Consider the following 57,019-nt stretch of genomic DNA (forward strand, 5'->3'; position numbering starts at 1 on the left):
GTTTTTTGAAGCCCACTATTGAACTTCTTAGTCCCATTTAGGCTCCCCCCCCCCCCCCCCCCCCCCGACTGAAGCAGGTTGGAATTGATTAGAGCTCCCACTAGTCGTTCAAGAGCAATTCTTCCGACGTTTAGTCGATTATGTTTATATCCCTGCTTTTCGAACAGTTAATTTGTTAGCCTGAAGTGCATATTGACCGTACAAATATCCCTAGCGAAGTATCAAAATGAAACTTTGGATCTTTTTCGTTCGTGCCCCCGCCCCCTCCAGTGCGTTATGCGCCCCAGGAACAGAGCACGCGCCATTGCATAGTAAATCATTTTAAAGATATGCCACGTGTGTCTGGGGCGTGCAAATTATATGCACCCATTAAGCTGGGGGCACAAACGGAAGCTTTTTATGAAAAAAGGAGTTGATTTTTGTTTATCTGATGCTAAGCATGGTTATAGTTTCAACGAACATTGACATTTTTAAAATATTATAATAAAGTGAGAACTAGTTAACAAATGGGGCTGATAACAGATCTCAAAAGTCTTCGAATACGAAGTTGTAGAAGCCGTGTCAAATTTCCGAAGCAGTTTTGTCAGTTCAATCTATCAAAGTTGATATTGACGAGTACTATTCAAACAAATGGTGCCTGGAAGTTAAGTCGACGGTCGGAGATGTTGCAATTAGTTAGCTGCAGAGTTAAATGACAGTTGTTTCTCTGCAGTCTTGATGATGAAATGTTAAATACATGAAACAGAAATTTGGACTAAAATTTTGTCATGATTCTGCATAACGATTTAATATGTCAAAATTAGCGCTAAGAATATGCTTGTGAAATGTTGAAAACTGACTTTAAAAAGTATCTAGTCGTCCAGTTTTTCATGTTTGGAACCTGTCATAGTTCCCTAACGGCGCGTGGAGCAATTAGTAGTCCTGTTGGTTTGTTAGATCGATTTTTTGTAATAATAACTGTCGTCTGATTGGTTTTTTTCGTCTGGCCATTTGACTTTTCTTCCTCAAAACCGGGATAAACAGGTAAAGCGCGGAGGCCATTAAGTCGCTCAGCAGCGCTCTAAGAGCTCAAGTGAGCTTCCCTAAGCCCCATCTAGCCGCTTCTCAGTCTTTTGAATGCAATTCGCACAACGTTAGTTGGTTATTCGTTTGCCATTACACCTCCCGCAAATTAAGGCATTTCAGGAGGCTAAATAGAAGTTCGGATCTTTTTGGTTTGTGCCCCCCAGCTTAATGGGTGTATATTATTTGTACCCCCCCCCCACACACGCACTGCAATATATACATATGATGATTTACTATTTAATAGCACATGTTCTTTTATGCGTACATAGCCAGTGTAGCGTAGTGTTTAATGTCGCAACCCTCATCCAAGAGGTTGCGTGATTAAATGTCTCCCTAGTCAGAATTTTTTGCACCATAAAAGTTTCCCTAGCATATGCCCTCTTTTAAATTGTTTGTCTCGCAAGTTGTTCGCGAGCAATCTATCTGACGTTAATCGGTTTATGTTTGCATTAAGTTAATAAAAAGCATTTGAAGCACTTCTAATAAGAACTTTGAAGCTCAGTTTTATAAGTAATCCATTTCTTGAAGTGGATCTGAATTATTCAGTTAGAAAACCTTGATTCAGTGATAAATTTTAAGAATAAACTGTTATGATGAACTCGATAATGTTGCTTGAACTCTGCTGAGCTGTTACGCTTCTTTAATTTCGCTATTTGTTTGTGGTTTGCTTTTAGAAGCAATAATAACCCAATCATTAGTATTTTATAACCCAAATGATATGTTTTTATTGATAGTGTTTTAATGATATGAAGTAATAATGTTGCTGATTATCTTTTGTACTTCAAAATTGATTGATATTTTGAATTTTTTGAATCACTGCCTTTTTCAATTTTATACTGCTAAATTGTCTGTTGGTCGCCAATTGAACTTGATTTAAAACCACTGTTTTCAAACCACAATGCTTAAAAAGAGAATTATTATGTTTTTGAAAAGTGAGATAAGGTATTTTCCTCTTAAGAGAGGACATGACATCGTTTTGTTATCAGTTTAAAAAATGGAAATTATAACATTTGTCAAAAATCTGGTTTTTCTCGGCATTATTTCCCATGGTTTTATATATCGCCCTGAAATATATAGTGTTTCCTTTGTGAGTCGGGGGATTAGGTGAATACATTTTTGTAGCTCTTAGGAAAAAAATTTTGAAATCACGTTTTGTGGACATTCGTCAAAATCCAAATAAAACACTTAAACACGGTATTTCAAAATCCACTTGACGCTAAAGTTCTGAATTGTTCCTGATATGATCAAAGTGATGCTTGTTATGAGGTAATAACATCACTGCTGAGTTCTATAGTTTCAATTGAATCTTAAAGGCAGTCAACTGGAAAGCACAAGTTTCAAACTTAGTTTGAGAATTTGGAGATATGAGCAACTGTCATGAATGAAAAATAAGTTGACGAGTTGAATTTGAGGAAATTTTAATTTCCTTTTTCCTGAAAATTTGTTTTCCTAATTTGAAGAAACCCACTTTTTCTTTTTCAGAACATATTTGTTTTCAATCGGACGAAATTTGAAGCAATTATTATAAACGTGTTTGTCTTTGCTATGCAATTTTTTTTCTTTGACTTCTCAAGTGAGTTTTTCAGGCTTCTGTTCATCAATTTAGAGTAATCTCAATTGCTCTCACTCAGAAGTAAAGTTTGTTGTTAAAGCAGAGCGATTGTAGCAAGATGTGGTGGCTTTCAGCCCAGTGGTGAGGGTAATAAGGCTAGGACTTCTGAGGTTGCGGCTTGGAATGCCGATGTTTGTGCACCCATAATAAAAATTTTATTTAGGCTACAGCACCTTAATTAAAATGCCCCGCCTGTCGTTCGAGAGCAATTTGTCCGACGTTAGTCCGTATATGTGTTTTCAAATCAGGAGACCCAATTTGGTTAGATTTTATGGTTTAGACTGAGTAAATGATCTAATCAAATGGAGAGTATTGGTTCCGAATTGAAATGGAAAAAATGCAGAAAAATCAACGAGAGTCCAAGTAGGCGACAAGAGTTTAGTCGTTATGAAAGTATTTAATTTCAATTATTTGTTCAGATTGTACGACAATGTAAAAATTCTGAACTGCAATAGTGGATCAGTCTATATCAAGTGTAACTTATGGTTTTTCATTCTGATTTTTGAATTTCGGAAAAATGAATTATATCCGAAGAATTTCGGTTTTCTGAACATTCAGTCTTTCAGTCTGTTTTTCCGATTATAGTATTCTTAGAAGGTGCATTCTTTAAACTCTCTGTTGAGTTAGTTTTCGGATCAACTATAGAGTTTAAATTTGAAAGATTTTAAAAAATCCAAAATGGGTGATATCTGTTTTTTGAAGCGATCTCCTGTTTAATTATAGTGATAAAACGGTTTGTTCAAATTGTTCAAAAATAATTGTTCAAAAAGATTAATAGATATAGTCGAGAAATCTTTGATTTCATGTAAATAATGCTCCGAAAGAAATTGTGACGTGTGTTTCATCAATTACCACTTTCTAGTATCCTATTTACTGTTCTTAGAGTCAAATTTTGGTTACCCAAATTTAATCCAAATAAAGTAATTTTTTTTTATGTATTCCAAGATTTCAAGGTACTAACAAAGATGAACTTAAAGTTTAATATCTTGAAAGCAAGTTGTTGATTTTAAGTCACGAAGTCCATATTAGGAAAAAAAGTTTTTCCTTCCAGCTTTAACGAATTTGCATTGAATAACAGAATCCTTATCAAAACTATACCTAAGGTTTCAGCGAATTATTTTGCTGCTTTCCGTACAAATTTAGAATTTGCAGCATTTTGTATTTTTTTCGCCTCTATAGATTTTCTTTTAAAAAAATAGAATTATCGATACTTCTTTCCTGCAGAAGCTGAAAAAGACAATAAAATTTGCATTGGGATGCGAACGTGTTAGATGAATTTGATGAAAAAGTGACAAAGGTTTTGTTCAATTTTCTTTTTGATTGCTTTTTTTTATAGTTTTCACTTGTCTATAATTGAAGACGGCAGTTCTGTAATCTGTATTTGCGAATTTCGCGCTCTCAACTAACGCGTGTTCGTTTGCGTCCTTTTGTGATGATCTCAAACTTTTTGGATACAGAATGAACTTCTTTTTAAAAGAATGATTACTTTATTTCGTGTGGTTACAGAAAAGCAAATGTTGAGGTAAGTCTTTTTTATGTTGAAAATTGTCAACGTTCATCAAAATACTGTTTTAATGTTCGTTTTCGACATTTTTTAACTGCTAATTTTGTCGTTTGAGTTCGCTAGTTTATTATTGGTTTTCTGAACGACGTTGAAGTTTTTGTAGATACCAGTGGTTATAACATAAAAATTTTCTACAGTGGAACAGTATTAAACGTAGCGTCATGACCTGGTTAAATGTTAACCAATCAGAGATTGTGTTATTAACTTCAGCATTTTGTCTTTTTTATCACTGATAATGACGGGTTGAACTTAGTTAATCCAGTTGTTTAGTTACAGATAAGTTGCAAGCTTTATAAATAGAATACCAAATTTAAGTTTTCGAATCTAGATACAGTTGCATTTGACGTGCTTTGTGGCTTGGTGTACACAATTGTTGAAGATTTCACTCTGCGTTCTATATTTAGGTGTAAAGAAAATTCTGTAAGTTCTCCATTCAAATCTCTTTGGTCAGAATTATGTACTGCTAACTTGTCGGCAATTGAACTTGATTTAAAACCGCTGGTTACAAACCGCAGACTGCTTAAAAACACAATTAGTGTTTTTGAAAAGTGAGCTAAGGCCTTTTCCTGTTAAGAACGAGACCACCACAGCGTTTTGTTATGAGCAGTGTATAGGGAAAATGAAAATGATAACATTTGTCGAAAATTCTGATGGTGGAGTTTCTAAAATCTTTTCCCTGGAGATTATTTCCCATGTTATATATGGCCCTGAAATATATAGTATTTCCTTTGTGTGTCGGAGGATTAGGTGAACAATTTTTTTTAGCTCTTTAGCAAAAGTTTTGAACTGAGATTCTGTGGACATTCAGCAAAAAAAAGCTCTTAGAAACGGCATTACAAAATCTACTTGAGGCTTGGAATGCCGATGTTTGGGCCTCCATAATAGAAATTTTATTTAGGCTACAGCACTTTAATTAAAATGCCCCGCCTTTCGTTCGAAAGCAATTTGTCCGACGTTAGTCGGTGTATGTGTTTTCAAATCGGGAGACCCAATTTGTTTAGATTTTATGATTTAGACTGAGTAAATGATCTAATCAAATGGAGAGTATTAGTTCCGAATTGAAATGAAAAATGCAGAAAATTCAACGAGAGTCAAAGTAGGCGACAAGAGTTTTGTCGTTATGAAAATATTTAATTTCAATTATTTTTTCAGATTGTACGACAATGTTAATATTCTGAACTGTAATAGTGGATCAGTCTAATTCAAGTATAGCTAATGGTTTTTCATTCTGATTTTTGAACTTCGGAAAAATGAAATATATGCGAAGATTTTCGGTTTTCTGAACATGGAGTTTTTCAGTCTATTTTTCCGATTATTGTATTCGCAGAAGGTGCATTCTTTAAAGTCTCTGTTGAGTTTGTTTTCTGATCAACTTTAAAGAGTTTAAATTTGAATTTTTTTTAAAAATCCAAAATGGGTGCTATCTGTTTTTCGAAGCGATCTCCTGTTTAGCTGTAGGACGATAATTGTTCAAAAAAAATTACAAGATGTGTTCGGAAATTTTGCGATTTCATGTAAATGTTGCTCCTAAAAAAATTGTGACATGTGTTTCATCAATCATCACATTCTAGTGTCCTTTTTACTGTTATTAGAGTCAGATTTTGGTAGTCCAAGTTTAATCAAAATATTTTTCTTGATGAAATGTTTTTAATCAGTATTCCAAGATTTCAAGGCTCCTATAAAGGTGAACTTAATGTTTTCTCATTAATATCGTGAAAGCAAGTTGTTTAATTTAATTCACGAAGTTCGTATCAGGCCAAAAGTTTTCCCTTCCAGCGTTAACAAATTTGTATTGAGGTACAGAATCCTTATCAAAACTATACCTAAGGATTCGGCGGTAATTAATTTGCTGTTTTCCGTACAAATTTAAAATTTGCTGCATTTTGTATTTTGTCGCCTCTATAGATTTTCTCAAAAAAAATAATTCATATCAATACTTCTAGCCTGTAGAAGCTTAAAAAGGCAATAAAATTTGCATTGGGATGGGAACGTGTTAGATGAAGTTGATGAAAAAGTGTCAAAGGTTTTGTTCAAATTTCTTTTCTTTGTAGTTTTCTTGGGTCTGTAATTGAAGACGGCAGTTCTGTAATCTGTATTTGTGAATTTGGCGCTCTCAACTAACGCATTTTTGTTTGCGTCCTTTTGTAATGGTCTCAAACATTTTGGATACAGAATGAATTTCTTTTTAAAACAATGATTACTCTATTCCGTGTGGTTACAGATGAGCAAATATTTAGATAAATGTTTTTAATGTTCAAAGATTGTCAACGTGCATCAAAATTCAAGTGGCGATACTATAAACATTATCTACAGTGGGGAAGTATTAAACATGGTGGAATGACCTGGTTTACTGTTAACCATTCAGAGATTGTGTTATTGACTTAAGCATTTTTGTCCATTTTATCACTGATAATGACTTATATAGCCGTAAAAAGATATGTTGGCGCTAGTTTAAATGTGCTCTATCATTTTATAGAATTCTAAATGTGTAAAAATATGAAAGAAAATTTTGGAGTTATTCTGCCGGGCGAAAAAGGAATTATAACCTCTCATGCCTCACAGGTACAAAAATTCATGAAAGGCTGCACTTAGGTAATCCAGGTTTTCAGTTATAGATAAGTCGAGAGCTTTATAAATAGCAAACCAAATTTAAGTTTTCGAATCTAGTTACAGTTGTATTTGACGTGCTTTGTGGCTTAGTGTACACAATTGTTAAAGAATTTGACTCAGCGTACTATATTTACGTGTAAGAAAATTCTGGTTGCAAATTCTCGATACAAAGCTATTTTTAGACCAAATTGTGGTAGCTTTTCAATTTTTTCTTCACAATATGTTTGTGATGCGGTATTTTAAGAAAATACGTAGGCGCTAATTCTTCGCATATTTTTGAATATCGAGTTAAAAAAATGGCCAGAACTTTTGCTAAGCTTGCTAGTTGAATAAAATTTGTGTGACATGATAATTCAATGACAATAAAGTGGGGTAATAGCAAGATATTTTAACTTGAATGAAAATGAAAATGTGTCAATTCGTCCTTACAGTGAACAAAATTTTTGGTTCCTAAATCACCCAGATGAGCTGATAATTTTCGCTTGATTATTGCCTCACCTCAAAAGTCAAGACTACAGATTAAGATTTTAAAAATGCGATTAAGTTCCAAACAACTCGCGGAGAGCACAAGCAACCAGCTGCAGCGCAAACCATGAGATCTTAAAGTAAAAGGGGAAGAAATATTGAAATATAAAGAAAGTGAGAATGTGACAGATTGAAAATATGTTGATTTATTTTCGAGACTGAACGTCTTTGTTATGGTGATGTAAGTGATTAGTGACCATGATTAGATGTAATGTAACCAAAGTTCTTTTTATAAATTTTTATAATATTTACAGATGATTCGGGAGAAGAAGGGGGAGGAGGAAATAGCGCCAAAAAATTCAAAACTGAATGCTCTCAAGAATCGATTTGCTTTCAGATTTTTGCTGCCAATGTCTGGAGATATGCAATCTGATGAGGTTACAGAGATTGATGGGTCGCAAGGCGAAGGAGGTGGAGAGATATTGCGCAACTGCATTGCATATTCCACCATTTTGGGTAAAGCTATAAGTGTCACAAAGATCCGAGCTGGGAGACCGAAGCCGGGATTGAGACCGCAGCACTTGCAAGGAATTCTGCTGGCGAGAGATCTTTGCAGAGCAAAGGTTCAAATGCTTCAGTTCATAACATGGTACATTTTGAGTTGATAAGAGGCACTTACACGAAAAATTATTTCTGCAACACTGTTTCGAAAGAACTGAAAGTTTGTGTTGCCAATTTTTTTTAGCAAAACCTCAGAATGAAAGCGTTATCAACAAGCGTTTTTGATCGCTTTTTTTTAGAAAACTCATTGAAAGGCTATACATGAAATAATAATTATCAAATTTGTTCGATCTAATTGCGAATCGGGGATAACGGAAAAAGGGGGTAAGGGGGGGGGATCGTCGTACATTATACCCCCCAGCTTTTAACGTATTCTCCTAATTATCATAAATATACAACAAGGATGCTCGTTAATGTGCGTTGGCACATGATGTTCCGACCCGACATCATCTACATTTTTCACTTAATTGTCAACCTAACTATGAGATAATTAAGAATAGATGTTTGAGTTTTAAAAAATCGTTACAAAACTGAACTACTAATTGAATTGCAAAATATCATGCCTCTTTAAACGCTCACAAGATTTGCCAATAAAAAAACGAGAAAAAAACAATAAGCCAAAACAAAATTTTTTCAGCGAATGTGATAAAAGAAGAGAAAAAGAAACACAAATATTGACCACTGACAAAACTTTATGAAAATGCATATTGTCCAACAAAGCATGAGTTACGACATGACATCAATGAAAAAATACTTTTTGAATTACAAGAAATTGGATGGAACCTCTCAATGATGAGATTACAAGCTGACGAAAAGAACAAAAACTGAAAAGTATAAAAAAGGTTTGAGAACGAACAATATCGTAAACTTTAATGCTTCGCTAAAAATTGAGTACAGTGAGCAACATTATTCATTCAATCAACAGTTAGAAGCCTATGAGACCAGTCAGGATTTTACGACTACATGAAGAATTAAATGGCAAAAATAGCCAATTCAAAAAAATTTGAGCGAGAAAAGTGTCGAAGCCAATAAAAACAAATTTTTGGTTAAAACTTTTCAAATCCCATATAAAATTTTAGCAGCAATGGGGTTTAACTTTTTTTAACAATATGACTTCAAAAATCAACAAGTATGAACAAATATTAAAAAAAAACCACGAAGTTTTTATAGAAAAACCGTTATATCAACGACGTTAAATTCAATAGCTTTCAACGGAAGATAAGCTAAGTTATGCCTCGGTGAAAAGGCAAAGACGTTTGTCAATCATAATTCATCAAAAGAACATCACAATAAGTCATGATTATGAAAACAACAACAAATACATGCAAAAACCAAAAATTCAGTAGAAAAGTGCGAGAAGAAAGTGTCGAAGCCATTTAAACCATAAGAGTTTCTCTGGAAACCTAATCTATGGTCCATTGGACTTCTTCTATAAGCCAATGGGAACTATCAATATTGGGATAACGAGATAAGATTTCAAAAGGAACCAAAATTACAAAAAATAAAATCCGAAATTTTTTGAAATCATGAAAACTCAAGGCATCGAAGTCATGAAACCATTAGTAAGTCGATAAACCGCTTACCAGATTGTTTTAATTGCAATTAAAAGGAATGGGGTCCTGTCATTACTGAGACTGACTTACAGTTCAGGAAAATAGTTTCATAATGGTTAGTGTCCAAAAAAGTTTTTTTTTTAAATATCTTAACAGCCGTTAAATTCAATAGCTCTCAACTGAAAACAATAAATACGGACAATTATGCCTCAATAAGGAGATAAAGATGTGTTTTGTTCTTACGTTATCAGTATGACATCAAAATAGGTCTTATGATTATGAAAACACCAACAGAACAGGCAAAAACCAAAAATTCAGAAGGAAAGTGCAAGAAAGTTAAGAAGCCATTTAAACCACAAATTTTTGTCTAAAAATTTTATCTATGACCCCTTGAACGCCTTGTCTAAGCCACTGAGAACAATCAATATTAGGATAATGTGAAAAATTTTCAAAGTGAAACAAAATTTTAAAAATATCCGAAAAATGATCAAAAATTATGAAAACTGGTGGCAGCGAAGTCATAAAACCAATACTTAGAAGATAAAACCACTAGCCAGATGCATTGCAGTTGCAATAGGAAATATGGAACTCCTGTCATTACTGAGATTGAGTTACAGATCATGAAAATTAATTTAAGATTGGATAATGTCCAAAAAAATTTTAAATGTTTTTTTAGTCTTTAACAGCCATTAAATTCAAGAGCGTTCAGCGAAAGTAAAAATTATCTTGCTATATGCCTTGATGGGAAGACATGGATGTTTGTCATCAACATGTTATCAATAAGACACCACAATAATTCCTATGATTTTGAAAACAACAACAAACACAAGCAAAAACCAAAAAAGTGCAGCAGAAATTTGAGAAGAAAGTGACGAAGCCGTTTAAACCAGAATCTTTTCTCTGAAAACTTTATATATGATCCTTCGGACGTCTATGTTAAGCCAATAAAACTACCAATACGAAGATAATGAGATAAGATTTCAAAAGGAAACAAAATTACAAAAAAAAAATTTTTTTTGTAATTACGAAAACTCGTGTTATCGAAGTCATAAAACCGATAGCTAGCAGATAAAACCCCTTACCAGATTAATTTTATTTGCAGTAAAAAGGAAGGGGTTCATGTCATTACTGAGACTGACTTAGTATTCATGAAAATTAGTTTAATATCGGTTAATCGAAAAATGAAATTTGAAAAATTTTTTTAGTCTTGACAGCCCTTAGCTGTCCCCTCAAAGCGCTATATAGGTTTACCTATTGCACCTATTGACAATACGAAAGCCAAATGAATTTTTAGTTGGCAAAAATGTGCAATAGGACTACCAAAATTAAGTAAAATCTCAAAAAAATATCAAAATTTCATTAAAAACTTCGAAAAATCAGACAATGTCGAAGACAAAAAAGACATGAGCGATGCCTTAAAAAGGATTTCTCTTTCATTGGGTATCATTTGACTGTAAATGAAGTTTGTCATTAATGGAACTTCGATATGAAAATGACAAGTCTCTAAGTGACTACAAAAGCAATAATAAATAGGAAAAGTTTTCTAAAAACAGCTCTCAAATTGTATTCGAGTTTTTTTTATAGTAAACTTCCTCAGGAGATCTGAACTAGCCTTTTTATTGATCTACTGGTAGCACGAATTTGTTTCTTGTAGCATGAAATGTTGTTTTGTAAAAATTTTTTTGTAGAAAAGCCTTAATTTGAACAAAAATTTGAGTACATTTGAAATTGAAACCCATCATTTGAGTATATAGTTCCCCCCCCCCCCCCACAAGTGGGGTCGGAACAATAATGGGGGGGGGGGGGGGTATAATGGGAAAGACCCAGATGAATAAGAAGTTTCAACAATTTTATTTTCATTCTTTGAAGAATGCAATTTGATGAAATATTGACAGGTCGACGGATGCTGTGAAAATTCGATCGAAGTGTCCTATCACCCTGGTCAAATATCCGGAGGAAACTTTTTAGCTGATACAAAAACTGCCGGCAGTGTCACGCTATTGCTTCAGACAATTTTACCTTGCATGTTATTTTCAAACAGCCGTTGTTCAGTCTCACTCAGAGGGGGTACAAATGCAGAAATGGCGCCTCAAATTGACTTTGTTGATTTGATTCTGAAGCCCATTTTAGCTCGCTTTTCAATTGTGTTTGATCTGAACATTGTGATGCGTGGATACTTTCCAAAAGGTGGGGGTGAAATTGTTGCCCAGGCAAATCCGATCAAAGATATGAAACCTATTTTGCTGACTGAAAGAGGTCAACTGGTCAAGATTTACGGACGCTGTTTTGTTGCTGGTGTTTTGCCCGTGAAAGTTGCTCATGAAATGAAGTCAATTTTGATGCGAAATTTGAACAAAGCTGGTTTATGTAGTCCTGACATTCACGTTAATATCGATGCTGTGAAAGAATCAAATGCATTCGGAAACGGATCAGGAATTCAAATCGTGGCTGAAACTTCAACTGGATGTTTGTTTTCTGGGTCTGCGCTTGGGAATCGTAATATTAGCAACCAACAGGTTGCCGATAAAGCTTTCAACGAACTGATGGAGTCATTGGTCACAAATGCCAATTGCTGTGTTGATAAATATATACAAGATCAGCTGATAATCTTCATGGCATTGGCGAAAGGAACAAGTCAAATCAGATGTGGACCTCTGACGTCACACACCAACACTGCCATTAATGTTGCTGAGACGATGACTGGGGTTAAGTTCGAAATTGAAAGTGGGCAGAATTCTAATGACATGATAATATCATGTGATGGAGTTGGTTTCGAGAACAAATATCTTGCTTAGAGGACGCGTTCTTGATTTTTGTGGTGCTATTCTCTACTTTCTTTGTTTTTGGTCTGTAATATGTTGTCTTTGTCGGTTATTTAGTTTTGGGCTATTGGACGTTAACTATGTGATTTTGTTGACATTTTATGTTAAATTATAGATAATAAATGTTCTATCGTTCGTTTTGAGAGCCGTGCCCCGTTGATTCCTGAAATAAATATTTATCTGAAGAACTGAATTTCTTGCCTGATAGATCGCATCGAGAGTTCCAAAAATTTTACTTTCCTTGATTTATTACGCCAATCTTCCAACGTGTATTAGTTTTGATAACTCTTGTATTAGGCGTGATGTAAGACTGGAAACAAGCCCGTTTTAAACATTGATATATTTTTCTTGTTCTTTGCCTGTTTCAATCACAAAAACCAGTTTTTATAGCTGCAATAACCATAGCTGAGTCGAACTATTACTGGCCATTGTTTGGTTTTTCGACTCGAAGAACAGATTGATATTTTTAAAAACCAGCGAAGTCGTATTGACCTTTTTAGAATTGCATGTTTCTCAGGTTTGTGCAGTCTATTGGAAGGTTTTTGTCTTTGAGGATTTTGTCAATGTTTCTATCAGTACTGTTGTTGACCTTTGGATCTGACTCTTGTCAATTCTTAAATGTTGTCGTATAAGAAAACTAATTGGAGCAATAGCAATAAATGGCCTGTTTTTGTCACTTTCTATTTTTGGCATATCTCTCTTGTTTACTATATATTTTAGATTTTTCCTTTGTGATATTGATTAAAGAAAACTGTATCGAACGAAATTGTGAAAATGTTTTTTTTTCGTGTCTCAACTTGAGAATTTCCAAACCAAATATTAGGCTGCTTCTTCTTTCTTCGTTTTATTTTTTTACTCCCATTTTTATTCAAATGCTTTATTGAAATGATTGCTTTGTTTAAGTAAGTAGATAATTGCTGTTCTTTCAGATTGGTCTCCATGGCATCAAACCCAAGTGCCTCCGTCGACTATTCTCGCCTGAAGGACCCTGAGCTGGATTCTGTCGAGTGGATAAACGCCATGTTCCAAACAGCGTCTAATGGAGGCACCACTCAACCTACAGGAGCCGAACAAGAGGCACTAGCTACATCAGTTGTGATGAAACTGCAACTCTACATACAAGAAGTGGAAAAACATGTTGAGGATGTTATGCAATCAGTATCCGCTTCGGTTCCCCGAGTCATCCGAGACGTTGAGTCGTTGCGCCATGAGACCATGATGTTGCATAACGAAATGAGTCACGTATCAAGCGAGGTGGGAACTCTATGCACCGATACTAAAGAATCAATGCATACGTTGGTGAAACTTGATCAAGAACATGATCGCATTAGTCAAGTTTTGAAATTTATTCAGCAAGCCGATAGCTGGAGCACTTTGACGCAGCAGATTGAGGATTGTTTCCTTGTTGACGATATTGATGGTGTTTGTGAAAAGATCGTGGCGCTTAAAACTTGTGTTGATGCTGCAAAACCATCAAGCGGCCAAATTTCTCAAGAATTCGAGTCAAGAAAATCAACTCTTGAGGTTTTGAAGAACCGAACAGAAGCTCTGTTGTCTCCTAAAATTATCGAAGCAGTGGCTAATGATGATATTGAAACTATTATAAATTATAAGAAGATATTTGCTCAAGTAGACAGACCTGATTCAGTTTTTAAAATTTACTATCAACATCAGAAAGTACAGTTCCAGAGAACATGGTCAGAAATTTATGCTGAAGGGCTTAATGATAAAGTATCTGATTTGTTAACACTACTATTTGGAGATTTGCAAACGGAAGCTGAGAAACAGCAAGAGTTTATTCAAAAAGTTTCGTCGTCTGAAAACAAAAATGCAGAACAGCCTCACAGTGTATCGAACTCGTCAGGTGATGTTATATGTGAACTTGTCACACAATGCGTGCTGGCCTTGGAACCCTCAATAACCGCAGTTGTAAAGCAAAGTTTGGGAAGTCTTAACCCTAAGGATGTTCTTCCGGCTTTGAAAGAGGTTCACGCTGTTGAAAAGACGTTCGTCGATAACATAGAACTAATGGCTTCTCAGAAAAGTGTGCGACTTGAAGCTGCAGTTTATGCTAGTTTGGTTCCAATTTTAATGAACTACAACCGATATCTGTATGAACAATTGCTCCCATCGTTAGCCGTCTTTTCATCATATTCTGCAAAAGATTTTCATCAGGTGTCTAATTTGATTGAAGATTCCCGTCAAGTCGTTGAACGTGCTGTCAACGATTCCCTGAAACTGTGTCAGCGTGTGAGTGATGACCTGGCGATTCTCAGCGTAGTTGAAGTCTTGGAAACGCAATTTTTTGTAGCTTATCTTAATAATATTGGCGAGGTCATCAGAAAAGTTGCGAGGAAACTCGGACTGACCATTGAATCGCAGAAAATTGATCTTCAACGACTTGAGAGTTCTGTCAAGTCTTCAGTTGTGGCAGAGGACTGGACAATGTTCCACAACACGGCAAAACTGACGCAAACTGTGGGACGCATATGCGATAATCTGGCGTCACTTGAATCTTCGATTATTGAGAAACATCTATTGGGCGATCGATTAGTTGTGTTGAACGAAAAGTCAAATGATAGTCAACGCGAGAAGGACTTGGTGTTCAACCACCTCAAAATGTGGAATATGCAAGCTTGGACCAGATTACAGGACACTATCAAACTGGCACAAAGTAGCAAAGATTTGGTTGTCTTATTCCCCAAAAGCAAAAAGGGGGTCAACTCGCTTATTGGAAAATGTCAACGCCTCGCGATCAATTGCGTTTTGGAGTACCCAAAACAGCAGTTTGTTAACATGCAGGAACTGAACGAATGGGTTAAGATGACCGACCCGAGGTTATCGAAGTTCAGCTTATCGCCGTTGGAATATATCACACGTGTAGGTCAGTACATGATGTCATTACCTGCTCAGCTTGAAGTACTGGAATCGGATTCTGAGATCCAAAAAGTATTCTCGGCAAATTACATCACTGACGGTGCGCATGGAACTTTCAAACTTGGCGAAGATGAAACATTATGCGAGTTGTGGCTCTCAGCTATCGTTCAGGACTTAATGCGGCTGTATTTAGAAAGCATAATGTGTCTAGAAATGTTAACAGATGAAGGAGCAAGACAGCTTAGCACCGATATCAATTACCTTCAGAATGTTCTAGACGACCTGGGGTTAAAATTGAGCGATGACTTGAGTGCAATGTTGACTTTGTTGGACTGTCCTGCGAATGAGTTGAACAAATTTCAGAATTCAGTTCCACAGAGGTTGTTCAACTGTGTCAGAACTCAAAGAAAATGAAACTTTTTGTGCTAGGCGTTAAATTTAATTGTAAATGGGCTGGATGAAATCTTATGTCACATATCTGAATTTGGCTGTCAAGGCAATATTGTATATGAATATTTCTTGTAATTTACTATTTCACTTCAAGATTCTTCCTTAATTAAATATTTAAGCATGAGCTTGAATAAATAGACAAAAATCGAGAAGTTTTCCACAAATGGATTTTTTGTTCTGATAGTTGACGTTTTTTGAGAATTGCATTATTTGCTGTCCATCAATGCTGTCCACAGAGCTGATAAATGTGCTTTAATGTCCTTCAAAAATTATGATAAGCAAACGTGCGTAATGAATGCTTCCTCGACTGAGAAAGTTTCAGTTTCGGAAATCGTTTCAATTTCAATTTTCTGGAAATCTTCTCTGAACTGTTGGACAGTTTTAACTATGGGGTATCCTTATTTGACTCGCAGCATTCGTCGGCTGGGTGCAAGTTGCCGTTGATGATCAGAGCAATTGTTACGTTTAGTTTAATTCGAAGATCATATATGTGCTGCGTCTGTTGAATTTCATGATCACCATGAAATTGCTGTCGTTCTCCCGTTGAGTGTCCCTTTTGCTAAGTCTGGTTTTCAGTATTATTAAGATTCATCTTTGTCTCAAATTTTGTCTCGCTCTCAAATCATTGATTGTGACTTGAGCTGATACACTAATTGATTATTGACTAATTCATTAATTGATTATACACTAATTGATACACTATTTATTAACTAATTGATTTCTGTTTTCCAATATCTTTGGATAATTTGATTTTGGTTAAAATAATTCTTCCAAATCAAAATAATTCTTCCAAATCTCCATTTTTTGCAGGTGGGGATGCTACTGACTTTTTTTGGGTATGTGAATATTGGGTGATAGATGTAATTTGTGGAGAGATATACAAGTGGTATCATTGGAAAGCCCTTCAAAAACGGTATCAATTCTTAGATATTTTTCAATTTTTGGTTTCTGGAAGAGAAATTAAAGCTCCATCAGTTTTATTTTTCTGGCCTTTTCAACATTCATATAATCCCTCGATTAATACCTTGTTTACACTTGAAATAAACAACTTATACATTATGGGATTAACATTTCAAACTCAATGTTTTCTGGCAAAAAAACTATTTTGAGTAGCAAATGCAAGGCAGCTTAAATCAGTGTCGGGATTTCGGCAAAGCAATTGAAAAGTCAAACTTTTGTCATCAGAAAATTGTACGTGATAGTAAGCAAGCAAACCTGTGTAATTATGTAATTTATCTAAAGGTGCAATTAGTTCTGATTGCATAAAAGAATTTTCTTAAAAGTATGAAAGAAACTTGTATAAAAGAATTTTCTTAAAAGGTTATCTGTTTAGCTTCGAAAGTTGACCATCACCTTGGCAATTGTTCATACCAATTTCTTTGTTGAAAACCAAACTGTGTTCTCAAATGAAGTTCGTTGCTATTATATTGGTTCTGCTGGTCTTTTTGAATGCGATTTTCCGCACGGCTAACTTTTCGTCTTACCATTTGATTTTTTCATCCTCAAAAACGGGATAAACAGATAGAGACCGGAGAGCATTTAGTGCTTTTAGTGCTTACGGCTCATTAGTCTCTAAGTATGCGATTCACCAAAACTTTTCAAGAGAAATCCCCCTCCCCCACCTCAATTAAGCTGAGCTAGCCAAATGCGCCGCTAGCTACTGATGAAGTCAAGTGCTCGCCAGTAGTTTGAAAGCAATTTAATCGAAATTTTGTCTCGCTAGTATCTACTGTTATCTAGTATCTACTCTGTTACCCCGTGATTTTTACACCCCTACCCTCTCAATATTTGTAGATACTCATGTTTTCAACCCTTTCTTGAACAAGTTAGATAAAGAATAGCTAGACACATCAGATGCATGGGGGCGAAAAAACAAGAAACGGATTAACGCCGGATGAATTGCTCTCAAATGGATGGCAAGCTGTTGCCTTCATCAGTATACAGCTAAGACTTAGTTAGCCCAGCTTTCGTTTAACTGAGGGAGAATGTTTGCTGGTGATGTTTTACAGTTATTTGTGGAGTTTTATGTGGCCATTGTGTCTTTGGTTTTCTTGTTGAAATAAATAATATGGAACTGATACTTTCTGGAAGTTGGAATTTATCAACCTGTAAATAGTATATTTTTCCCTCATAATGGTAGTTTTTTAATACTAATGAGAAGTATCACCTGTTTTGTTATGTAAAAGAAAAAGGTATCAGAAAAAGAACACGCATTAGTATGTTCACACAGGCTTTTGGAACAAAAAATGTTCTCATGGTGATCGGGGGGGGATTAATCAAACTCTGGTGAAGATCTTCTTCTGTTTACAGAACCTCCGTAGACAGCAAACAGTGCAACTCGGTGATGCATAAAAAAATCTAAGTTCGTCAATCTGATAAAAAATTGCACAAAAAATAGTAAAACGTTTTCTCGCTTCGCAAATTTTAGGTTTGATTTTGATTTTTCAATTCCAAAGCATTATTGAATAGTACAAGACTGCAAACATTGCGACAGCTCTTCTGCGCCCCAAGCCGGATTTTCTTACATATTTTCAATGAAAAACTATAAATGAGTTCAGATTAATTTTGCAACAGTGTATGAAATTTGTGGCCTGAATGGATGAGACATATTTCCATTGTTGCAATACTCTCTGACCATTAGATTGAATTTTTTTAAAGCCCAATGCTGAACTTTTTATATAAATATAAATTTTGGCTGCTCAATTTATTTCACCTAAATTTTGCCAAATTTAGCAGAATTGTAACGATTTCTGACTTAACACCATTTTCAGAGTCCACAGTATGCTTGCTGACACAATGGTAAGATTGTATTGATAGACTACTACTGATGACCGATTTGTTTGCAAAATCAACATTTCGAAACGCACAAAGTGAACTGATTTGCTTTGAAATTATTTCCATTTTGGTCCAGTGAGTGTCATCTTTTAAAATGATCAATCCGTTTCTGAGTTCGCTTGACATTGGCTTTTGGTACCAATTAGCCGACAAAAAGTTAAACGAATGGAAACTGGACAACTCCCCCAAATCTATCAAAGGATACTTCAACAATTCTCTGAAACCAGGTAGGAATAAATTGTATATTGAAGGTGAGTGGGTTGATATTATGCTCTTTATTTATAGCCCCGTTCAGCTACTCAAACGGTTGTCATTAAGGCAATGTTTTCGAGAGAGCTAAAAATGAACGGAATGTTTTTCTCTCAAGAGAGAGGAATGCTTTCGGTCACCTGTGGATCTTTAGAAGAGTTTTTTGGTTTGCAATAAGATCAGGAGTATTAGTTTTCTAATTGTTTAATTGCTCTCAAACGAAGTTTTTTAGCAATTGTATTAGTCCTTTTTTATTTTTTTAAATTCTATTAGTCTTTTAATGCAATTTTTTTTTGCTTGACCGATTTTTCGTCTGAGCCATTTGACTTTTCGTCCTCAAAAACGGGATCAATAAGTAGCGCCCAGCGGGCCTTAATTGCTCTTAGATCCTTTCAGCCCTCTTGTCTCCAAGTATGTGATTCACAGAAACTGTTTTTGAGCCTTATACTTAGGGTGTAAAGTGCGGTTCTTAGAAACTGACCCCCCACAACAGCACCCCAAATCACCACCCTTGCACATGTTGTTGTAGCTGTCGCAGAGCTGCAAATTGCAGGTAATTTTTGCCGGATACTTGCGCTTATTGCCGTTTTTTAACTAGTACTTTTGTTGCATTTGTATGATCAGAAAAATTGTTATAATAGTAGTACTGTGACTGCCTATCCACAAAACTAGCTTGTGGTGCGGCGACCTTTCTGCGTCTTCGACCCGGGTTAGGGGCCAGGAGGGCCATCGTCAGCATCGGGGGAAAGGTGAATGACATGCGGTCCCCGGCTTAGGGGGGGCCAGGAGGGCCATCATCAGCATCGGAGAAAGGGCCAAGCAAGGCGGATTATTCTTTGCAGTGTGGTTGTGTTGGAATAATGGTATTAAGTCCAGCCAGTTAGCAACGTCTACTTGTCTTTCCCACAGGTCAATTACTTTCAGGACCGTGGTCTTCTTACTGCAGTTGAAAATTTTTAAGTGAATGTGGTGCTACTTATTTTTTGGGCCAGCGGTTAACATTTTTACAGATCCTACTCTAGGAAGAATTTAGGAGGGGGCAGTATCCAGTTCTTGAGTTTAGTTGCTCTTTATTGTTTGCTAATTGTTTCACGAACTCCCTTCAAGTATAATTTATTATCGGTCTCATGGGACAAAAACTGGTTGAGGAGGTTGTTTTATGATCAACACGGTGGCTCTGATAACAACCGGCTAGCAATTGCTCTGCTAACATTTCAGTGCGAGCTTTCACAGGCACCCTTTCACCCTCATTGTGTAAGTCAATGATTTCTGATAATTTTACACAGCCAGTAATAGTGCAGCAAGCAATGTTTTGTTGCGTCTGCAGATGGTTCCAGTTTGTTTTGCTGATTGTGGAAGCCCAAATGGGAGCACCGTAGTTCAGGACGCTCCGACCGATAGCTTTTGATGTAACTGAGAGTGTCTCTTTTTGTGCGACCCTAGTCGCACCAGCAATCTTTTTCTGTATGTTATTGCGCTTTTGTAGCGTCTCTTGTGCTCCTTACATGTTCCCCAAAATTGAGCATATTATCGACACCAAATACTTTGACTTTAGACCTTACTTGTATTGTGAATTGTTGATTCTGAAGTGTTGGTGAATTTTGGCCTCCTTTCCCCAGGTTGTTAGTATGGTTGCACTTGGTTTCTCAGCTGATAATTTAAGCTTTATTGGTTCTAGCGAGTCGTGTAAAATATTTAGGTCGGGAGTTATCATTTCACAATTTTTCAAACTGTGTTTGAAATCTAGTTTAAGTTATATCATCAGAGTAGGAAGTGATGTTTATATCTTTAGGGGGTAGGGGGTGCTTGCTCATGTATATGTTGAAGAGCATTGGCGATAATATACCACCTGTGCGAAACCCTGTTTTACTTATCTCCCCTTTGATGGTTTTTTATTGTTATATTCTACGTAAGACCTGCCCTGTAAATATAAATCGACCCTTGTTTTTGCCTTTTGGCAGTGGTGCCTCGAGTATGTCTCTTAGTAGTAGGTTTTGGTCAACTGTGTTGAGATATAAGGCTACTAGTAGATTACGGTTGCATGGTTCATTTTGATTAAGGCATTTTCGTAAATCGTTGTTGACAATATTGAGAGCTGTCGTTGTGGAGTGCTCAGGTCTGAAACCGAGCTGATGTTCTTTTTATTGGATATTCGATAAAGTCACTTATTAAGCAGCTTTTTTCTGTTAGTTCTGCTATGGGGGAGAGGAGTACAATGGGTCTGAAGTTTTAAGATTCGTTTATGGGTTTCCCGTCTGGGATAGGGGTAAAACCCGGCCAACTTTGCAGATGTTCGCGATTTTCGTAATGTTTACAGAAAGGTTTATGAGGTCAGTGAGATATCTGAGTGCTATAGGGCTTAGATAGTGTATGTGGATTGGCCCTATTCTATTTGGGACCAGCGCCTTTTTTTCTGTGTCTTATAGCTTCTTTCACTGTGTTCCACTTTTACCCTCTATTTCCAGTTTCCTTATTGTTATTAGTGTAATTCTGTTGTTTTTCATTTTTCTTGGGGTATCGAGTGTACTGTTGGTTAAACTTGTTTGAACATTTCCTTGGATCATGGCGAGGAGTTGTCTTCTTAACGTCAAAATATATGGCTATGTTTGCAGGTGTTTTCGCGTTACTCGACGAAACTCTTTTTCTGTTCTCCCGAGTTTTGAACGTTTACCTCTGCGAGTAAGTGTTTGCACAAACTCGTTCCATTTTTTGCGCTTTTGACATTGAAAGGGTTTGTTTATTTCACGGTTTGGTTGCGTTATTTTGGGGTCCCATTGATATTTTATTTGCATATCCTCTCTTTTAGAAAGTTTTAATGCTTCGCTGAAAAAATTGGCAACCACTTTTAATTTTTCCATGTATGTTATGCCTGCCAGCCGCTGCATTGATGCCTTTCCTTAATCTATTTTCCTCAATGGAGACGTTTGTTGGCATTTTTTGTTTCCTCAGTTTTAGTTCAATGTCGTCTCTTAAACTTGCTCAGTCAGCTGTTTAGTAGTCGTTGAATTTTGTTGTGGTGTGTTGTGTGACAAGGACAGAGATGATGGATAGAATTATAAGTAAACGGTCTTAGCCTAATGCGTACTCCCTGCGCCAGTTGATGTTCATTGCTATGCTTGAACTGACGAAACTAATGTCTGGGGAGCTTTTTCAAGATTTAGTTACTCTTGTGCGGGCCTTTTCTCAGTTTTCATGATTAGAGAGGTCTATTTCAGTTGCAATTGTGTTTCGTCTTGTGTCTTTTGGTTGTTTTGAGTGCCATAGAGGACTCTGAGTCTTAAAATCACCGACAATGCTGCAGTAATCTAACTGAAGTGGTTTACGAAAATGGTATCTAAGTGTTCACTGGTTTGATGTCATTAACACCTGCGGTGAGTTCTTTGGCTTGAAGTTCTATGTGTTTGTCAGAAGTCTTAAATTTGATTTCCTGAATCAGAATTGTGTCCCTATTGACAAAAGCTACCCCTCCACTTTTGCATCTTTCTTTGGACCTATTTTCTTGGATTATGCAGTAGCCAAGTGGGTTTTGAGGGTGGTTTTTTCATTGAGATTGGTCTCCTGGGTGGCATCTGTTTGAATGTTATCTTTCTGCATCCAGTCTATGATTTTTGTCTAGTTTTTGTTTGAGACCATTACAATTCACTTAAAGAATGTTGTGTTTGTTGTGAGTGGGGGAAATTAAGCCTTGTATTTGCTTCTGTTATCTTGCACCTAGGAGTAGTGCTGACAGTCAAACTTGTTGTTCCATTGCTCTCTGCACTGTAGGTTGGTGCAATTCAAGTGAGCCCTTTCTCTCCGGCTGCACCAGACGCCATATTGATTCCAGTTGCTACGATTACAACCTAGGATGATTTAATGCCGCCTAGGATGAGAAGAAGCAGGGCAAATATGTTTTTCTCAGTCAAATGATGCGTACTAGAGACCAAAGAGACTGGGCTTGCCTGATCCCGCCGCAAAAACCCGTTGTTCGATGTATGTGTACAGGGTGTATGAGTCCTGAGGGCGGTTGTCCGCTCGTAGTTCTACGGCGTAGTGGCGTACCTCTTTACATCGAGCAGGTCGTAAGGGCACGTCAGCAAAGACCCACCTACTATCGTTGCCATTCGTTTTAATTGCTATCGAACCAGGCTTGAGGCAATTATTGTAAACTTGTTGGTCTTTTTATGCAAACATTTTGCTTGACCGTTTTGAGCTCGTATGACTTTTATGCGCTTGATTTTTTTTTGCCTGATTTAAATTTCTCTCTCATTCACAAGTGTCAGCAGCTGAACTCAAGTGGTGGCAGTTTACTACTAAAACTCGAATGAAAAGCGCCATAATTGATGTAATTGTTTTCATTTTAAATGTTATTAGTGGTTATAGTGGGATGTAGCAACCTGTAATGACGTCACTTGAAGCCCCCTTAGTGGATTTTGTACTCACTGAAGCAGGCTGCAATAGATTGACCTCCCACTAGTCACTGGAACAATTCTTTCGACGTTTTTTTACCTTCCGTTTTACACAAGTCACGACTTTCATGTTTGAATATGATTGACCTCACTCCTTGTTTCAAATAAATGGAATTCATTAACAAATTTACGCGAATGCTTTCAAGGCTTCATATATAAAGATTTACCGTATTAACGTAGCAAAGTTCCTTTGTGTATGCTGATGGCAGGTATTAGATTGAAGCATTCTGGCTTGTGTTGACCTTATGTGACGCTTCTAATGGAACTGCAGACCACAGCCCACTTTTTAAGTATGAAAAAATTAGATCATTAATCTTATCTTTTTTTTTCACTTGATTCAATCCTAACGTCAGTCAGGTGACAATATTCTGGCGATGTTTTAAATTTCAAAAAGTTTTTGAATGTTTCTTCTGCTATTTGTCTTTCGGTGTGGCTATTTCGGCAAAGGATATTCCCAATTCTTCACGCTGTGTTGTTACGCCTTTGGTTTCATTAACGTTTTTGTATTAAACAAGTTGCTATTTTAACGCTCGGCCACTGACCGCCACCTCACTGATTGAATTTGAACGGAGTTTTAGAATTCATTCAAGTTTACCTTATTTAGTGAAAGCGATCACGGTCAAAAGAGCAAAATCAAGAGAAACGAGATAATCTGGTAAAGCTCTGATGAAGTCAGCGTACTCGCTGTTAGAATTAAGCTAAATAACCTGCAGTTTAGAAATTGAAACGTGTATAATTTTGTAATCTAACTAAAACTGCATACCAAATTAGAAGATTTCTGACATTTTGAAAGAAAAGGCTGTCAATTTCTATATATTTTCTGTTATATCTTTTAAATCGAATGAACTTGAAGGGCGTCAATGGCGGCTATTTTCTGGCAATCTCTGGGGTATGTTACTTAATTACCAGATCCGATTTTTACTTATCAAGCCAATTTTGTAATATGTGGTGAAAATAATGATGCTAGCTCTGTCAGTTACTAGTGAAGATTGACGTTTTTGTTCCGACCCCCACTTGTGGGGGGAGGAACTATATACTCAAATGGGTTTTTTTTTGTTCAGTCAATTTTGGCCGATCGATATATTCATCGCAGAGAAATGTGTGTGGTATCATTGAATTCAAAATTAAATTCAAAATTAAAAAGATTTTTATTTGAATTTCGTTTTTATCCAGAAGTTATCGGGGATTGAAGTTTTGTGTGAACACGGGATATTTGGCATGTTTTTGTTCACATTTAGTGTAATTTTTCTTCAAATTAAGATTTCTACCAAAAATAGTATTTCAAATTTACATTTCATGCAACAAAATGAACGAATTGTGTGTTCCTAATGGACTGAATGCGATAAAAAGACTAGTTCTGGTTTCATAGGGAAGTTCACCATCAAAAAAATCGAATTCTGTTTGAGAGCTCTCTTTTTACAAAACTTTTCCGTTTTTTTGTTTTTTTTTGTAAGTCACCTAGAGACTAGTCACTTTTCATATCGAGGTTCCGTTAATAACAAACCTCCTTTACAGTCAAATGAAGCCCAATGAACAAAAAAAATAGTTTTCAAGGAATTGCTCCTGTTTTTTTGGCGAAACATATCTAGTGCTTTGAGAGGAGAGCAAATAGCTGTTAAGACTTTAAAAATAATTTTTCGAAAAATTTTTTCAACATTTACCAATCGTAAACTTATTATCGTGAATGGTAAGTCAGTCTCTGCAATGACAGCACCCTCTTCCGTCCTACTGTAACCAAATTTAGTCTGGCTAGCAGTTTTATCTTCTAATTTTTAGTTATATGACTTCAATGACACAAGATTTCAAAAAATTTTAAATTTTTTTGGATATTTCCGTATTATTCGTTACCTTTAAAATCTTATCACATTATACTACTTTTGACAGCTCCTATTGGCTTTAATAAAACCTTCAGTGAATCACAGATAAAGTTTTCAGAGAAAAGCTTACGTTTTATATGGTTTCGACCTTTTCTCGCATTTTTGGTTTTTGCCTGTTTTTGTTGTTGTTGTTTTCTTAGTCATAGGACTTGTTGTGATGTCATTTTGATCACCTACGCATGAAAAACATCCCTATACTTCCATTGGGGCATATATGAGGGTATTTATTGACTTCCGTTGAATTCTATTGAATTTAATGGCTGTTAAGAATTTAAAGATAATCTTTTGAAAATTTTCTTGAACATTAACAATTAAGTTTTCGTGAACTGTTAGTCAGTATCAGTTTTGATAGAACCCATTTCTTTTCTACTGCAACGAAAATTATTCTCGTTAGAGGTTTTATCTTTAACTTTTGGTTTAATGAATTCAGTGAGAAAAGAATTCAAATTTTTTTTTTAATTTTGATATTTTCGTATTATTGGTTACTTTTGAACTCTTATCCAAATATTATGCACATTATCCAAATATTCTAATCCCATTGGCATAATGAATACATTCAGTGGATCACAGATAAAGTTTTCAGAGAAAAATTAATGGTCTAAATGGCTTCAAAATTCTCTCGCACTTTTCTACTGAGTTTTGGTTTTCGCCTGTTTTTGTTGTTGTTTTCATAGTCTTAAGACTTATTGTGATAACTTATTGATTAGCTATGCACGAAAAACATCTTTTCCCGCCATCTTGTTACTTCTGAACGTAGTTATTGACCTCCGTTGAAAGCTTTTGAGTTTAATGGCTATTAAGACTTTAAAAATAGTTTTTCGAAATTTTTTTGTGAACATCAACCAATCCTAAACTTTTTTCCGTGAACTGTTAGTCAGCCTTAGTACTTACAGGATCTTTTTTTATTTCTAGTCCAGACAAAATTAATCTGGTTAGTGGCTTCATTTTCTACCTATTAGTTTTTAAACTTCAATGCCATTAGTTTTCATGTTTTTTTTAAATTTTCGGGTACCTTTTTTAGTTTTGGATCCTTTTGAAATCTTATCATATTATTCTATTACTGGTAGTTTTCATTGGTTTAGTGAAGACTTTCAACGGATCATAAAAAATGTTGCAGAGAATAGCTTATGGTTTAAATTGCTTCGACACTTTCTTCTCGCACTTTTTGGTTTTTGCCTGTCTTTATTGTTGTTTTCATCGTCAGTAACTTGTTGTAAAGTCTTATTGATGAAATATGAATGACAAACAAACTTGTTGTCCCATGCAGTCATAATTTCGCGTATTTAGTTGAAAGCTTATGAATTAAATGGCGTTGATACTACGAGTTTTCTCAACAATTTCGTGGCTCTATTGTATTTGTTCATATTTGATTTTTTTGAAATTACATTGATAAAAAAGAAGAATCCCATTCATTTCTGTTAAAAAATTTTTTGAACATAGAAAAGTTTTTAGTGAAATGTCTGCTTTCGACACTTTCATTTTTAATGCCTTCGACACTTTCGCTCAAATTTTTCTTGAAATTGCTGTTTTTGCCTGTTTTTGTTCTTTAGGTAGCCGTAAATGCCTGACAAGTCTCTTAAGCTTGTAATTGAGGATTGAATTAATATTGTTACCCGAGGCAGCCAGTTCGTAGTCTTTAGTCCTAAAGTTTATGATATACATTTTTAAATAATTTTCAAACTTTTTAGTTTTTGTTGTTCTTTTGTTAAAATTCTAACTTATTTTCATCAATGAGAGGTCACATCCAATTTCTTGTGTTTCAAAAAATAACATTTCAACTGATATCATTTGTCACCGATGCTTTGTTTTTCGGACAATATGCGTTTTTATAAACGTTTTTTGAGTGCTCATTTTTTGCGTTTCTTTTTCTCTTCTTTCAGAACAATCGCGTAGTAACAGATCCCAATGGTTTTCAAATGTGGCCCAAATCAATTTATTTTATCTCTCAGTATAATTCCTTCAACTGAATTATTAGAAATAAGAACTCAATTAAAATGCATTATATTCAGATAATCGCTAATGGTTTTAATGGTAGCCATAGTTTGTGTATTCGCAAATCGTTTGTAATTTTTTAAGTTTTTCTTTAGTTCGTTTCTATGGCATAGTCTACCCAAAGACAGTTCCTTTTGGTTTTGTAATAACTTTTTAGTTATTTGTCAAAGAGTATTTAGTTAAAAGGTAATGATTTTCAAGACTTTTGAAATTTCTTGGTTTAAAAAATGTTGATTAATTTTTGAATTTCGCCTCATTGATCGTTGTCTTAGTTGACTTGCTACATAGTCTCATTAAGAAAACTTCCTATCTACAGTTAGGAGAAAGTAAATTCGAGTAGTTAGGGTTTTATCTGACTGCATTTTGACGTTGTTACTAGGTGCTTTTAAATTTAGATATTCAGTTTTTGCCGTGAAACTTTTGTTTTTGCTGATTTTGTTGTTTGTTTTTTTTTTGGCTCGTAGTCTGTTTAATGTCAGATGTCATTGGGGCTGTAATGAGGCATGGCATTATAAAATTCTTTTAGTGGATATGTTGTGAAAGGATTGTTTTAAACTCAAACATCTATTTTTGTTATCTCTTCATTTGGTTGACAATTAAGTCAAAAATGTAGATGAGCTCGGGTCGGAACATCATGTGCGAACGCACATTAACGAGCCGCCTTGTTTAAATCATATAGACAAATATTGGGTAGCCTTTAGCTATTTTGTACTTAGTGGGGTATTTTAGCTTTGGGTATTTTGCCCTCATATCGGACCTTCCTGTTGGGAGTTTTAATGTGGTACTTTAATATGACGTTCATCTTATTTAGACGTGTAAAAGGAATTTGAATATTGATAGAATCAAACAGTGCGCATCGCATGAATATCAAATTTGTGAACAAATGTTGCAACGAATATTTTTATGTATCACACACACATACCTTGAGCCTTTTTCCGATCACAGTGTCGTCTAATGTTGTCGAGGCTAAACTGCAAGTGTAACCTGCAAACAGGAAGTGCCGTCTTGTCATGGGCGGCCAGACACTTGGGACACGGTATGATGCGTTCGATTGAGTGGTCATACTCACTATCAAAACCCATCTGAGGTCTCTCTCCCAAGTTGGGATACCACTCTGCTAGCAACATGTCCACGTGCTGAGAATTTTGTTCAAAAAGGTGAGCGAGGTTTTGAATGTTTGGACCAAAATAATTATCATAGGTCAGAGCGTAATTGTGATACTTTCGGCTTTCTATGATCAGAGCTGTGTCGGTAAACACCTTAATTGACAGAACTTGTTTCGGGAAAGATTTTTTCAGTTTTTCGTCTCTGAACTCAACTGAGTTTAGACTGTTTACCATGTCAGTATTTAGTGTTCGGGCCATGTGCCCTTGAGCGTTGACTAACTCGTGTTTGCGAATTTTTACAGTCTCTGGTAACTGAGAAAAAGGCGAAGACTTTCGGCATTGTTGTTCTGACAAAACTTCCTTTATTTCCAAAATTGGAATGTGATCCCTTAGAAACAAAGCTACCCCAGTTTTCCAACATCGCCACGTGAACCCGGAATTCAACGCGTAATCAAGAACAGGTGAAAATTGGCTTTCCTGGTCCGTTTTGAACTCGGGTTGCATTATGTCCCCAGCGGTTAGGGAAAATTGTTCGTCTGAAATGATTCGGGCGATTAGCCTGGCCCAAAATCCGAAAGGAATATAGAAGACCATGAACTTTGATAAACTTCTGACGTCATCAGCTTCTGGAAACCAAACTTGCAAATTTGATCGATCTGTGTCTACTAAATTGCCCGCATGGGGAGGCGCCCCTTTCAAGATTTCATACTTGCTGAACGATTTGTAATGTTTGCGGTAAATTCCGCGCCGCATCCGTTTTTGGTTTGGTTGGAAAGTTGACATAGCTTTCAGGCCAGACTGCTCCGGAACCATAACACTTGACGTCGGAATATCATTTGTTCGCTGGTTGTGACGCCTTTCCAAATATTCCCGTTCGGTAGGCAACGATGATGGTATTAACATGTAATTGTCGCTAAATTTAAGCGCCACTTCAAACTGTGACAGAAGTGGTATGAACAAACACGGCCAAATTTTAAACTTACTAACTGAGGCAATTTTTGAGATCCAAAGTAAGAAATCGTTGATTCGGGCGATTCCGGGGTCGAGGTTGGTTCCGTAATTTTGATTTTCTTTCACAGTGATTACATCTGCTAGCTGGTCAACCATCCATTGGGGGTCTACGAAGTATTTGTCGTTGAGAAGAGTGCTTTCGTAATGCAAGATGATCCCGTTTTCGTGCATGAAGTTCATCATAGTTCCAAATTCGGCAGTGTCGATTGCTCGCACTTTTCGGTTCAATAAATGTCTGTTAATTTCCTTGCAATTTTGCTCCGCTTAAAATGGGCTCTTGGTTTCTTTCTTTCAAGTCTTCGCGAAGCTCCTTGATCCAGCCTTCGACCTCTTTGTACTTTTTAGGCACTTCGATATCGATCAAGTTTTGGTTCTTGTCAGCTCCGGTAGCGTCGCTTTTAATCTCGGATGCTCGTTTCCAAATTTGCTTACAGAGATATACTATGTTATTTTGGTCTTTGCTTTCGGTACACGCAACAAAAATAACGTCCTTTACAATCGGGAAGCCCGAAGTTTGTTTTCGCGATTCGTCAATAGGTTGTTTAAATTCGCCTTTGAGGTATTCTTCCATCATTTCGAAGTACTGGGGCTGGTATTCTTTCGTATGTTTGTCTTTGGCAATGTCCATTCGGGTTCCAACGAGAATAAAATTGGCGTTCGGAATCCGACAGTAAATATTGTTCAACCATTTTTTCAACTCCTGACGCAAACTTGCCTTGTCTCTGACTTTATAACCTTCGTTTGTACATTCAACTGTATTGCAGACTAATAGATATAAACACCGACGTGAAATGAAGTACTGATGAGTTATTTGGTAGACCTCTTGACCCGCAAAATCCCAAGTGTCGAACCAGATTGGGGGCATTTTAGGGTCGCTGTTGTCTTTGGGGTAAAACCAGTCATTCAAGTCAACCCCGACGGTGCTGAGTTATGGCATACCTTTCCTCTCTTGTTCCAGTTTTTCCATATCGTGATGTTGCCTTATGCCGTATATCATCGCCCCCGCGTATTTGTTTGAACAAATTCCCTGACCAGATCTAGCCAGAGCCCGGACCAGTGAAGTTTTGCCTGCATTACTCTCACCCATAAAGATTAGCTTCATCCGTCGCCAAGCCGACTTCCCTTCCCGTTTAGCCGAAAGATACCTCTGATTGTTTTTTGCCGACCCCTTATCAGAACGTAGCTTTAGAACCTCGTCGGCTATCTGGCACCCCTCAAAACTGAAGGTCTGTAACTTGTCCAGAAGTGCGAGGTCTTCGGGTATGATGTGGATATTTGGGTTCTCACTGACTGGGAACCATGATAGGTTTTTGAGCCTTGTGATGGAATCGGATATTTCACACAGGTCACAGTCGTTCATGTGCAGATTGCGAAGCGCTGGCAGAGCTGTGGCTGGAAAAACAGCTGCACCGCGTACTTCCAAGTAGTCGAAGTCAGCTTACTTTAATCCTGTCAACACAATTATAGTTCGGATCTATTCAGTCCCCCCCCCCCCACCAGCTCGATGGACATATAACTTTTACTTTTACAGCCCCGGGCGCACGTGATATTTTTGTATAGGAACGTGCTATATAACAAAACAAAAGTTATAGTTGTGAGCATAAAAACACTGGGGGTCGAAACAGAATAGATCCAATAATTCTAACAAAGCCTGGAACTTTAAAAAAGCATTTATGTCAGATCCTGAAATACAATGCAAAGTCTGAAGTTCGAACAACTAGCTTTTATGGTCATTACTAGAAAAAAAAACAAAAAAGTCATCAGAAGTTGAGACCATACATTAACAATGTAAAAAAAGACTGCGTCCTTTGATGTCATCAAATTTCAGGCTTGCAAAATTTTTCATGATTCAATTAACAGCAAGTTACACAACTTCTATAAATAATAAAAATAAATTAGCTTCTCACTTTTTGAGAAAAGAAAGTATCTTGGGTTATCAGAACAAGGGAATTTAAATGATTTCTTGACCTTCCTGAATTTTGTAGAATCGATTGTTCTTTCTCGATTAGATTTGCGGACAATCTGTTTGATAGCTATTGAAGTAGAAAATATGTCCTTTTGGTTTTGTAATAACTTTTTAGTTATTTATCAAAGAGTATTTAGTTAAAAGGTAATGATTTTCAAGACTTTTGAAATTTCTTGGTTTAAAAAATGTTGATTAATTTTTGAATTTCGCCTCATTGATCGTTGTCTTAGTTGACTTGCTACATAGTCTCATTAAGAAAACTTTCTATCTACTGTTAGGAGAAAGTAAATTCGAGTAGTTAGGGTTTTATCTGACTGCGTTTTGACGTTGTTACTAGGTGCTTCTAAATTTAGATATTCAGTTTTTGCCGTGAAACTTTTGTTTTTGCTTATTTTGTTGTTTGTTTTTTTTGGCTCGTAGTCTGTTTAATGTCAGATGTCATTGGGGCTGTAATGAGGCATGGCATTATGTAATTCTTTTAGTGGATAGGTTGTGTAACGATTGTTTTAAACTCAAACATCTATTTTTGTTATCTCTTCATTTGGTTGACAATGAAGTCAAAAATGTAGATGAGCTCGGGTCGGAACAACATTTGCGAACGCACATTAACGAGTCGCCTTGTTTGTTATATAGCTGAAGAATGTTTGTTATTCAGGTCTTCCGTGCCTGTTCAACATTGGAGATCAAGCATTCCACGAAAAACTTCAGCTGCCATCCTATTCACACGCATCTCAAGGAAAGCTACTACTTGCGAACACCAAAGAGGATTTCTCAAAATTCGACAAAAAGGCCATTTTGACTGAATCAATTGAAGCTCTGGTTGATGTCATGAAAAGCGGAAAGTGTTTCGAAGACCCGTCGCTGTTACTGCCGTTTACAATGCTTTGTTTCGCTGATCTGAAAAAGTACACATTTGTTTACTGGTGCTGTTTTCCGTCTATTCATTTGTCAAACAAACTGTGTGAAGAAATTAAACTGTCCACCATATCAGAAGAAAATATTTCTGTGCTTCAAAATTGTACAAATAGCGATTTTACAGAATCTTTGTTTGCGATAGATACAAAAACAAGCTGCAGTATTCCGTTTTCGGAGTTGTTGACGCGAGAAAGCACAGAAGATGTATTGTTCGTATGTGCAGATCCGTCGACTGACGTTAAAACTATTGGATGGTTTTGTCGAAATGTGATTAATGCTTTGATCTTCAGCTTTGGACACAAGTCAGATACGATAGCTTTGATTTGTCTACGAGTTCTGTCTCAAAATGGTATATTTTTCATTCTTGTCATTTGCGTGACAGTTTTTTTCTACAATGTTATTTCTGACACTGTTTCCCGTTTAGAAATTGATTGTCTATATAGATTCTTTAAAATGTGAATGCTCCAAGATAAAGATTTAATCCTGATCTTGTGATTTAATTTTAAAGTTTTTTACAGAACGAATAGCAAAAAGAAGCCACTTGTTTTACACCACACATCATAGTACTAATATTGGTAATCACTTGACTACGACCCCTGGGACCTATTGATGATCTGTCGAGCAGATTTCATATTATGCTACATGATTTATATCATAAGAGTTGCAAACAAATGTCCATTCTAATGAGAACAATTTATTATAAATTTAAGAATTTAAACAGTTGTACTAACTCTTAATCTCTTCAGGCCAGATTTCAATTTCCACTTCCGTACAATTAACCATTCCAACCTCTACCAACACTGTAACGTTTGAAGACCCAATGTCCTTGTCGAGTAGTGGCTGGGAAAGGAATAAGGAGAAACTACTTCCCAAGATGGCAGATCTAAGCAAAGTCATGGATCCCAAAGTGCTGTCCAAAAATGCAGTTGAGCTTAATTTGAAGCTGATGAAGTGGAGAATTGTACCGGAACTAGATTTGGACAAAATAGCACAGCAGAAATGTTTGTTGTTGGGTAGGTTTATAATATTATTTCTAATAAATTGCAAATATTAACCAAGCGAGTAATTAATAGCCGCGAAGCAATAACCATAGCTTATTAATCTGCTTATTAATCTTTTCCTAGATTTCTCCAAGATTTTTCCTAGATTTCAAGTTATCTTATCTCACCCTCTTGCTTTGGTGAAATTGTTTGTCTTTTTGGCTTGTAATGTTCCATTGATCTGCCGTGCATGTCAAAAAGATCCGATGCTTCACTCAAGTCTTTGAGTTGTATATCAGGACTCGTCCTGTCATCTTTTAACTTTTTCACAACAAAAATTTGTTTCTTTTTACTCAATTTTTCCGCTTCAACAATTTTTGAGCGATATGTTTTACTTCTTTCAGCTATGTTCATTCTTCATCTGCTCGAAGATATTCTGAGTTGCATTGTCTCAGCGAAGCAATCTTCATTGAACAAAGTCACTATCGAAAACGAAATCGAAAAGAAAAACGGGATAAACCCATGAAGTCTAATTTTCGATGAACTGTGTTTGAAGTCAGTTGTAATTAGTCTTAGAACCCGGTCAGATGTTTATTGGCGTTGATACTGCTCACTTTATGGGGTCATTCTTTATGTGCCTGACTACGAAGTGCAAATTGGCTTGTAACACTTGATTAGCTTTTGACGTTTTGTAAATTAATCTATGTTTATCTTGTTCCAACCCTAACCGGGGTCAGGGGAATAAGTGGCGGAAATTTTGACGGCAATTGGCCTTATGTGGTCTATTCTTTTTAGTATGTTTTTATTATGAGTTGCTATAGAGATGGCTGAGCTAAGCCATTATTTGGCCTTTCCTTGATTTTTTATTTCGTCAAGATTTTTTACGACATTTGTCGACACACTCAATTGAAATCAATTTTTGATCATTCATTCAGGCTGTCTTTGGACTGAGTTGAGTGGGTGACGTCAATTTTCACTTTTAATAGAGCTTTTCTTTCTTACGAGTCTAAAATTTTTGTTCTTAAATAGCTAATCTCTCCCAAAAGATGTATCGCTACTTCAATCGAATGAGTCAAGGTCAAGAGAGAATCTCCCACTCTAATTGGATGTTTTTTTAGGTCATTAAACATGAATGCTTAGTATCTTTACCCTTCCTTTTTTGACTTTTCATTTTCGATGCTCTAGGTGATGTCATTGTTTTACTTAGCCTTCAAATCTCTGTCAAGCGAAAGCAGAGACAAACAAACCTGTTGTTTACCACATTATTTCAACTGCTTTCAGGATTATATTGAATTGCTAGGCTGCAAACGTGGTTCGGTACCAATAACTCCAATTAACAAAACATTAGAAGTCAAAGAACATGAAAATCAACGTGAAAATATGCAATTCAAATTTTGTGTTCCTCCTCATTTCTTCTTGTTAATAGCCGCCCTCATCTTCTCAGCCGGCTATTATAGCGCTCCTATTTCTTTTTTACTTCGTCGAATAAAAAAATGTTTCGCTTTACCTCATTTTGCCGCTTTTTCAACATTTTGCGTGATATCTTTTTGACTTCTCTAGGCAAGTTTCTCTCTTCTCTTAGTATTAAGCTTCTTTTCCTCCATTTTAGAGGCTGATTTCATTTTATTTATAGAATTTTATGAAAGTTTGGACCAAATAAGAACTCTTTTGAAACTTAGAAAAAAATAGGGTGTCGTCAATTTTTATCTTATTTTTTCTAACTCTTTCAGGCCCCTCGCGATTATTTTCCGGCAATCTGCCGGCCCGCTATGTTTACATTTTTGTTTTTCTTTCTAAAATTGTTTGTATCGAGCCGTATGTTACGGGGCTGATGTGACAATTATTGTAATATTTATGAACTGCTCACATTCTTTGTATCTGATTTTTGTTTGGTTATTGAACGTATGTATTGTAACTCGTTTTAGTGCTCTGTAAATTCTGCTTAAAATTTTTTAGCGAATTACAGCCGATGTGTTTTTGAGTTTTCTCCAGACAAATATCCTAGCCGTCTCTCCAGCTTTATTGACGTGCGCCGCGGGTAAAAAGACGTTCCTAAAATAACAACTCAACTTCTGTTTTTGGCTAGTGCTCCAAAAAGTTTTCAATTGCTGAACAAAACGCAAACAATTTGCTTCATGCTGCTGTTGAATTCAATTATTTGTTTGCTTTTCATATGACGTGGGATTTTTTCACGCTGATTCTCATGACTAGATTTTTTTCAAATACGTCAATCAATATTTTCATGAACATTTGGTCTTTGAGAGAAATTATATTAAGATTAATGACTTGTGGCTTTGCTAGTGGATGTATTTTTTGGTATTTTATTTAAGATGCTAATGTTTTGTTGAGACGCCAGGAACAAAAACCCTTATTTGGCAATTTCATTGCTGCTGCAATTTTTAATTTTATTTTAATATTTCCATACCAGTTCCCTATGTGTGCTATCTATATATAGGTGCTTTCCTCTCCACTTATTAGTTATTTTTGTGACTGGGCTGTCTTTACACTGTCTGGAGGGGAACAGCTTGGAGTGCAGCATCCGGCTAAGTGCTACTCATCATCCCTTATGTTCCGACCAACATCCATCGTTGCCGGATTGAATGAGTTCCGAATTTTTTCAGGGAACAGTCTGTGTACATGCAGATTCTAAAATTTTGCTCGATTTGATTGATTAGTTGTCTTCAGGTGCGGGCACTTTGGGTTGTAATGTCGCCCGTCTGCTTCTGGCGTGGGGTGTGACCAAATTGACCCTAGTTGACAATGGCAGAGTGTCCTACTCCAATCCAGTGCGACAGACTCTCTTCGTGTTTCAGGATGCTCTGGGTGGAGCCACTTCTAAGGTACACTTTTTTCACTCGTGCTCTGTTGCCTCCTTCACTGTTCAGTTTTCACTTCTAAGGTACACACATTACTTTGCAAGCGGGTATGGTCACGGTTGTACTCAACAAGCACTACAAAACCTCAAAATACCAAGGTGTAATATTTTAGTACTAACAAGGCGTAATGAAAGTGTAATAAAATAAAGGAGCTATTCGGCAGCATAATTTAAATTTTTTCGCCCAGTGAAACGAAACTTGAAACACATTGACTAGTCTTGCTAAAGTCGTGGGGATTCTTGCTTGTTTCTCTCATCAAGATCTGATTTTTTTGAATTTCTTAGATTTTGCTTGTCCGTACGTATCCTGATGTTTTTTTTGCCAATATCTTATCAAGATTCGCCAAGTTTTAAGTTTCTTATCAAGATGTGTCAAGTTTCATTTCACTGGGCTATCTTAACTTGCAAACGCAAATTATTTTTCCAAAATGGTATACTGTCGACTACGACTGTGCGAACTATATCTTGCAATTTTGTATCTGTAGCACGCCGACTCAAAGTAGGTTTTTGCATGTCAGAGAATTTATAGGCTAACAGACAGTTCGTACAATATTGTCATCAAGTTAACAACCTGGGTTGGGACCTCACTACAGCCCACCAGTGATTCACTCACTGCCTTTCCACTAGAAGACATTTATAACGATATAACCCTTTTTATTACCATTACGACATTGCCATTTCGATGAACACGACCCTGACCTATCCTTAATCGTATTTTTCCTTTTCTTTCTTTAATTCTTGGTTTACAATTTACATCAATCATCGCTAAAACACTCACGTGCTCATGTCAAAAGTCTACACTGCCAGAAATTAAGAAGCCAGAAGTTCCTATATACAGAGCCAGAAGGTGACTTGCATGAACTTCATGTGTTTTCAAACATGCAGATTAGGTGTTTTAAGCTAGGTTTCATGACTGCAGAAATCACATCAAAATTTTGGCTCAACATCTCGAACCAGTTCGCATTTCTCGATAAACACAAGTTCTCTTTGAGTTCAAGCAATTTCACGTAACCTGAACTTAAGACACTCACGTGCACATTTTAAAATGCCGAAAGTCTGCAGTGCCAGAATTCAAAACGCCAGAAGTTGCTACGTAGCCAGAAGTTGAATTTCGTTGACTTTCGGCATTTTAAAACGTGCGCGTTTCGTGTTTTAATCATGGTTACGTGACTCTGCAGAAGTTATTTCGAAAATAACTTCTGCAGAGTCACGTAACCATAATATTCGCGGTTCTCGATAAACGCCAGAACTTCTCAGTGACTTCAAGTTGAGTCACTTAAGCATTACTTCTTACACATCTGTTTTACACCATGACTTTAAAACCGAGTGGTTATAAATCAAGTTAAAATGGCGACTTACATGTTCCAAAATCGAAATGGCGAAACAATGTGGTCATTAACAGTGGAGATAGAAATTTCACATAGGAATTATTCGAGATGTTGTTTACAGGTGGAAGCTGCGGCCAGACAGCTGAAGAGTATAAATCCCAGCTGTGAAGTGGATGCAGTAGAAATGAGCATTCCAATGCCTGGTCACCCTGTGGCTGCTATTGAAAAAGACAAGGTATGCGCCATCAATATCAAACTAATTCCTAAAACCTAGGAAATTTAGATATCGTAGGTATTTTTAAAATCGCTATTCCCCATTTGTTAGATTTATTAATTCCCAAACTTTTAACCCGTACTTAACACCTTTCTCAAACCGTTCAAAACCTTTACTCAAAGCCTCTAAAGTTGGTTATTAATCCTTCCTAACTTCTTACCCAAACGCTTCGTATCCCTAATGTTGAATATTAATGGTATCAATTATATAGGGCATCAAAATTGGGGGTGAAATAATTTGAGGGTGAAAAAGCTGGACATACTAAATTTGTGAGAAACTGCTCTCTCCTTTTGTGAATGGCCGAGTTAATGCAATCGAAGTGTTGGTGAGGAGTTAGGATCAAATCTGTGAGCATATCGCTTGTAATTCGATATTTAGACGTAATTTTTCCAGTTTGACTTTCGCATTTACTATTTTTCAGAACAAAATTTTGTGATGAAACCATCATTTAGACTTAAGTTTCCGAATAAGGGATGTGATTAAAACATTGGTTTTTCTCCATTTGGTATCTCTTTTTAAGTCGATTTAATTTAATTGTCCCCACCTCGTTTAATGAGGAAAACAATTCTTTGCTAGCCTTTTGTTCTGTCAGAAAATGTGAGTGTTATCAGTTTAATCCCTTTCAGATTAGAACATTTTACCTGAGGGTTTTTTTGTGGTTTAATTTTGATTGGAAGTTATACGCTGTCAGTCAGTCAGAAATCTAAATTACGGAAATCGAAATTGGGGCAAACGAATTCATGAATCTATTCTGCCCTACCATCCCCCCCCCCCCCCCCCCACCACCACCACCCAGCTTTGTGGGCATAAATCTTTTACAACCCCAGGCACACGTGATATTTGTTTACATTGTAGCGTGCCATATAACAGAACAAAAATTGTAATTGAGGGCGTAAAAATACGGGGGGGAGCTGGATAGATCCGAATTTATAATAGGACTGTATTGTAAAATAAAACCTCTATTTTGCTGTACTATACAAATGTGAACAAATATTTTTTCAGGTGCAAGCTACTCTTGATAAACTGAGTATGCTCATTCAATCGCATGACTGCATATTCCTATTGTTGGACACACGTGAAGCGAGATGGCTGCCGACAGTTCTGGGAAAGTTCTATCACAAGCTGGTGATCAATGCAGCTCTTGGATTTGACTCTTACCTGGTCATGAGACATGGTGTGCTGCTAGAAGGTTTGTGAATTGAGCTATAGATCAGCTTGCTTCATGATCCGGAATGTGTAGTAATAGCCGCGAAGCGATAGCGGCCATCATTGGGAACATCGTGGTTTTTTACAATTCAAAGAATTTGAATTGTTTTGGGGACCTGTCTTTTTTTTAACATTGGTTCACACATTTTCATTATTTTTGAAGTCAAATTGGAGTAGTGATTTTGGTCACGCCGAAACAGGAAGTGGAGCGAACAAGCGAGTGGTTTTGTGGCGTGAAATTTTTTTGCTCTAATTTTGAGGTAGAGTGAGAAAACGGTGTTTGAACAAAAATTCGCTCACTCGCTAGTGATTTTTTTTTGCAATTTCACTTTGATTTTTACTGGTTTGTTTTCCGATTTGTTGGATCGAATTTTTTTTTCTAAATGGTCTCCCAATTCACTCATAGTCCGTTCTGGGTCTAGTTTTGTTTAGTCAATGAAAATTCTCTGAATTGTACGTCAGGACTTGTCCTGCTATGTTTTTTTAATTCGTCGTCTCCATCGATGATTCTTGCGACCATTGACTTTTTCAATTTCAGTGACAATTAAAATTTGTGTGCGTGACAACTTTTGCTCTGCTTATAGGTCAATTGCGTGACTTACCTCACTCAAAAAATTACTTCTGAACTCACTTAATTAACTTTAAATTGTATGAACATTTACTAGTTTAAGATCAATAGTGTACATTAAGTAGTGCCAAATATATATACCCTAATTCTTGAGTATTGAAGTCTTGAGTTTTTAATTTTGAATATTAATTTTGAAATTGCTCTTTTAGTGTTTTTTCCTTATAGAGCTTATGTGTCTCATAAAAAAATGACAGTCCGAATCTAACCCAAAAAGTCCAGTGATTTTAAAGGACTGTTGGTCAATCTGTTTATCTTATTCCTCTATTTGTTTCAATTCCATTGAAGGCCACAATTGTCTATGGCGGCTATTTTCCGACAATATGTCTGCCATGTTTGTATTGTTAAAAATTGTTGATGAGAAATAAACACCAAATAATTTGATTGTAAAAATGAAAAATGGGGTTGGGGCTCAAGCGAGGTGGATAGGCTTGCGATGGCTTGACTGGACTCAGGGGAGTACAAATTGCTTTAGAACGTAGTTTCTAGCAATTATTGTAAAAGTGTTGCTTATTACTACTCGAAGAGGAGTATTGGTATTCTACATATTTTCTAGCTGAAGCAAGTTTGTTTTTGACTTGAATTTCGACTTTTTTCGAACATTTACCTCTGTTTTTTGATGTTTTTGATTTCTGTTTTCGAACATTGGTCTTCTACAGTAGCTTAGTTGTTATGTATAGTAATTAAAAACTGCTGGAATTATTCAAGTTAGAAAGGTGATTGAGAATTTTTGATCCCGTGTACGTTCCTCAAAAATTCGCTTTCTCGCTAGTGGTTTTTTCTTCACATGCGTCATTTTGACATTGATTTCTACTGTTAATTTAATAGCCGCCGTCAGCCTCTCAAACTGCTATTATTTAGGTGCTCTCCTTTTTTTAAAATTCGCTTTACCTTTTTATCACGTTTTTTGTTTTACAAGTCATGATTTTCACGTTTGACTTCTGACTTACTTCACTCATTGTTTCAACTGAATGGATTTTACTTTCTTTCAAGCATTGAATAACAGAATGTAGTGAATACGGTCAATGTCAAACGAGCAAAATCAAAAGAGTCGGGATAAACCGACAGAGACCGGTCATTATGTATTTTTGAATTAGGTTATCAAAGTTCATTAGAGCGCTTGCTAGCTGGTATTAGAGTTAAGCTTAATACCCTTCAGTTTAGAAACTGAAGTAAGTATAGGTTTAGAGGTATAGAATCTAATTGAAACTGCACACTGAATTAGAATAGTTTTTGAAACTTTGGAAAAAATTTTGCCAATTTCTTTTCGTTTTTCTTTTTTTTGTTTCAATCCCGATGTGCGTCTAGCGCGTCAACGGCGGCTATTTTCCGGCAATCCGCCGGCTAATTTTTCGTGCAACATTTTGTGCTTTGAGTGACTTGACGCCGTTTACTTTTTGTTTTGCGTGATCTAAGTTTATCTCTCCTTCAGAAGTGTCAACAGCTGAACTCAAAGTGGTGGAAGTTAAATGAGAAGTGCGCCAATAATGGTGTAATTTCTTTCAATTTTTTCTGTAGTTATAGTGGTATATGATAATCTCTAATGTCGTCTTTTGAGGACCCCCCACCCACCGTTAGTTCCCCCTTTACATAGTAACCTGCTATATAATAACACAAAGTTTTCTGAACTTTGTTATTTAGGTCTCCTTACTATAAAAGTAATCACATTATTAGTTTTTGATTGTGTAGTAGAACTTGTTTGCCTATGGCGTAGAACACGGCTTTTTTGAAATAAATGCGATTCAAAAATAGGTTGTATTTATAACATTCTAATTTTTGAAATTGGACTTGCTAACAGTTGCAAAGAAACAACTGCGCTTACTAATGTAGAAATGATATTTTACGTCGATAGTTGAATGGCAAATGAGAAATGCTATCGCTAAAACATCAAATCAAAGCTGTCCTTGTCGAAAGGGATGGAAAGTGTTATACCCCTTTTGATAAATTTTCGTTTTTTTCTAAAACAGGTTAAAAATAACTTGAACGGAGACTTCGGAAACGTTCAAGTCAGGATAGCCACTAAGTTATCGAACATCAGTTTGAAAAGTTGTTAGCCATTTAGCTTAACAAATTAATTGAACGCCCTAATTTGTAACTGTCATGAAAATTACACAAAAGTACAAATACGGATTCAAATGTATCGAAAATTTTAAGTTTGAGTAACGGATTATAATATCAAAAAACGACCTTTCTTCGTTTTCTACATTGAATTGTTTGATCAAAAGCATGGAAAGTTTTACTACTTTTAGTTCTGTCAATTTTCTCAGCAAAATGTTCTTTTAAAAGATCACAGACAGGATAAGTTTATCTGATTGCCTCGCACACATTTAATGCGCGCACACCCAGTGAATATATGCTCCCTAACTTTAAGCTGGCGACTAAGAAAAATGCAACCCCTCACCAGCCGTTTGAGAGCGATTTCTCCGAAGTTAGTTGACTATGTTTATGACTATTCAGATTAAAATCCAGTGCTCGTATCGTTGAATATAATTGCTATCTTTTGAGCTGTCAGGTGTTAAGGGTAGCAAAAATAGGTTTTTTCTAGTTATGTTAATCTGAAATTTTATCAAGTTTTGATAACTTTACTGAACTTTTGCGGGTTTTTGATTTTTTCTACATTTTTTCTCTAGTTTTCTAATAAAAAAGATTCTCTTTGAAAATTGATTGATTTTTAGAGAGCAGCGGCGGTACTGGTGACATGCCTGGACCTAGTAGCAGTTCTTCTACAACCATGAAAGCATCAGAATCAGTTCTCGGCTGTTACTTTTGCAGTGACGTCATGGCCCCTGGAGACTCGCTATCTGATAGGACCCTTGATCAGCAGTGCACTGTCACCCGTCCAGGCACCTCTATGATAGCCAGTAGTCTGGCCGTGGAACTGTTCTCGTCTTGTATCTCAGATCCACGTGGTATGTAGTTCATGCTTCCTTTTTGAAATTGTGTTTTGTCGATTCTTGTAACAATTTGCTTGTACCCCGAACCAGTTTTAGTAGTTGAGTTGTTGTACGTTAATGGGTGTTTTCTAATGGATTTTTAGATTTTATAGATGGATTTTATTCCTCTGAGTGTATCCTGGATTATAGCAACACATCAAATGGATTACGTGATGTGACTGTAATAGCAGTTACTTGACTATGGTCGTCAAAAATAAAATTTTAGTAGTAGACATTAGTTTGTGGTAACTATTACATTGGGGGGGATATGTTTTAAGATAGGTAACAGCATGTAATACCATATGGGAGGGTGATCAAGAGGGCGATCTGAAAAGAGGAACTTGATGTCCCCCGTTGACCATCCTTGCTTTATTGTATTTATACGAAAAAGCTAAATAAATATCTCTTTCTCTCTCATATAAGCTTATAGGTAATGGTTATTACACACTAATGTCTACTTATGTTTCGTTTTACCTTAAATTTTTCCGGTCGTGCCTTTTTTGCTTTTAACCAGAGCCTTGCATTACTGACGAATTTGCACTCGAAGTTGATCTAAAGAGTAATTTTAGTTAGCCTAATCTTAAGAAAAACTAAAGCCGTAAGTTTATTTGTTCATCTGCCATAGGAGCGGAATGTCCTGCAACCTCTGGCGATGCAACCGATTCCTCCTCGTCAGATGATGACACCTCTTTGGGTCCTGTCCCTCATCAGATCAGAGGCTGGCTCTCTCAGATGTACAAACAGATCACGCCCTATGTGGAAGCGTATTCCAAATGCGTAGCATGTAGCCAGTCAGTAATGGACGCGTATAGAGAGAGGGGTAACGAATTTCTGTTTGAAGTTTTTGATGAGCCAGCGTATCTGGAAGACATCACTGGATTGGCCAAATTGAAAATTGATATTGAGCAGGGATTTGGAGATGATATTATAGCTCTAACGGACGACGAAGATGAATAATTAATATAATTATTTGGTAAAGTTATAGATATATGATCAATTTGGAAAATTTTATTATGACAGATGCATTATTATTATAATAGTCCTCGGAATGTTGATTAATTATGGAGATCAATCACCACTACAAAGCGTTTGCTCTTGATTCATATTAGTTGAAGAGATTCGAAGCGAAGAAACTATGATAGTCGTGGTGTGTCTATTTCGGAAAATTTTTGCTGGACCGATGCTACTTTCCGTCGACTTTTCGCCCTGTACTTGAATTTTGCGTGATATAAATTGTTCTCTTAATCAAAATTAACTAGGTAATGTAAATTGGTGGTAGATTACTACTAATTTTCAAAACACAATTGAGATGAATTAGGCTCCATTTTTCCATGGATCATTGTAGCAGTCTATAAAAAGCCCTGGTAACATCATTTGAAGCTCCTCAGCGAAGTTAGCAATTCGGCCGGCGTTAGTCGGTTTTGTTATCACAGTGTTTGATATTATGTAGATTTCAACTGAATAGCTTCCTATTTTTTTAAGTGATTTGATTGGCAAACGAGGATTGAATGCCATATCGAAGTGTAATTAATTCAGAAATAATGATTGTTTATCAGTTGATAAGTTAATCAAAGTTTTAATAATGGTGAGCTGATGGCTTACTATCGCAGATTCTATTCTAAATAGGCTTTTGATATCTCTGCAGCAGCTGCAATAGCGCTATCAATTTTTATGCGAGTTTGTTTGTCTACAACAGAATCCGCCCACAATTTTTATCTCAAAGAAATTGCTCAAAGACCAGTTATTTTTTCATAATAGGATCTTTGGTGACATTTACGTAAAAGAAGAGGCCTAATTTGTCAATGCACTCTGCATTTTGCTCACTTCATCAAGTCAATTTACTGATAAGTGAATTTATTATTCCGACCTACTTTAGTGGGGGAGGAACTATATACTAAAATGGGTTTTTTTTTGTTCAGACAATTTTGGCCGCTCGATATAATCATCGTAGTGGTATCATTAAAGAGCCGCCCAGCGTAGAATATAGAATTGGAAAGATTTTTTCAATTTTTGCTTTTTATAGGGACTTAATGAGGTTTAAGTTTTGTGAGTATTTGATGTAATTCAGCTGTTTTTATTCCTATTTTCGGTATTTTTGACCTAATTTTCGTCAATTTTGCTAAAAATTTTTCACGTTTTTTATTGTTGTGTTATTGATTTTATCTCTAGAGATAGAAGAGTGTTGCTGAATTCTTCCATCCGAGTTTTTTGATCAGAATTTTTGCTAAATTTTTCAAAATTCGACTTTTTCCGGGACTAAATTTGCTTTTCAGCCCCCTTATTTAAAATTTGCTGAAAGTAGATAACTTAAAACTGCGGCAATATTATTTTTAAGCTGAGAAACGCTATTTCTACGCCCGCTGGATTTGAGAGTCTTCTGGAATTATTATTTCGCCGGTTTTTTTTTGCAAATTAAAACTCGATATTTATACAAAATGGATTTTTATTTTTGACAAATACTGAAAAATTTTGTTGAGAAATTGATCTATTTCGCAACCATTTGAACAAATGAGTATTTTGTTAGACGCGAAGTAACATCTGGGCTGATCTTGACCGCGCCATGGATCTTCACGAGAAAATTTTTCGCAGACTTTAATGTGGCGCGACTTTTATTCGAAATATTTCCGCTATGTTAAGGTTTTTTATGTAAACTTTTTTTTACAAGAACTTCAAATCAGGACTCAATGAATGATGGATACTTTATACAAAAAACGGGGCCCGACAAGAATATAGTACGGTTTCAGAATAAGCTCATTGTTTTTGTGGCTCTGACCAATTGTTTTTGTAAAAATTTTTATGTACTTCTTGAATTTCGCTTTTATTTGTTCTCTTTTTGTTGTCCAATGACTTATTGTCCCTAGTCAAAGATCCAGTTATTTTTAGGAGGTACAAATTGAATCTAGACAATTCTTTCAGTTATCTAATGTCTGTTATGACTCTTTGAACATAATTGTTTTTAGGAAAATATTGTTTCATTTTTGAACTTTGCCACTATTTTATCTTATTTCTCTGAACCTCCGGAGCAGTCTCAGTAAAAACAAGCAGATACCGATTTCCTGTGGTTTATAAATTAATGTTCGTAATGGTTTTATGTTAAACTAATGGTCGCTTTGTTTTTATACTACGCGTTTTCAATTTTTTTTAAGCATAAGTTGGTTTTGTTTCCTTGTCAAATTATCATATTATTGTTCAATTATATTATCAATTAGGTCCAATTGAAGAAAAGCATAGTTGTGAAAATGCACAGCGCTGAGAAAAGCGTTTCTGGATTTGTTAATTGTTTTAATTATATATTTCATGCTTTTTGCGCTGATACACAGTTATCTAAAACAATTTAAATGAATATTTTAATAGCCGCACAGTGATAGCTGGGGCTATTATTGGCCTTCTCTTGGTTTCTTTTATTTCGTCGTCGCGATTTTTGTTACAACCATATGGCGTCACAAGTACTTCAAATCTGCTTTTATTCATTCGTTCATGCAATTTCAACTGAAGTGCGTGCGTGATGTCATTTTCACTCTTTGTGGAGCGATTTTTGTTCATTCTTGTGATTAATTTTTTGGTCACACTTGACTTACCTCACTCAAAAAAATGACTTCCTCACTTTGAAATTGACTTTTATTTACTTTATTCAAAGAGATAAGGTCAAATGGGTACGTGTCACTCTAAGTGAAGGTTATTTTAGAGCAGCTAATAGAGGCAGCAAAAATGTATACAGATTTTTATGCAAAATATAACATATCAGCCTTCAATGAAAAGACGAGTTTTTTTGGTCTGTCTTTTTTACTGTTTTTTTTTAGGCTGCCGATCTACGAGGCTTTTGCGGCTATTTTTTGGCAATCTGTCAGCTATGTTTTTGTTTTTGCCTATGTTTGTCTTTTTTGTTGTTGTACGCCATATACATGATAACGTTAGGCCTCAATTGCTTCCCCAGGACGTATAACTCAACCTAGTTAAAAATTTCAGTTGATAGCTATTTGTTTTAATGACGTTAAAATTGAAATCAAATTTTTTAAAATGTATTACTGATTAGAAGTCGCAATTTTTTTTGTTGATTCAAACGTTTTGCGCTTGGTTATACGTTGTGACCTATTGATTCGACCATTGATTTCACAAATTTTATCGAGATTTCTTTTCTGTTTAATTTTTTGGTTTCTTTTTGTTATCTCCTCGTAGTGTTTTTGTAAGTAAGGACCTTTGATGTTAAAATGAAGAGAAAGTGACAATTTACAGTCCTTGTTGGTATCAACTTATAATTAGTGCCTTGAACAGTGTGATCTCGTAAAATTGTTTGCAGTTTTGGCTTCTTTATATATTTTGTTATTTTGTAGGTTCTCATTTTTAACAGGTCCATTTGGTTTCCTGAGGTATTGCAACTTAATCAATCGCTGTTGTCGAGATATTAAGTCTGTTATGACTTTGAAAATATTTGTTTTTAAAAACATATTTGGGTTTTTGAGCGTCGTCATTTTTTTAAATAGTTTTTTGGTCTATTACTAGCTCAGCCTCTGTAAACACAGGTCGCAATCCGTTTCCAGTGAACTATAATTTGATCACTATAGCGGTTTTAGCTTCAAACTTTTGTTTCTCGGCTTTGTTCCTCCTGTTACTACAAGATTTCATAAAATATTTGAGATTTTTTATTTGTACTTTTCATAGGATTTTTGTTTTCTTTTTAATTTATAACAATAATCGTAGGTTCCATTGGCGTTGAAATTTTGCGCAATTGAACATTGGATAACGACACGTCTCAGTTGCTTCCTATGGTGATATAAATGAACATTTTATTGTTTTCAGTTGATATCTAATGACATTAATAACGGTAGAATTAATTGTTTTCAAAAATCTAAACGTATTTTTAAACTTCGCACCTCTTTGCTCTTTTTTGTCGACCTGTTGACCAGTCGCATTGAGTACAGGTCTCATATCGTTTCTAATGAAGTATAGGTTAAATTGTTTCTTTTAGGATTGTCTGATGCGTGTTTGATTTTTTCATGATTTTATTAATTACAGACATCGAGTTTTGGTCGTAAATAATGTTTGTTGTTTGATATTTATTATTGTCCTTTCTAGTCGTCATATTATCAACAACGTTCATTGGCCCTCTGGGTTGGCATTATTGTATTCCATTGGTTGTTTATGGAACGATTTGTATGTTTTTGAAAGGTTTCTATCTCTTCATAATTTGGTAGCCAATTAAGTCAAGAATGTGATGAGCAGGGTCGGAATCTTATGTGCGTACGCACATTACCGAGCCTCCTTGTCAAGTTGTAAATTTGGTCTTCGGCTCAACTCTTATTTGTAAATTCTCTTAGTTGATGGCTGTGATTTTCTATTACTCAGTGCTTTTTGACCTTACGGATTATCTGAAAGAGATTGCTTAGTTGTATTGCTCTTTGTGCAGTTGCTGTCAGGCAATTTTTTTATTCAGAAGAGGCAGAGATTTTTTATCGCATTGGTGTTGGCCCTTCTTTTTTCTCATCTGTTATTTTTTTAAATTTTAAAACACTCTCCTTCCGAGTGAGTCGAGACTTCGTGGCAACTTTTTACAGAGCAACAAAAGTTACAATGATTAGGATTTTCTAATTGCTTTAAATCAATTAAATGGTTGCTCATGTAATCTATTATCTTCAGTTGCCACTTTTGCATTGTCTGATGCCCCGAGGCTTTTATGAGTTGTCATATTAGAAGACGGCAATCAGTTGTGGTCATTTTTTTGACCAAATATAAAGCGTTCTTTATCAATCGAATAATTTGTGGGCGTTAAATTGCGTTACTGGTTTTTTTCAACTAATAATTGTACTCAATTGAAGTTTGTTCAATTAATATTAGTCCTAGTCCTGTGGGTCTTAAGTTTTTGTACTTACAGACTTCTTGTCAGTAGTACAAAAAATGTTATTTAAATTGTTATCCTGTTGTCTGTTTTTCTGTCTGACCATTTGACTTGTTCTCAATAGTGGGATAAACACTTACGCCTTACTAACCTCTGAATATAAGCTCGAATCCCCTCAAGTCAGCTGCAGATCGAAGTTGCAGCTAGCTACTGGCGAAGTCCACCGCTGTTCAGTAGTTTGAGAGCAATTCGCCCGAGGTTAGTCGGTTATGTTTTTGTGCTTTTTCGAGCAGAATTAGCGCTTGTTGCTCATAGATACATAACTTTGGCTGTGTTTTTTGACCGATTTCCTCCATATGGGCTATTTCATGTTGTTTTTTCTCATTTTTAATTTTCTTCTTGCTGCTTGCCAGTTTTTGTCCCTAGTTAGTTTTTAGCGATTTTCGTTTATATGTATTGCAAAAGTTTTAATAATCATATGATGGCAATTATGGTAATACTTTTACGCTGTTTATTTTATACGAGATACTTTATGCTGATTTTTCGTTTTAATTATTTTGTATATTATCAAAATTTCCAGTTATATACTTCTGGTTTCCGCGCTATAGATTTTTGCGTGTGTGCTCTTGGCGTTTGTTTCTAAGTCTGTGACTTTTTGGCTGTTTCTCTTCACTATCCTTAAAAAATGACGAAAAACTTTTTTTTTATCATGTGTGCTCTTGGCGTTTCTAATTCTCTTACGTATTGTTTGTTCCTGTTCACTATCCTTAAAAAATTTAATTTAATAAAATAATAAACTTAATTTTCATCAGTCTTAATAGGCCATGATAATTTTATGAGCTATAATTTTTATGAAATGAGGAGCTGAGGTTGTCGCACTGTCATTTTTAGGGCTTAGCAATCTTATGTAGGAGTGGGCGATGTTTTGAGTTTTAAAGTGAGATGTGTGTGTGCTTTAGATAACTTGTTGGTGTGAGTGTTAGTGTTTGTGTAAGTTTTTGAAACGCCAGAGTCGTTGATGGAACAACAATCAAATAATACAAGCAGTTAATAATACAAGCAGCATAGCTGTAACTATGCTTTTTGACGGCGTACATTTGCTCATGATCTGTAAGAGTTCTCGGTAAGGGTGGTTGCATTTATTTTTGCCTTTATTTTTTGTGCAATATTTTACTGTGGGGTTGCAATTCTTTTTGCCTTTAATTTTTTGCATAATGTTTTGGCATGTGCTCCTGCAAATTGTTAGCGTTAATTTTTCTGCAATTGTTTGGAATAATCGTGTTTTAAATTTTGAAAAGAGGAAAGAGTTCAAAGCTGTTTGCTACTCTTAATTTTTGATTTCTGAAATTGATATTGAGTACTTTTTGGCAAATTGATTCTTTATGAACGTTAGCTTCTATTTTGGAACATTGGAATTTAACAGTAGCTTGGTCTGTAATGTATAATAATAGGAAATGATAATAATATTCAAGGTGAAGATGTCATTTTGAGATTTTTTTCCATTAGAGTCACATCTGCGTATCTAACCTAACCCCGACCCCCCCCCCCCCCCGCCTCACCTACCCTCACTCCCCTTACCTACCCTCACGTAAACCCCTCTCCCACCGACGCACATTTCTGTGTAAAAAATTGGTTGTTTTCAACTATATATTGTTTGTATTTGTTTTGACATTTCTGAAATAGGTAGGGTTAATTGAAATAGTTTTTATTGCACTACTCTTCGAGTCGTTTCCGGTATTTTACCGGCTATATTTTTTTGGTCTGACCATTTAGTTTTTTGTGTTCAAAGGTGGTATAAACAGGTGAACACGGAGCGCTTTAAGTTAACTGAGAGCCTTACGGCGCTTTTTTCTCTCACGTATACCTTTCATCGAATTCTTTGGTGTGAAGTGCTGTTCTTCACCCCCACTTCCACTCCTTACTCTGTTCCATCCACCCACTTCATTCCATTTCGCTCGTTATTGCCACGCCACCCCTCATCCCACCCCACCCCTTCCTCCTCAATTAAGCTAAAGCTGGCCTCCCTAAGCCGCAGTTGACGTAGTCTGTTTTCGTCTACAGTCTTATGCCGCTTCTTTTATCTTACGAAACATTGCAATTATAAAGAGGATAAACCGGATTTTAGAGGAAAAAAGGATTTGCTGAACAAGAAACGTAAATTTTGTTGAATCCTGAAAAAATCAAACTGATTGGGTCAGGCAAATCAATTCATTCTAAACAAACATTTGCTTTAAAAAGCTGAAGCTTGTTGTTATTGTACACCCACACTGCTTTTAAACATTAGATCGGAACGTTCGTAACGGAAACGACAGGATACTTGACACTGGTAGAACTCAGAACTGTTAATAATCTGACGCAAATGAAAAACGATCAGGAGAGAAATTGATTTCGGAGAACAGAGGATCGCCCAACAGATATAGAGTCAGTTTGTTCAGCTTGCGTGGTTAAAACGTAAATTGATTTAAAAAATTAAGTTTATTTGCAATTGTAATTTATTATGACAATTTGCAGCGAAATGTGTCCTAGTGGGATATTATAATTTATTTTTGATAATCAACTGAAAAGAACAAACGTGACTTTGCAAACGGCTAAAATTATTTTAGTTTAAAATGCATTGTCATTTTAATTGTATGAAAGAGTTTCTTCCTTAAGAGTATCCTAGTCGTCATTTCTGAGTGAAGTCGGCGTTTTTTCAAAAGACAAAGAATTCAATCTTAGTTATCGCTCAAAAAGTTGAAAAAAGTTTTGATGAAGCCCCAAAATTAAATCCCTACTTGTTCTCAAGCTCAGGTTTCACTAACTGCTGCGTTGCTGATTTGAAGTTTTAAATGGTAAATAGTTGTGTGCAATTGATCTAGTTCTTCGATATTAATAAATCCATTGCGGTGTTGACCGTTAGTATACGTCTCAGTTACCCCTGACAAAATGACTATTATGAGTAGCAACGTCTTTTTACGAATATATACTGGAGCACTGAATTCACGACTGTCTCTAACTGACGGCAAAAATACTTATTAAAACAAACCTTTCGATTTCTTTCGAATTTTTTGGCGCGTAATTCGTACGATAAAAATTGAATGTTCTATATACACAATTTTTTTTGTTTGTTACAAGCAAAATGATTGGAATAATGATTCCTATGCTTTATGTAGGTAAGATATTTCAGTTGTGTATTTCTAATCAGAAGAGCTTCTTTTTATTAGAATTTCGGAAACACTGTAAAAATTTTGTCAAGTTTTCCGAATGTCTGACTCGTTTTTTTAAGTCTTTTTCAATCGGTTTATTACGGATTGCTGTTAAATTTTTGGACTTCAGTTTGTTGTTGATGGCGGAGGCTTCAAGTTTAGAAATTTCGAAAACTGCTGCTAATATTTGCTCAATATGCAGTTATGAGTTTCTTTTGGAATCGGAAAGATGCGAGGAACTACCATTTAATTGCGAAACTTGTGAAGAGGCTGACAAATCTTTTGTAAAGCAGTCATTCTGCAATTGTTGCATTAGCTCTCATGTACGCAGATTACACCGCATTACTGACTCAAATGGATCTGCAGTCTCAGTTTGTTTTCAACACAAATCAATCCACGAATTGTTCTGTAAGAGTTGTAATGTTGTTCTCTGCAGGCAGTGCGTGACAGCACATGTAAAGCACGAAATGATTCCTGTTTATGAGAAATGTGGCGAGACTCGCAAAGAAGTTTTCAAGTACATCAACAGTTTCGATTCTCTTACAAAAGATGTCAAATTTCAACAACAGGCTCAAAAAGACTGCCTGGAGGCTTTAGAAGTTGCTCATTCATTTTATAACCCTGAAACTGTTCTTGATGTGCTAGCGCAGTTCATGGTTGAAACGCTGAGAGAATTAGCCAGTTCCAACAAATTTAAAGAAAAGATAAACAGTTTATGCTCTAATTTCTGCCAAAACGGAGCTTCATTTCTTAACAAGACTAAGGTCAATCAATTCGATCTGATCGTGTCTGAAGCTGACGCGATTGGGAACAGCCTTCGCGACGTGTTGCAAAATTCGGACGGCATGCTTGTGAATAAGTTCAATGATGCAATGGCCTCAATGGATGAAAATTTGAAACATCAAAGAGACCACCTTAAAACCGTCGTTTGTTTTCGCCCATTTCACATTAAAGATAAAGCATTTAATAATTGGGCTGAGAAGTACGTTTCCTCGTTTTTGAACTCGATGACCTGGCCGTCTGCTAATTTGTGCAACGTTGTCAACATTCAGTTCGAATCAGTTTGCAGTGACCTCGACACGTTTGAATTACTTCTTGGTCCAAGAGGGCAATGCTTCGTCATCCAACCTGAGAATGAAACCGTAAAATCGGATGGGTCTGTTACTTTTTTGATTCAAAAGCTAGAGGATATGACAGGATATGCGGGCTGGGATATCTCAACATTTGCAACCCTTAAACAGCTTGACACTGTAGCGCTCCAATTTGAAAAACCAATGGGAAAACTACAGGCCGATGGTTTTTCTCTCCTTCAAATAAAATCAGTGTTTTGCCCTTCAAACATCTCTCTCCACAACGCAGCATTTAGTTTCGTAGCGTGTTTTGAAAGTATCACATACATTGTAAAATATGCCAGGCTTGATTTTCAGATAACCCCGGGACCTGAAGGATTACATCCGAAACAAGCTTTGATGTTCTATGTAAGTTCAAGATCGCGTCAAGTTAACTGCCTTATTTATAAAGTCGCTAGCAAACAGATTTGTTCGTTTTTTGACGATGGATCTTTTGTGAATGTGCCATGTCCTGTAAAACCAGCTCTCATAACATGCAACAGTGAAATGACTCAAGTTTTCTCAAAACCTGAAGCAAATAATGATATAATGGTTCTAACTAAAGATCAAACTGTAACCATTCATGCTTTCCAGCATGGTCTGCGTTCCGTTGATGCATTGCATTTTTTATGTCATAGGAAAAACGATGCAAATTATCTACTTGTATGGAATTTTGAGCGAAGCATTTGTGTTGTTCTCCAACAATTTAATGATCAATTCGTTGCTGTTCGTGCAGTGTCACCTGTCCTGCAGAACTTCAGTAATGTGGGTTGCAAGACAATGAGAGTTGACATCTTGGCTCATTCGAAATGCGTCTGGGGCAACTTTATCTAAATCTGTAGGGGTAACGAGAGGAAAACTAGATGGGAGAAACTTAAGTTAGAACAGTTTTTCGCATCTCTGAAATTGGAACCCAATTATATGCCCCCTGCGAAAAGATCCAGAATAAATGAAGAGGATCACGAGGAGGATGATGATGAGGAGGAGGAAGAGGAGAAATTCTCTGCCCAAAATTCCTGCAGTGGAGATTACGATTACGACGATTACGATTAGAACTTGAGTTTTTAGTTAGTTAGTTTTTTTTTCTAGAATTGAGGTCGTATTACTCTTATGTTATGGATGGAAGGCACTTGATGAAAGTTTCTGCCAGCCGGTTAGCTCTTACTCTACGTTATTTTAGCACAGACGTAAGGTTAAGTTAAGCTTGATTCCTGTCTAAAGAATGTATAAATCAGATTAAATAGAATTTTCATTTGAAGTCAGTTTTGCTCTCTACACTTATAATCTGTCTAGTTAATAGCCGCGAGTTGATAGCGGATGCTGTTATAAATGTTGTGACGGTTTTTGAACCCTCTAAGATAATAATTTGTATAGCGTCTCTGTACGACTAGACGAGTCGTTAGTTTTGTGTTTTATACGACTCAAAGAGGAGATGCAAATCGAAGGAGAGGGTTGATTAACTATTTTAAGACTCGCAGAGGAGTTTCTGAGATCTAGTAGAGAAGTTTTTGAGACGTCTGCAGCCCAGAAAAAATGGTTTTCAATCGTTGATGAATGAATTTATGAATTTGATGGATGAATGAATTTATGAATTTATCAATTTAGGTAGCAATCAGTTTTTGGATGCAGTTCATTTTATCTGCCATTTTGTCGGGATTGCTTTTTAAAAAATTTTTGCTCATCTAATTTGCTCTTATTCTGATTTTGAGCTGCTAAATTATTTCGAGGAAGTTTACTAATAAAATTAACTCAAAAGTGTATCAAAATATATTCCGTTGTGAATGGTCTCAAATCTTTGAAGATCTAATATTTAAACCCTGCTGGTCTGTTGAAAGCAATAACCCACTGTATTCGGTTATGTATTATCGGTCTTGTGTGCAATTTCTTGTGATTTTCCGTGTAAGCGCTTTTCGGCTGTTTCATGAGATTATTTCACGCTTGACTTTTGCGTAAAACAGTGCATTAAGAGTTAAAAGCAGCTGAATTTAATTTACAACAGTTTACCACTAAAATTTTTACCGGAAATTGATTCAATTTAATTGTGTTCTCTCTTAAATGCACCTGAATCCCATTAGATAGCCCCTATCTTCTGTACAGACAGTTTTTAATTGATCTCGAACGGTCGCCGGTCGTTTGAGCAATTCGTCCGACATTAATGGGTGATGTTAAGTTTGCCGTTCTATACAATGTTGTCGAGGTTTTGTGCAATTTTTAGGAAAAAGAGTATTTTTGGCTGGAGTTATTCTTTGTCCTGGTTTTATGCATTTTGGATTCATTTGCATTTTAAATTTGTTTTTGTTTGCTGTTGTGAATATTTTTTCAAAACCAACTTTTTTTCGAAATTTCTTCCCTCTGCTATTTTGTTTTTTTCCTGAATAGCGAAGCAGTTGTTTATTTACAAATCTTCAATGGTAATTGATTACCAAGTGGAGACACTTAATTGTCTGATGGAGGGTCTTTTTCCTACTTCATTTTTTTAAATTGTTTTTCTTTTTTTGTTGTTTATTGTCAAATTTGGCGTTTAGGTGATGCAGCATAAACTGCCCGACAATCCAGATGTTTTTTTTCACGCTTGCTAACAAGACCTGCGCATTTTTATCTTTGTTAGAGCCTATTTAATTTTTTTGATGGCCCAATTTTACTGAAGTAAAAATTGCTTTTTGGTTCATTTTGACCGGTTTTATCTATATTCCTACTGTGGATCTTGTCTTGGTTTTCCCATCATTTGTGGCGCTATTTGTCAACGTTCGCGTCCCTTGTTTATCGCATTTTCGTTCCTTTTTAAAACTGTTGACCCTGATTAAGTAAATTGTTTTTATGAGTCAATAGTCGACTGTGATCTAAGTCAAATTTAGCGGGAGTTGATAGTGCATTTGTTTTGCTAGGTTCTTTTCGTGCTGATCTGTTCAATTATTTTTGACTTTTTGATGGCGTTGCTTAGTCAGATTTATCGAGCCCCTATCTTCTGTGCAGACAGTTTTTAGTTGATCTCGAACGGTCGCCGGTCGTTTGAGCAATTCGTCAGACATTAATCGGTGATGTTAAGTTTGCCGTTCTATACAATGTTCTCGAGGTTTTGTGCAATTTTTTAGGAAATAGACTATTTTCGGCTGGAGTTATTCTTTGTCCCGGTTTTATGCATTTTGGATTGATGTGCATTTTAAATTTGTTTTTTTTTGCTGTTGTGAACATTTTTTCGAAACCAACTTTTTTCGAAATTTCTTGCCTCTGCTATTTTGATTTTTTTTTCTGAATAGCGAAGCAGTTGTTTATTTACAAATCTTCAATGGTAATTGATTACCAAGTGAAGACACTTAATTGTCTGATGGAGGGTCTTTTTACTACTTCATTTTTTTATTTGTTTTTCTTTTTGTTGTTTATTGTCAAATTTGGCGTTTAGGTGATGCAGCAGAAACTGCCCGGCAGGCCAGATGTTTTTCTTACGCTTACTAACAAGACCTGCGCATTTTTTACCTTTGTTAGAACTTATTTAATTTTTTTGATGGCCCAATTTTACTGAAGTAAAAATTGCTTTTTGGTTCATTTAGACCCCTTTTTTATCTATATTCCTACTGTGTCTTTTGGTTTTTCCATTATTTGTGGCGCTTTTTTTCAACGTTCGCGTCCCTTGTTGTATCGCATTTTCGTTCCTTTTTAAAACTCCTGACCCTGATTAAGTAAATAGTTTTAAAGCGATTTTAAAGCTCGACTTTTTGGCTGATTCTTGCTGAAGTTGATTTCTGGCGAAGTTGTATAGAAAGCGATAAGCAACCGATTTTAAGGCTTGACTGGATGACAAAGTGGCATGATCAAACGGTGTTCGAACACGCATATTGTTTCAAGGGCAGCAAATTCATTTATTTGATTTTTTCGAAATTTATAAGTTGTTTTTCAAATGATTTTAAAAACCGCTTCCTGGATATCGGTCGAGCAGATCGGGTTTCGCCTGGTTATGATTCTGATGGTTTTTTCACCAAAGTTTTTCACAAAAGGTGACATATTTTGGTATAGCTCTGTTTTCTTGCCCTTCTTTTGAGTTAGTTATTTTTCCGCTTTTTTCAAACTTATTTGCTTCTTATTAGTTGTTTAATTTGATGTTTATAACACCAAAAAATTGTCAAATTGCAATCTTCAATTCAGCAAAATGTAAAGAGCTTTCAAAGAGCAGATGATTAAACCTTGAGGAAATCATGAGTTACATTTTTTTCCAATTTGAGATAATCTACTTTTAAAGAGAGAAACCTTTGATTTCAATTCAAAGTATAAAGACAATGCGTTGTTCAAATTGAAAGTGTATTAAGTTAAAAGATTTTTGTTTTGATTTGGTAATAAAAAAACAGTGGATGAAGGTATTGATAATAGATTATATAAAGGGGAAATTTTTCCGAGTGAAACCATAAAATGTTGGAGTCCAATCTTTCGACTCCGCTATAAAACAATTTTTCAGTGAAATTTCAATCTGCCTAAAGTTTCTTTTTGCACCTGGTAAAGAGTTCCACTCCATGAAAATTTGGCGAGAAAGGAAGTTTTCCGGACGGGACGATGATCTGCGGATTTGAAATGTGATATGACTAGTTCTGTTGTTAATGTGATAATTAGCACTGATTTTTTAGCACTGATGAGAGTAACACATTGCTTGAATGCTTTCTTGTTACATTTAGTGTAGTCAAAAAAAGAGTAAATATTTTTGCTG

The 57,019-nt window shown here is 35.9% G+C and overlaps 3 protein-coding genes across 3 annotated transcripts; all 3 read left to right on the forward strand.

Moving 5' to 3' along the window:
* Positions 1-7,519: 7,519 nt before the first annotated feature.
* Positions 7,520-12,387, forward strand: LOC142339729 (RNA 3'-terminal phosphate cyclase-like). Its single transcript, XM_075389961.1, has 2 exons — positions 7,520-7,939; positions 11,326-12,387. The coding sequence occupies exons 1-2, from the start codon at positions 7,631-7,633 to the stop codon at positions 12,223-12,225; spliced, it is 1,209 nt and encodes a 402-aa protein (XP_075246076.1). The 5' UTR covers positions 7,520-7,630; the 3' UTR covers positions 12,226-12,387.
* Positions 12,388-13,184: 797 nt separating this feature from the next.
* Positions 13,185-15,672, forward strand: LOC142339063 (conserved oligomeric Golgi complex subunit 7-like). Its single transcript, XM_075388724.1, has one exon. It carries the CDS (start codon positions 13,192-13,194, stop codon positions 15,541-15,543), a length of 2,352 nt encoding a protein of 783 aa, XP_075244839.1. The 5' UTR covers positions 13,185-13,191; the 3' UTR covers positions 15,544-15,672.
* Positions 15,673-18,354: 2,682 nt separating this feature from the next.
* On the forward strand, positions 18,355-43,302 carry LOC142339064 (ubiquitin-like modifier-activating enzyme ATG7). Its single transcript, XM_075388725.1, has 8 exons — positions 18,355-18,641; positions 31,719-32,327; positions 32,725-32,991; positions 35,644-35,798; positions 37,283-37,396; positions 38,438-38,624; positions 41,942-42,175; positions 42,825-43,302. The coding sequence occupies exons 1-8, from the start codon at positions 18,509-18,511 to the stop codon at positions 43,154-43,156; spliced, it is 2,031 nt and encodes a 676-aa protein (XP_075244840.1). The 5' UTR covers positions 18,355-18,508; the 3' UTR covers positions 43,157-43,302.
* Positions 43,303-57,019: the final 13,717 nt, after the last annotated feature.

The sequence above is a fragment of the Convolutriloba macropyga genome, chromosome 5 (assembly GCF_964194025.1).
Source record: "Convolutriloba macropyga chromosome 5, txConMacr16.3, whole genome shotgun sequence".
NCBI lineage: Eukaryota > Metazoa > Xenacoelomorpha > Acoela > Convolutidae > Convolutriloba > Convolutriloba macropyga.

Coding starts and splice junctions, on each gene's coding strand:
- LOC142339729 (XM_075389961.1), top strand. CDS start 7,631: ATGATTCGGGAGAAGAAGGGGGAGGAGGAAATAGCGCCAAAAAATTCA. Junction 7,940..11,325: donor GAGATCTTTGCAGAGCAAAG/GTTCAAATGCTT, acceptor AAATATTGACAG/GTCGACGGATGCTGTGAAAA.
- LOC142339063 (XM_075388724.1), top strand. CDS start 13,192: ATGGCATCAAACCCAAGTGCCTCCGTCGACTATTCTCGCCTGAAGGAC.
- LOC142339064 (XM_075388725.1), top strand. CDS start 18,509: ATGATCAATCCGTTTCTGAGTTCGCTTGACATTGGCTTTTGGTACCAA. Junction 32,328..32,724: donor ACGAGTTCTGTCTCAAAATG/GTATATTTTTCA, acceptor TAATCTCTTCAG/GCCAGATTTCAATTTCCACT. Junction 42,176..42,824: donor TTGTATCTCAGATCCACGTG/GTATGTAGTTCA, acceptor CATCTGCCATAG/GAGCGGAATGTCCTGCAACC.